Consider the following 72089-nt stretch of genomic DNA (forward strand, 5'->3'; position numbering starts at 1 on the left):
GGATTGAGACGAAACTTGGCACAAACATTAATTGTTGAAATATCTTGATGAGTTCGTTAACCAGAATAAACAGATGAAAATGTTCAAAATAGCGGCCCTTCAAACTCTTAAACACTTGAAAGGGAACCAAATTTCGCCCATAAATAGGTATTCAGAAAGTTTGAATACCTTTTCCTCTTTTACTGAGATATTTGTATGCAGGGACTTATTGAAATATTTGACCCGATTAATCGCATAAAGAAGGTTCTCGCCCTTTCGCTACGGTCAGGCTTTTTTTGTTTGTTTTCAGGAGGGAGGTTATTTTTCTATTGGAAAAAGATGATTATTAGTGACGATATGGAATTACACATTAAAAGTGAAGTAACTTGTGAAACGTGTTATTTGAAAGAATAATATAACAAATGTGCTTTCCCCTAACACAGAGAACTGTAAATCATGTAATTCAAGTTCGGGAGCGTGCATGGCGAGGAGTGTTATTTGATTTGCTTTTTAGTAACACATTGCATTGCAAATAAAGGTAGGCAACATTAGTGGTAAGTAAAATATTATTATTATCATTAATAATAATAATAATAATAATAATAATAATAATAATAATAATAATAATAATAATAATAATAATAATAATAATAATAATAATAGGTTTTGTTTGCGGCAAGGCAATATCTTCCTCAATTCTTCTTCAAACGTAATAATTGTAACGCCATATCTCCCTTACAAACAAAATATTAGCAATTTATATCGAGAGAACTGGAAATTGTAGAGTGATAGGAGCAACGTTGGACAGTATGCACTCATAGTAATCAGAAAAATAAGCGATTTCAATGCAAAATGAACGAAGAGTCATTGTCATGGGTAGTCATTGAGCCACGTCAGAGCCCTCTTTAGGCAAAATGTCGATAACTTATATCGAGAGAACAGGAGGTGATAGTGAGATGGGACCAACGTTGGACACTCTGGACCCATAAGGCTCCTCGAAAAAAATTAGTGGGGGGGGGGGCGCCAGCCAGCCTTATTTATTTCCACATAATAATATAAAATTATATTGTCGAAATACACACACGAGGTAGCTAGTAATATTTGATACTATTATTATTATTATTATTATTATTATTAATAATAATAATAATAATAATAATAATAATAATATTAATATCGACAGCTTCTTTTCATTACGTGTGCATGTTTGACATGAAGCCAAAGAGAAGATCCATCATTCGTAGAAAGAATAGGAATAGTCAGTTACTTTAACTGTGAACGACAGCGAAAAATACGAAAAGAGTGATTAGCTGTAGCGAAAACAAACAATACTTTCTCTCAAATGGATAAAAAACCAAGCCGAGATAGATTCGAACTCGCAAGGAGGGCGTGAAAAGTCAGTGCTTTGTCCACTTTTCTTTTAACTGACTCACCGAACGTGTTTCAGTAACTTACTTATTGCTATATTTACTTGCTTCACTCGTTCAACTTGCTTTTTCTAATAATTTATAACGAAGGAGACACGAACACAGAAACATAAGGAACAGTTAAAAATCATACATGCTATCCCGCCGGGAATCAAACCCGGGACACCAGACACCAAAGTCGCACGTGCTAGCCACTAGACCAGAGGGGGTGGCACTGCTCACCTCTGTGTCGTTAGGGATTTCGACCACTGTATTGTGAAACGAACCTTGTGCCAGTGATTGTTTGAAATTTTCTTAGTATAAAGCAAAATAAAGAAATACTGATTAATATTTGTCAAACTATCATATGACAATGACACGGTTCTAGTTGCTGGAAAAACTTCGTAAGAAAAATACCTCTAAATGTGCAGGCTTCAATCTCCCTAAAAATGACTCGCAAATTTACTTGAATCAGTAGTATTCGTAATATCCCAATTAAAAGATACAGATTGAAATAAGAGAAAATATTCGATCTGAACTTTATTACAAAAATTTAAATATTTTTAATAAAAAAGACTTAACAAACCAACAATAATAATAATTTGAACTCTAAGAATGATTTAACTAATATAAAGCTTTAAATGCAATTAAATATAATTGAACAAGAAGTTTATATTGATTGAAAAATAGTAGTCAAATACAACAAATTACCTTTCGTTTTACAATTCAATATGAGAATAATCTGATCCCTCTTAATAATTCAAAAGTTGCCTGAAAACAACCAGAATAGTAAGTCGCAAGAACTAAATCAAATAACCACGACTTTAACTGCAAATCTAAATATCACGAAAATTTAAATACTAATAAACGCGTGAAGCAAACAAGAAGTAATAATTCGACGTCGAAGAATTATTTCTTCCAAGATAAATTCTCGAAAAATGAAAAAGTAAATGACAAAATGGGACGCTAAATTTAACTTTTTTTTTAAAAAAAGAAAGTAACTGAATCAACGTTAATAGAATTTTCTAACCAAGATCTAAAGTCTAGTAATCTAATAATCTAACAAATCTAGCTACTTGGTTTAGTAGGAAAAATTGTTAGCTGAATTAATAATCAGGGTTTATAGGAATTAAGGATCTAATAGCTACACTCAGGTTTATACTCACCAATTCAAGACTGCTCCATTCCACCTGTGGTATAGTCTGTCAAAATTCTCTTCTACTAGCCTCAACCCTTCTAAATTAGTTTTATTAATAATTAAAACTTGGCTGAAAATTCAATTAAACTAACGAACGCAGAATCAAGTAACGAACGCAAAGCCAAAAAGATTGTTTTAAATTCTTCGTATTCTACCGATCAAACTTCCGTCAAAAGCGATCAGATGTATTCCACTAGGTACTCCCAGACGGACATTCCACACAAACATTCCAACCAGACAAACATTCCACGCAGCAACTGACTCGCTCACGGCTCCCGCACACGAGCGATGCAGCCGCCCACGCACAATCGAGCAGACACAACGTCATAATTTAACCTTGAAAATGTCACAAACAAACTCGCTTCTATGTCCTTCGTTCATCTTCACATTACACAAGATTTTAACTTTCCTTTTTTTCTTTTTTTATACAAAAATTAGGAATAACTTATACAATCAGAAGTTATACATTTTTTCTTTTCATTCTTTCATATTCTTGTATATTCTTGAATATTAGTCCATTTTTTTTTCGATTCACTTCTAAACACCAATATATACAGGATGTTCCAAAAAATTAACGGCAGCTCTAACTCAATGTAGCTGAGCATGCTACATTTCTCCCCCTCCGAAGAAAAAATTCCGAGAAGGATATTTTTTTGTATGGCCACCAAGAAACCTCCACATTAATATCTCAGCTGGAAAAACTAAAAAAAAAGTATAACAAACACAGGCATTAATAAAATGAAACATTCTCGTACAATTACATTTAAACACTTCACAATACATTTAATATAACTTTAAATAAAAACCATTCTCAAATTTAACTTGAAAATTTAAATTATTTCATGATATAATCTTAAATATTAAAATTCATTCCAAAAATGTTAATTTTTAATCTCGTTAAAATTTTAAAACATTTAGATCATGATCTATTTTACAAATTAAAATTTATATTCAACACATTAAAAATTTTATACCAAACTTAAAATAATTTATTTGGCTAAGACATCTTACTCCTTTTACATTTATTCTTACCTTTACTGTCATTCATTTTCCAGAAAGCGATGAGAAAAAGCTTGTGATTGAATTTTTCGAAACCGTAATTAAACATTTCTTCTAGGGAAAAACTTCTTAACATCCGACACATGAACTCGCTTATATGATTCTCGAGAATCATCAGCATCAGATATCCATAGGGTATTAGGAGTTAAAAACCTCCGAATAATAAAAGGTCCATCCCGCTTAAAACTCAATGATTTTGTTACCTTATCAGCAAGAGAGGATTTAACATGGGATTTTATTAAAACTTGGTCGTTAACAGAAACCACAACTGGACCTTTAATTTTGGATAATAAAGATCTCCTCTTTAACCATGCTTTTTCCATATTCTCAAGAGCATTGTGCCATAAATCAGCATTCTTATGCGTAAACAATTCTTGGTCACAAATCTTCCATTTCAATTCTAATGGGGTGTTCAAGGGACGTCCAAAATATAATTCGTATGGAATCGATTTGAGTCCTGAATGTTCGCATATATTCAATGTATACTGTTATACAGGTATAAATTTAGACCATTGTTGCTTTTTTTCCGCACAATAAGCTCTTAATGACGATTTCAATTTTTTTTTGAATCTTTCAGCTAAATTAGCCTCAGCATGGTATGGACTGATCCTAATATGTTCTATTCCTAGTCCAAACAAAAAAGATCTAAACTCGGCAGACACAAAGACTGATGCATTATCAGTAGTCAAGGATTCCGGAATTACTAGCCTACTAAAAACATCCATTAACCTGTTACAGATAACAGTAGAATTCAAAGTTCTTAATTTTTCGAGAAAAACAAATCTCGAAGCATTATCCACCCCAATTAATATAAATTTAAAGCATTAGAATTCGGCAAAGGCCCTATAATATCGACCATTACATTCTGTCCAACTCTTGTTGAAAATTTCGAAATTAATGGACCCATTTTCTTTTTATTATTTTCTTTAATTAGTTGACAGGTTTTACAAGTTCTGACATGGTCCTTAACGTCATTTACTACTGAGTCCCACGTGTAGCGTCGCATTATTTTCTTTAAAGTACGAAAAGTCCCCATATGACCACCTGTCAATTCGTGATCGTGAAAGAACTCAATCACTAATTTATGCAAATTCTTCGGAATTACTATTTTAAAAGGAAGGTTTAAGGCTTTACTCTTTTTCATTAATATGCCATTATTTAAAACATAATTTCGAATGTTCTCACCATATTCCAGCCTTTCTATAATATTTCTCAACTCAGGATCTTCTTTTTGTAACTCCGGTAAGGGCTCTTTCACCATAGGCAATTGCCAAGAATTTGCCATTTTAAAATTCTTTTTCATTATAGCCATACCCACAGGTCCATCCACTTGCACAAATTCAAATGGATCATACATCCCTGTCAGGAAATCTGCAACTACGTTATTTTGGGACCTAACATGTTGGATAGTAAATGAGAATTGACACAAAGTCTCGACTAAAGGACCATATTTTAACAATCTCTTAGAATTACCCAAAATCCAAGATAACGCCTTATTGTCGGTAAAGACCACAAACTCATTAATCAAATAATAGCGAAACCTATAAATTGCTTTAACGAGACTGATGAAATCGATCTCATAAATGCTCCTGTGTCGGTCAGCTTCCGTCAATTTTTTACTAAAGTACGATACAGGAATAAGATTATTATTCTCATCCATTTGACTTAAACAAGCTCCAATCGCTTTTCCTCCCCCGTCAACATGGATGAAAAACTTCTTGGACAGATCAGGAGTCCTTAATATAACATTATCTAATAATTCTTGCTTTAATTTATTTAAAGTTTTCTGATGTTCGATGGTCCATTCGAATTTTCTTTTAGTAGATTTTAACTCGCTTAATGGACCCATCAACTCCTGAAGACCACTACAAAATAGAGCATAATATGAAAACAGTCCACAAATTTTTTGTACTCCGCGCCAATTTCTAGGTGGAGGGATTTTCTTAATAGCTTCGACCCTTGATGTATCAATTTCGATAGTATCACCATCAGTTACAAATCCTAGGTATTTTATCTTTTTATAAAAGAAAGCACTCTTATCAGGGGAAACAGTAATTCCATATTTTCTCAATCTTTCGAGGACAATTTTCAAAACTTTTTTATGTGACTCTACATCAGATGTACATATTAAAATGTCATCAAAATAAATTTTTACGCCTAGATCCTTCAAGTCACCAAGAATTTTATCAATTACCCTCGCTAAAATACAACTTCCAGTCTTTATACCGATTGGTACCCTCGTTTATTGAAAACTACCACGTGGGGTAACAATCGTAGTTATTTCGCGTGATCCATTTTCCAGTTGCAACTGGAAATATGCTTTGGTAAGATCTAGGCTCGTAAAGAATTTCTTTCCCGCCAAACTCGTTAAACACTCTTCTAAATTAGGCGCAGGATAAACGTCATCCTTAATCAAGGAATTCGCCTTACAGAAGTTACCTACAGTAGTAGTGGTCCGCGTATGCGCGAATGACTCATCCTCACTCTTGTGACGTCATAGGTCAAAGGTCAATGACCTTGGCCCGGGGTCAATGACCTAGGGGTACCTAGGACCACCCCCTCTAAATTTTGGCAGGGGTACCTTGGCCCACCCCCTAAATTTTGGCAGGGGTACATAGGACCACCCCCCTTAAATTTTGGAAATTGCCAAATCTAAAAATTTGGTATGGTAGCCTAGGACCATAGTATGTACCTCTATCAGTATTGGGTGTCTATGTCGTTCCCTTTCATGGGTAAAAAATTGCCAAAAATTCAAATTTCGGAGGTTTTTGACCTAATTTATCCCCTTGGATGAGGTATTATTACCTTATATAGTTATATGGGCGTATACAGGGGTCCATTACCTTTCATAAGACATGGGTACATTAATGCACCCCTTGAAATTTTTGGGAGGGGTACCTTGGCCCACCCCTTAAATTTTGGAAATTGCCCAATTTAAACATTGGGTATTATAGTACAGGACCCTAATATGTATTATGATAAATTTGGGTGGTCCACCTCGTTTCCTTCTAGGGGTACACAATTGCCAAAATATAAACGTAAGCAATACGTTATACCACGTGTTTGGTTTTTGGTCGATTTTATCCCCTTTGATGAGGTGTTATTACCCTATATGGTTATATGGGCGTATACAGGAGTCCATTACCTTTCATAAGACATGGGAATATTAATGCACCCCTTTAAAAATTTGGGAGGGGTACCTTGGCCCACCCCTTCAATTTTGGAAATTGCCCAATTTAAACATTTGGTATTATAGTATAGGACGCTAATATGGATCACTATAAATTTGGGTGGTCCACCTCGTTCCCTTTTAGGGGTACAAAATTGCCAAAATATAAACGTAAGCAATACGTTATACCACGTGTTTTGTTTCGACCTAAGTTATCCTTTTGATGAGGTGTTATTACCCTATATGGTTATATGGGAGTATACAGGGGTCCATTACCTTTCATAAGACATGGGTATATTAATGCACCCCGGGAGGGGTACCTTGGCCCACCCCTTCATTTTTAAAAATTGCCCAATTTAAACATTTGGTATTATAGTATAGGACGCTAATATGGATCACTATAAATTTGGGTGGTCCACCTCGTTCCCTTTCATGGGTACGAAATTGCCAAATTTAGGTACAACCACGTGTTTGGTTTTTGATTTAATTTATTCCCTTGGATGAGGTCCTATTACCTTATATGGTTATATGGTCATGTATAGGGGATCCATTATCTATTATAAGACATGGGTACATTGGTGCACCCCGGGAGGGGGTACCTTGGCCCACCCCTTAAATTTTGGAAATTGCCCAATTTCAACATTTGGTATTATAGTACAGGACCTGATAAATTTGGATGGTCCACATCGTTCCCTTTTAGGGGTACAAAAATTGCCAAAATATAAACGTTGTACCACGTGTTTGTTTTTTTGGTCCATTTTATCCCCTTTGATGAGATTCTATGATTACAGGGGTTCATTTCTTATCATAAGACATGGGCACCCTTCTTAAATTTTGGCAATGGGGGGTCCACTGAAATTGTCCAATTGAAGCATAGTACAGGACCTCAATATGTTTCGGTGGTCCTATTACCAAATTTGTTTAGTACAACCACGTGTTCGGTTACTGACTCAATTAAGGTTATAAGGTATGGATGGGTATCCCCTTTCAATTTGGTAGGACCCTTCGGGTGTAGTACAGTCACGTGATCGATGATTTGGTTTTAATGCGCGACGAGGTCCCTGGTCAATGTTCTCTAGGAATTAGGTGGAAACTTTGCACAGGGTTCTCGTCTTATATCGCACAGTTCTTTAGGAGAATCTGATAACGTTGTATATGGAATGGACAATAAAAACACATAAATAAGTATAAATTGTATTTTATTCATATTTCTGGTTTCTTCTTTTTCTTTCTTATTGACAATGTTTGTATATTGAGCTGGGTTTCTTCATTAGACTGCCTCCTCTTCTTGATTGCGATGATTTGTTTCCATGTTTTGCAGCATAGCACCCGTTTGCAAAGCTTCGTATTGTGAATTCTGTAAAAAAGAACGAGGAAAAAGATGATTAGTATAGAAATAGATGATGATAAAACAAATACACTTACAATGATAAATATGATAAAATTACCTGGAAGGTATATTGCAACAGTCTACGATCATTAACCGTGGGTACTGTTGTGAACAAATATTGAATTTCACGCAGAGATTTTCCTTGGGCTTTACAGCACAAATAAAAATAAGCATAATAGCCACATACGGATGAACCAAGACTTTGCATTTGGCTATTATTATATTTATAGTATATACAATGAAGTTTTAAGAATGCAACATGTTGTGGTACATAAGGAGGAAGGCCATAGCTGTCAAAATATTCTCCAACACCGCGATGATCAATATAAATTGCAATCCAATGACTTCCTAGTTTTGTGGATGGATCTGTATTTACAATCATTGCCAGAGGAAGAGAAATCCGTGAGGGCAACTCATCGCTTGCAAATACCCCGGTAAAATGATTTCTGAATAATGGACTACCGTTTAAAGCACTAGCTAATTGTAATGTATTCAACATCGTGAATGGAAATGATACATAACGTATACGTACCTTGTAATTTAAAAGTCCAGGATAATGTTGCGCTGGTGGTCTATCTCTAGGAGTGAGGAAAACTCTCCATACACAATACAGTTTGCAGGTGCTGCTAATTTCTCTTGGAAATGAACTTCCAATCGGATGGCTCCATGTCGTTGTAAATTCCAATAGTGACAATCTCCAGCAGAAGAATCGGGAGTTAGGTCAAATACAAACAGTGTATATCCATTCTTGTAGTCGGCTCTTGAAATTGTATTTCCAGTATTGGTAAAATGTATGCCAGAGCCTGAGAACAATGTGTGGTACGATGAAATGTAGAGATTTTCTTCAAAGTTGGGTTGCAACGGTTTTGAAGGTACAGCTTTTCCATCAACGTACAGTGTAAAGAAATTAATGTTTAGATGTTGAAATTCAAATGGATTGGTGGTAATAGTTCCACTGGATGCTTCATTCGATGTAAATCCTACAATAATACGATTTGGCAATGTTCCCATAAACAGGTTATCAATAGTTTTGGATTGTATATCCTTCGGGATGGTAAATGATTTCATTTGAACCCTTGTCAGAGGATACTTTGCCGGTGTAGATTGTAAAATTTTATTGTGTGCCAATTTGACACTAGGGCTGATGCTGACTTTTTTCACCTGCAACGATGCATCTAGAATATTGATTTTTGCATTGACACCACTTTCACCGGCCATGAGACAAAAGTTTGGCTTTGCAGGAATAAGTTTCACACGTAATTCCACTCCATGAATTAAAAATTTATCTTGATTAAAAATGTCACAATGAAGATGTCCAATCATATCGAATTTCATACTTTGTTTTGTCAGTTCATAGCGTTGTTGAAATCCTTTGTTCTCACTTGTGGTTGCGTTCATATGACCAGCCGTATCTTGAAACCACATTGCTGTTTGTAAATGTGTATTTTTAGCTCCATCACTATAATTGAGTAGTTTTTCCAGGTACGAACGATATGGATGATTATGTGACGGAAATGAAATTAGTTTATTGTTCAAGTAGATTTGTACTTCACTAAACATAGCATTTAGAAAATCATTGACAGGTGCAATTGCTTTATCCGTATTGATGAAGGAGGAACCATCTGGTTTCACAATTTGTGCTTGGATGTATAATAAGGTTTGTGGCAAATCAATATATTCATCACTGCTACCACTCACTACAAATTCTATTGGTGAATTTTCAGCTATTGAACTAATTGGTTTGTAGCCAATAATACGATTGTCCAGAACACTGGTTTGCGTGGGCAACGTTGAAAAAATGTCCAATTCACTTTTTACACATTCACAGGATTGATGATGTAAGAAAGCCATCGTTGAATTAATCAAAAATATCTGGTGACGATGCCAATGATTTCTTCTTCTTCTTATGTGATAATTTACGTCTCTTTGTAGGATTGATGGTGTTGTTGATCGTTGGAAGGTCAACCTCAAACTGAGAGCAGTCATCCCATTTTCGTTTATGATATCCACTTCCCAGCATAGTTTTCAACTTGTTTTTAGCTTTTTCTTGTAAATTTGATTTTGCCTCTTGCATACGTTGATGAAACGATTCTTCCAGCGGTTGATTCGAGATCACAACATCATTAATCATATTGGCACCTGATTTTAATAATTCTTTTCCCACAGTTTTAGCGCCTTGCTTCACAAGTGGTAACACTGAACGAAATAAGCCACCAAGGAAACTTCCAATGCCATGTCCTGCTTGATAGGGACTTCCCACATAGACGTTACCGATACCAGACAACGCTTGTTTTTGGTAGTATTGCAAATACGGATCAGTCATGACGACGACGACGGAAATGTAGTTTTGTAGACACCGTTCCAAAGGTGAATGGCATAGGATGACCTGTGCTATCCCTTATATCGATTTGTATTTGCTCAAAATTCATTTTTTCCACCGGAACATAATGTGCAGGATTAAAGATTTGTACTGCATGACTTCCAAAAGTATGATTCACAGGATCCATGTTGACAATTCGTAGCAAGGGTACCATTGTATCTCCAACAATGACAGATTCAATAATGTCACAATAGACGTACATTTGTGATGGTAAGCCTAATCGTACATCCGGTGTATATTGTCCCTTTTCCATATCTTTTAAATCACTTTTCGGGTCAAATCCAAGCATTAAACTAACACTTGGTGACAATTGTACAGAAGTATGGATTTCCTTTTTGGGATGTCTTATGAGGCATATATTATTAGTTGCGTCATGAGATATAAATAAATTGGTTTCTTTATGATGTATATTAATTGCATGAATAAGATCCCGTATATTGTTATAATAGCGTACAGGGATCGTTACAACCTTCCACGGTTCCTGATCATTACTACTTGATGATTTGTAATATATTTTATTGTTTTTACTGTTAATGTTCAGCAAAGAATGTGGATAATGAATCTCTACAATTGCCACATCCCATTTCTGGCGAAACTCTACACGTCGTTGTAATTTCGTAATATATGAAGTCAATGTATTTTCTGGAAAATAATCCATGGAACTATTACTGGGAAGTGTAACGTAAAAATCTTGATCAGGTTCCATTCTTCTTCTTCTTCTTCAATGAAGTTGCAGGGATCCACGAATTGAATGAGGAAGGATATCCTTTCCACTGGACGAGATACTCCTTTCTGCGACCTTTTGTTCTTGTACGTAATATTTTATCGATGAGGAACGTCGAAGGGAGCGGTACTGGTTGTAATTCTTCTCTGTAGAAAACACCATCGATAAGTTGATGATTTAAATCCTCTAGTCGATACACTGGTGGGTTTCTTGGTACAATGGCTTTTACTCTGAATATTTCCCAAGTCCAGTTCTCGAGGTAACCCTTGTCAAAGATACGTTTTGTTTTACTTATACGAACAGTATCACCAACAGATAAATCCGTATCTTGTTTTGAACGTTGTAGCTTTTTGTCGTATAAGTTGTGCCACACCTCCAGTAAATTGTCCTGAGAAACGTTTGCAGGTGCCATTTTAATACTGGAATGCCGACTTTCATTGTATGCTTTTACAAGTAAAGGCAACACTTTGATGTAATTGTATGTTTGATATTTGGTAAAGTATTTCCACATACGATGTTTCAATGTCTGATTAAATCTTTCTGCGATGCTGGCTTTAATATCTGGATCCTTTGTTGTAACATGTTGCACGTTGTGTTTCCTGAAAAACTTTTGTACTGTCTTGTTGGTAAATTCAGTTCCTTGATCACTACGTAGCACAATTGGTTTCCTCTCCTGGAAAATCATTTCAAATGCATTCACTATATCCTCGGCACTTTTTGATTTTAGTGGTACAGCCCATCCGTACCGACTAAACACATCAATCACTGTAAGAATATAGCGGTAATTGTCATTATAGTTTTGAAGTGATTGTAAATCATTTAAATCACATTCCCATTGATCATCAATATTGTTGACAAGATAAAAATCTCTACGGAAACGACGACGCACAGGACGGTGTAACGTGTAGGTAGGTTGTTTGTTTAACCAAAGTTTTATTTTGGCTAGAGGTATAGATTTTCCTGTGGCTTGCCATAATTTCTTTGCAGTAGAAAATGATGCAGGATGTGCTGGATTGTAATAAATGGATTTCAACTTTTTGTTCATGGTTTGTACGTTGACCATTGTGGAATGATACGTTTTCTTTTTGGTCGGACTTCTAAAACATCATCATCATCATCTTCTTCTTCTTCTTCTCCGGAAGAAAATAATTCAGGTGCCGGTTTTGGTGGTGCAGATCCTTCAGATGCTGTTGTACTATTATGCTTGACAATATAGTTTAATCTCCGTGGATTACCAATCAATTCTTGAGGTGTGTTTGACGATGCAAGGTAGTTGCAAAACAATTCCCAGCCTTGAGGATTAGAATGTTTCCTCGGTCGAGTCACATCGCACATTAAATCTACAATATTGGATCCTTGTAGTTTATTATCGTTGATGTACACTGTTCCTTTATGATCCCACGTAATTGCGTCATCTTGTTTTAAACGACGGAATAGTAGTTCGGCTTTCTTACGATACATTTGTGGTATTGCGGCTAAAATTTCTTGTTTCGTGCTATCGTCAACATTCGGGACGTCACCATCAGGTTTCATTGATGTAATTGTAAGTGGTATTGGTTCTTCTTGTTTACGTATCACATAAAGATATTTCTGTAATATTCTATTGTACTGATTCCATTTTTCTTCATCACTTGGATACGATGTATTCAATATAGATTGCATTTCACGATCGAGATTAGATTCTCGATTTTCACTCACACGGGATGATGATGCATGCATTCGTTGAAGCATTTCTGGTGGCACTAAAACCATCTTCTTGCTATGTTCCATGATGTTTATTGTTTAAACAAAATACTGGATAACACACTTCCTACAATAGGTGCAAGTAATGCAGGTAAGAATCCTCCTTGTTGTACGGCTAAATGTTTCTTCTTTTTATCCAATGATTTTGTATTGTCTACAAGATACCGGAGCGTGTTCTTGTAACGCTTTAATCTTGACTTCTGCGCACTTGTCAGTGGAACATTGCCTTTTAAGACATTATAACAACATTCACAAATACTATGAATTAATGAAGCGTCTGCATTGGCAATAATAGCTTTACGCAATCTTGGTTTAGCTTTGTGCAGAGCACGTAGCAGATCAGCGTGTTTCACTGTAGGAGACATCGTGACAGACTAAGTCATTCTTTTCACATGCACAATAATTTAAACATGTTTTGTTGGTACGTAAACATAATGATGCAAATCGTCGGGAAAAATATTTGTACGAAATCGCATTTCTTCGGGTGTATCTTGTTTAAGATCCATCAGTAAATAACCATGTGGATTTCTTGTTGCGTCTGCATAACTTTCTTGTAGAAACAGTGGATGCTCAGGCATGATTTGATAACTCATATGCTTGATTTGTGACTTGTCACGTGGATTTTTAAACAACACCAAATACGAACAATTTAAACTCATATTTCTATTTGCTTTACTTTGATGAAATACATTTTGTGTTATAAAAATCACACTAATATTTCGATGATGTGATCCTTTTGTGAACATATCAACAATATCACTATTCACTTCTCGCATATGGTCATCAATAATAATCAAATGTGGTCCATCTTGAGGCTGAAAATCTTTCATTCGTGGAAGTCCTTCGTGAAATTCTACTGGAACTGGCATTGTTGCATACACGTCTTGCCATTCTGCATAATACCAGTATATCTTACGAAATTTTGCATTGATCATGGTTGGGAGATGTGACAGTAATCGCTTCACAAAATACGTTTTTCCACACCCACTAGGCCCTGCGAGAATACAGGTAAATGGATGTTTCCACTGTGTATCCATGATGAACACTAACACCTTGTTTCAAAAATGATGCGTATTTAAAGCGAGTACAAATTTTCTTTTTGTTTTAGATTGTAAACTCTTGCACTCACTGGTGTGAAAAGGTTAAAACCGTTCATCTGTTTATCGAGTAGTTGAAAACCGTTTATTTGTTAATCGAATAGTTGAAAACCGTTTATTTGTTAATCGAATAGTTAAAAACCGGATAAAGTTTAACGGTTAACCGTGAAAGCTGATCACTGTTTGATTTAAATTCTATTTGAAAATTTTTCGTTTGAAATTTGTTTTGTAATTTTTGTTTCAAAAATTTTGTTTAAATTTTTTTGTTTCAAAATTTTTGTTTCAAATTTTGTTTAAAAATTTTTTCGTTTGAAATTTTTTTTTGTTGAAAATTTTTGTTTTGAAATTTTTGTTTTCAAAATTTTGTTTGAAATTTTTTTCGTTTGAAAATTTTTAATTTTTTTTGTTGCAAAATTTTTTGTTTAAATTTTTTGTTCGAAATTTTTGTTTTGAAATTTTTCGTTTCCAATTTTTTTTGTTTAAAATTTTTTTGTTTCAAACTAAAAAACTTTTTGTTTGAAATTTAAGTTTAAAAAATGTTCGAATTTTTTGTTTAAAATTTTTTGTTTGAACATTTTTGTTTCGAAATTTTTTCGTTTCAATTTTTGTTTTCATTTTTTTAGTTTGAAAAGTTGAAAAAAAAGTTTTAAATGCCAAGAATCTTTCCTAGAGAACATTGACCAGGGACCTCGTCGCGCATTAAAACCAAATCATCGATCACGTGACTGTACTACACCCGAAGGGTCCTACCAAATTGAAAGGGGATACCCATCCATACCTTATAACCTTAATTGAGTCAGTAACCGAACACGTGGTTGTACTAAACAAATTTGGTAATAGGACCACCGAAACATATTGAGGTCCTGTACTATGCTTCAATTGGACAATTTCAGTGGACCCCCCATTGCCAAAATTTAAGAAGGGTGCCCATGTCTTATGATAAGAAATGAACCCCTGTAATCATAGAATCTCATCAAAGGGGATAAAATGGACCAAAAAAACAAACACGTGGTACAACGTTTATATTTTGGCAATTTTTGTACCCCTAAAAGGGAACGATGTGGACCATCCAAATTTATCAGGTCCTGTACTATAATACCAAATGTTGAAATTGGGCAATTTCCAAAATTTAAGGGGTGGGCCAAGGTACCCCCTCCCGGGGTGCACCAATGTACCCATGTCTTATAATAGATAATGGATCCCCTATACATGACCATATAACCATATAAGGTAATAGGACCTCATCCAAGGGAATAAATTAAATCAAAAACCAAACACGTGGTTGTACCTAAATTTGGCAATTTCGTACCCATGAAAGGGAACGAGGTGGACCACCCAAATTTATAGTGATCCATATTAGCGTCCTATACTATAATACCAAATGTTTAAATTGGGCAATTTTTAAAAATGAAGGGGTGGGCCAAGGTACCCCTCCCGGGGTGCATTAATATACCCATGTCTTATGAAAGGTAATGGACCCCTGTATACTCCCATATAACCATATAGGGTAATAACACCTCATCAAAAGGATAACTTAGGTCGAAACAAAACACGTGGTATAACGTATTGCTTACGTTTATATTTTGGCAATTTTGTACCCCTAAAAGGGAACGAGGTGGACCACCCAAATTTATAGTGATCCATATTAGCGTCCTATACTATAATACCAAATGTTTAAATTGGGCAATTTCCAAAATTGAAGGGGTGGGCCAAGGTACCCCTCCCAAATTTTTAAAGGGGTGCATTAATATTCCCATGTCTTATGAAAGGTAATGGACTCCTGTATACGCCCATATAACCATATAGGGTAATAACACCTCATCAAAGGGGATAAAATCGACCAAAAACCAAACACGTGGTATAACGTATTGCTTACGTTTATATTTTGGCAATTGTGTACCCCTAGAAGGAAACGAGGTGGACCACCCAAATTTATCATAATACATATTAGGGTCCTGTACTATAATACCCAATGTTTAAATTGGGCAATTTCCAAAATTTAAGGGGTGGGCCAAGGTACCCCTCCCAAAAATTTCAAGGGGTGCATTAATGTACCCATGTCTTATGAAAGGTAATGGACCCCTGTATACGCCCATATAACTATATAAGGTAATAATACCTCATCCAAGGGGATAAATTAGGTCAAAAACCTCCGAAATTTGAATTTTTGGCAATTTTTTACCCATGAAAGGGAACGACATAGACACCCAATACTGATAGAGGTACATACTATGGTCCTAGGCTACCATACCAAATTTTTAGATTTGGCAATTTCCAAAATTTAAGGGGGGTGGTCCTATGTACCCCTGCCAAAATTTAGGGGGTGGGCCAAGGTACCCCTGCCAAAATTTAGAGGGGGTGGTCCTAGGTACCCCTAGGTCATTGACCCCGGGCCAAGGTCATTGACCTTTGACCTATGACGTCACAAGAGTGAGGATGAGTCATTCGCGCATACGCGGACCACTACTACTCCTACTATACGATGAGTTCCGTTCTTATTTCGTACTAAGAAGCAACTACTTCCATAATGCGAATGATCTACCTCAGTCAAAATACCCTGAGACACAAGGTCATCGATACAATCATAAAAAAATTTTTCTTTGTTTTTAGGAATCGGAAATGGATGCTCCTTATATGGTTTTTGTTCTTTTAAATGAAGTTTAGCTTCAAAGCCTTGACAACATCCTATTTTTTCTGTTATAACATCAGAAAAATCAGTATGAAGACCATCAATGAATTCTAAAATATCTTTATCTTTATATTGAAAATCCGAACCCGAATCTCTCAAAATTTCCTGAACATTGTCTTTTGAAAACGACTCCGTTTGCAATTTATCCTCAGGATCTAATAATTGTTTTTTATTTTTTTTTACTAATTCATATAATTTATTAGATTGCTCTAAATCCATATCTGAAGCTGCCGAATCACTATCACAGAAGTACACATGAACCGCTGCAACACAGTCTTCCTTTCCTCCCACACATCGTTCCACTGATTTTTGTTCAAGTTCAGAAGAGGTAGCATTATCAATCACCACTCGACGAGTCTTCATTTTCCTCTTCCTTCTCTTCTTTTTCTTCTTCACATCAATCTCCTTTGTATCACCCTTTCCATTATTGGGTGCAGATCCAAACCTTTTATAAGTATTTCCTTGATGCCAAGATGTGGAAGGAAACGACCTCGGTTTCGCATCTCCATCAGATCCTTTTTCCAAAAAATGATGATAATCGGGTCTACGTTGGCTAATTCTCAAACCATGTAAAAAACCATTATTCTGAGCTGACCAAGATAAATTCAACAATTAGAATCCACAGAGTGTCCAATTAAAGTCTCCTTTTGTTCGGGTTGATTCAATCCAAAAACACGATTAATTTCTTCAAGTTGTGCTGAAGTAGGAATTTCTAACAGTTGCCGCTCAATTGTTGACAATTCGATATCACATTGGATCCCAACATCCAATGATCCTCTGCCATAATGAAGTGTCTGACTGCTTTCCAAATTCAAATAAGATCTTGATTGGCCAACCGGGTACCCCGATCTAAGTCCATTTCTCAATGACGAGTCATCACGAAAGAACAACGAAGTCGATTTCTTAGGTTTAAGTTCATTCCATCCTACACTTCCTCCATGATGGTCAACACGATCAACTGACTTAAATCCTGAAGTCGGATTCCGAAAGGATAATGTATCGTCTCTAAAATACAAGATAACTGATTTGCAATTATTACGCAAATTCAATCTTCCACGAACAAAGTCCACACTCGAAGAGGTACTTTTCAAAAATGGAGTTCCCAGAAGGCAATCACACGGCAAGTCATTAACAACTAGAAAAATAACTCGCTCGAACCAACCTGAAAAATTTAGAGTGAGCTTAATCTCCTTACTCGATTCATAAAATGATCCCAAAGGTGCACGAATTTCAATCGGAGTGGTTTCCTGAAGATAATGCACGACCCCACAACGTTCAACAACCGATAAAGTAAGTAAATTATAAGACGACCCGCTATCTAAACAAGCACGAATTAACTCATTATTAACGCGAATATTAACAAAAGTAGCTACTGTTCCGTCTAATTGCGAAGGTACAATATTCTGTTTTTCCGAACCCGTATTAGAATTCATTGATCGTCGTAAATTATTTGATTGACTTTTACCAAAATCACATGATTTAATTTTTCCTCTATTAACATTCAACTCTTTAGAACAATATTCTCTATCATTTTTATTTACCAAAGCAATTGAAGTACTTGATGAGTTATTTCCGATTCTTTCATTATAATCAACCTGATCTCGAAAGATTTTTGAAAATTCTAAAGAAATTCCTCTAAGTTATTCTAAATTTCTTGGAATAGAAAGACCAAACATTTTAAATCTCATCGCGGAATTCATGCCATCAAGCATAATACGCATCAATTGTTCATCGCCGTAACAATCCAAGATCAAAGCAGTATAATAAATATCATTAATATATTGATCAACAGTTTCAGTTAACCTCTGCTTCCTAAATAGCCTTTCAGACATTAAAGCATGCCTAACTGAATTCGTGATAAATTTCTCAAAAATTAAATTCTTGAAACGCGGCCAAGAAATATTGAAATAAATAGCTTGCTGAATTTCCTCCAGAAACTCTCCTTCACTTTTAGATAATAATGTACTATAAATAGCATTGAAAGGAAAACTCGTACTTTCAATGATTTGCTCTAAGTTGACCAACAAATCAAAAATAATATAGCTATTTTTTCCATGAATTTTCCTAAAATTCTTAAATTTCTGATCTAACAATTCAGCAATATTTTGGAAAAATAAATTGATCGCAATAATTGCCAGAAAACAACATTGGAAGCGGTTTTAAATTTAATTCCCCGAAATGCTCTTTTCTTTTTGAACTACCCTCACACATCTCTTGATTACTGTTATTTATTAATACAGGGTTTCCTCTACTAAACAGATTAAGAGGCGTAGAATTTTTTATTGCTGAAACTCTTCTATAATACTGTCCTAAACGTTGATATTTGTCAAATCCCTTACTCTGGCCCACAGGTTGAGAACTCTCAGATGGTAAGTTAAATTCTACCTGTCTATTAGCTATATTACTTACGCTCGAACAAACTTTTCCCAAAGGATTTAAATTACTAACACATCCTAATGGGGCATTACTATCAACATACTCAACTGAAGGAGCTTGACCAAATTTTGGCTCATTCAAAAACAAATTTCTTCCAGAATGAAAACTATTTCTTTCCAATGACCTATTAACAATTGAAGGAGGTTGTTCTAAACAACTATAGTCTCTACTAAAAGGATTCTCTGAACTGGAACTATTTGGCCTACAAAACATATCACTCTGACTTCTGTCTCCTTCTACATTTTCACTCGGGCTATTCAGCATTTCTCTATTTTTTCTTGGATTAAAAAATAACAATGAATCTCTAATCGGTGCCGTTAAACTCATTGGCGATCTATCAAAGATACTATCGTTAAATACAGTTTGATCAATTGTATTCCAATCAAAACTTGAATCTACCTCGGACATGTTTATGCTCACGTACTTCTTCGACATTTTCATTCCATATAAATTACAAAAAATAACTAGCAAAAGACAAAATATAGCAAAAATATTAAACATAAAATATTAACAAAGCAAACTACAACTAAATATAATCAAACTACGTGATACCAAAGAACCTATCCCAAGGGTTCTAGAAATACACAATTCAATCTGATTTTGTTTCCTCGCTCTCTGGAATTTTCTCTCTATTCGCATGAATACTTTAATATACCAGTCGTCAATCTTATAATTAAAAAACAATTCCAAAAAAATGAAAAAATATTTGCCTTACAATTTTCAAGGAGAGATGCCGCATCAAAAAAGAGGTGAGTTGCTACGTGGAACTTGAAGCGAAAATTGTGCCGGTGATTGTTTGAAATTTTCTTAGTATAAAGCAAAATAAAGAAATACTGATTAATATTAGTCAAAGTATCATATGACACGGTTCTAATTGCTGGAAAAGCTTTGTAAGAAAAATACCTCTAAATGTGCAGGCTTCAATCTCCCTAAAAATGACTCGCAAATTTACTTGAATCAGTAGCATTCGTAATATCCCAATTATAAGATACAGATTGAAATAAAAGAAAATATTCGATCTGAACTTTAATACAAAAATTTAAATATTTTTAATAAAAAAGACTTAACAAACCAACAACAATAATAATTTGAACTCTAAGAATGATTTAACTAATATAAAGCTTTAAATGCAATTAAATATAATTGAACAAGAAGTATATATTGATTGAAAAATAGTAGTCAAATACAACAAATTACTTTTCGTTTTATAATTCAATATGAGAATAATCTGATCCCTCTTAATAATTCAAAAGTTGCCTGAAAACAACCAGAATAGTAAGTCGCAAGAACTAAATCAAATAACCACGACTTTAACTGCAAATCTAAGTATCACGAAAATTAAAATACTAATAAACGCGTGAAGCAAACAAGAAGTAATAATTCGACGTCGAAGAACTATTTCTTCCAAGATAAATTCTCGAAAAATGAAAAAGTAAATGACAAAATGGGACGCTAAATTAAACTTTTTTTTTTTTAAAAAAAAAAGAAAGTAACTGAATCAACGTTAATAGAATTTTCTAACCAAGATCTAAAGTCTAGTAATCTAATAATCTAACAAATCTAGCTACTTGGTTTAGTAGGAAAAAATGTTAGCTGAATTAATAATCAGGGTTTATAGGAATTAAGGATCTAATAGCTACACTCAGGTTTATACTCACCAATTCAAGACTGCTCCATTCCACCTGTGGTATAGTCTGTCAAAATTCTCTTCTACTAGCCTCAACCCTTCTAAATTAGTTTTGTTAATAATTCAAAACTTGGCTGAAAATTCAATTAAACTAACGAACGCAGAATCAAATAACGAACGCAAAGCCAAAGCGATTGTTTTAAATTCTTCGTATTCTACCGATCAAATTTCCGTCAAAAGCGATCAGATGTATTCCACTAGGTACTCCCAGACGGACACTCCAGACAAACATTCCAACCAGACAAACATTCCACGCAGCAACTGACTCGCTCACGGCTCCCGCACACAAGCGAGGCAGCCGCCCATGCGCAATCGAGCAGACACAACGTCATAATTTAACCTTGAAAATCTCACAAACAAACTCGCTTCTATGTCCTTCAACTTTCTTTTTTTTCTTTTTTTATACAAAAATTAGGAATAACTTATACAATCAGAAGTTATACATTTTTTCTTTTCATTCTTTCATATTATTGTATATTCTTGAATACTAGTCCATTTTTTCCGATTCACTTCAAAACACCGGGATATACAGAATGTTCCAAAAAAATTAAAGGCAGCTGTAACTCAATGTAGCTGAGCATGCTACAATTGCCACCTATCACTTCTGTGGGTTGCATACTATGGTCACATGTTTCTTCTTTGCTGGAAGAGTTAAACCAACAGTCTATGTAATACTTGAGGTGTTTAGTCCTACATGCTCTTCATATAATCTAATAAAGGGGTCATGCTGGGAATAAGAAAAAGAACATTCCTTGGACAAAACGGAAACTATTGGCATCAGAAATATTTATCTCCGAGGCATGCGCAATAGTATAGTTCAGAATAGTTACTGTTTAGTACAGTAAACGAAGAAGGGGGTGTAAGAAAGCAAATATGTCGCGTCAACGAGATCGATCAGAGTTGACAGAGGCGGAAGCAGATGTGTAGTAATACAACAACTTGGTTAAATTTATAATTGGTTCTTTATTCTGAAGTAGATCGTATCAAAACTTTACAGGAGAGCAGAGAAAGATTTACTAACGTTGTCATATAGTAAGCCTTAGTAACACGACCACATAGACACAAATGCATGTAACTGTGAGTAGTACAACTTGGATTTAACGCAAGCCGTTTAGATATTCAGTGGTTTGCAGGGTTGTATAAGATACAAAAATATAAGACACAATACAATTCTTCATACCTCAGCTTCCAGTAACTAGATACATGCAATTTCTGGTTAGATACTGAAACTGCTGTCGGATTTTAATACATGACGTATTGCAGGATACAAAATGCTTTGCATTACTTGTTTGTTTGTAGACAGCTGCTAGCTTAGTGTTCTGAAAGGTTGTGTATAAACTAGGGATAGCCAATTCCGGAATTATTACTTTCCGGACTCCCGAAGGTAAAACCGGACAAATTCCGGAATTCGGAAAATTCCCATTTTGGAATAATTCCGCAATTCGGAACAATCCGGATTTTTTCGAAATCCGAAGTTTTTCGCAATTCCGGAGTTTTCTAAATTCCGTATTCTTCCCGAGTTCCCGAATTTTTCTGAATTAGGGAGTTTAACTGAATTCCATAATTTTCCGAAATCCGGAAAGTGAAAGTTCCGCTTCCAAAAAATGAATTTATTTTGGTTAATATGAATCGTGGCGGAAATAAGTCTTTAACCAGGTAATGGCGACTGCTTTGAAAGAAATGGGGTGTATGAGAATTCAATCTCTCAAATTTGTATTTTCGTGTGGAGAAAAAACAGACTTGTGAACCAGCGGTTTAAGAACAACTCAAGTTATTAATGTAAACTTTTCCGACATCATGAAAGAAATACGAAAGACAATTTTGAATCGAAGAAATATAACATACAAATTTGCAAGCGGAGACAAAGGAACCTAACGTAACCAGTCTAAAAACGAATCTTTTACCGCGTAGCGATCGCGGTTTAGTGGACAAGGTGCTTGTGCGAATGCACATTGTATTTTTTTTTACTTTAGGATTTTTGATGGCGATTGATCGGCGATAACATACGTTTTATTATATTCAGATATTTGAATACTCGGATGTTTAAATACTTGAACTATCAAATCTTTAGGAATAATAATAGTAATAATAATAAACTAATAATAATTATTATTATCTCGTAGAAGATTAAAAGCTAGGAGCTAATTATCGCTCAGGTCATACCATTACAAGCAGAAACGTGGCATTTGGAAAGAATATTTCGGTTTGGTTTAATGTTGCTCACGAGAAGAGGAGTTTCTCATCTCGTTTCTAAAACAAATAAAATAACATGAGAATTAACATTTTACATTCGATATGGGTCAAAGCTAACTCAAAATTTTCGTCTCTCTTTGGAGATGAGAATCGAGACGAGACGAAAAGTATGGTAAACATTTTCCGTCTTGTCTCGATTCTCGAAATAATGTATGTCCATTCTTTAAGTAACAATTGCTCTGTAGACTGAATCTCATAGAGTATTTCGTTACATTATATTTCAGAGCTCATTGAATTATGCTCTGTGTAGGTATTTTGTAGCAAAGCTTTTATATTTACCTCTGCATATCATAAAAATTAGTTTATTATATGCCTTACTCTTGCGTGATATTCAGTTATATTTATTACAGTTATTTTCCTTAAAACATACAGTAGAACACTTTCTACATGAAACTTCAACGGAACGTTGTAGTTTAATATGTTTGTAGTTGCAGAGGTGTGTCTTGAAGGTACGGAACTCTTTCCCCGAAATCTCTACTTTTAAGTAAATTTTGCCAAATTTCAACGGCAAGTTTAAAACTATTATTATTATTATTATTATTATTATTATTATTATTATTATTATTATTATTATTATATCAACACCGTATATAATTTTTAAAGATATACGGTTTGTATCTGAATAGTAAAAGCCAATTGACTGTCGATCTCGGTCGTCGAGAAGTCTTCAGGAGGGAAGGACATCGGTCACGTTCTGGGTTTGAGTTACGAAGGGGCAAGTATTCGGGCTCGAGCCAAAAATTGTTAAAAGTTATAGGGTTCAGCCAAACATGTTCAAAACAGCTGGGACCGGGTTTAGGCTTCTCAACGGCTCGAACGGCTCAGCTTACAGCTCATTCACTATCGAACCGAACCGAGAAGTGAGTCGAGCCAACAGCTCACCCAACCGAGCCGATTTGAGCCATCGGCTAAGTTCATCTGAATCGAAACCTGCCGATGGACTAGTTTCAACTTAGCTGGCTTGAACCGGTTCACATGAGCCGAGTAGGGGACCCATCCCAACCGAGAAAGCTCGAGGCATCGGCTCAATTGAGCTGAGTCGATGACTCGTTCTAACTGAGCCGGCTCGGGTCATCGGCTCATCCCAACCGAGACGACTCGAGCTGTTCGCTCAGTTGATACGAGCCGAGTCGGTTGATATCACTACCCGAGTTGGTCTTCTGCTCGGGCTCAGGAATTCGACAGTGCAGGTCTCAGCCTTGATTTTAAGAACTACAGTATATACTTCTATTGGTGATTACGACATTCGGGGCTGTCTCGTAAAAAAAAAACTTTTGTCTTCTCGTTATCTAGACGAGACGAGATACTCTAAAATTGCCCCACGAGATGCACTAAAATTACGAGACGAGTCGCACCCCTGTCGTGAGCAACACAAGTATTCCACATTACTGCTTACATTTCTCATGGCTTTCGCTTTCCAGTCCAATCAGGCCATTCTTTCAAAACGAGTTAAAACGAACTGAACGAGCGAGCGAGCCATTATCAAACTCGACTCAACTCGAAACTTGCTCTCGAAAACAGCTTCACCTTGATTGCTACGCGGTAAACGATTCGTCTTTAGTCTGGTTACGTTAGGTTTCTTTGTCTCCGCTTGCAAACTTGTATGTTATATTTATTCGATTCAAAATGTCTTTCGTATTTCTTTTATGATGTCGGAAAAGTTTACATTAATAACTTGAGTTGTTCTTAAACCGCTGGTTCACAAGTTTGTTTTTTCTCCACACGAAAATACAAATTTGACAGATTGAATTCTCATACACCCCATTTCTTTCAAAGCAGTCGCCATTACCTGGTCAAAGACTTATTTCCGCCACGATTCATATTAACCAAAACAAATTCATTTTTTGGAAGCGGAACTTTCACTTTCCGGATTTCGGAAAATTATGGAATTCAGTTAAACTTCCTAATTCAGAAAAAATCCGGAACTCGGGAAGAATATGGAATTTAGAAAATTCCAGAATTGAGAAAAACTTCGGATTTCGAAAAAATCCGGATTGTTCCGAATTCCGGAATTATTCCAAAATGGGAATTTTCCGAATTCCGGAATTTGTCCGGTTTTACCTTCGGGAGTCCGGAAAGTAATAATTCCGGAATTGGCTATCCCTAGTTTATACACAACCTTTCAGAATACTAAGCTAGCAGCTGTCTACAAACAAACAAGTAATGCAAAGCATTTTGTATCCTGCAATACGTCATGTATTAAAATCCGACAGCAGTTTCAGTATCTAACCAGAAATTGCATGTATCTAGTTACTGGAAGCTGAGGTATGAAGAATTGTATTGTGTCATATTTTTTTTTGTCTTATACAACCCTGCAAACCACTGAATATCTAAACGGCTTGCGTTAAATCCGAGTTGTAGTACTCACAGTTACATCCATTTGTGTCTATGTGATCGTGTTACTAAGGCTTACTATATGACAGCGTTAGTAAGTCTTTCTCTGCTCTTCTGTAAAGTTTTGATACGATCTACTACAGAATAAAGAACCAATTATAAATTTAACCAAGTTGTTGTATTACTACACATCTGCTTCCGCCTCTGTCAACTCTGATCGATCTCGTTGACGCGACATATTTGCTTTTTTACACCCCCTTCTTCGTTTACTGAACTAAACAGTAACTATTCTGAAATATACTACTGCACATGCCTCGTAGATAAATATTTCTGATGCCAATAGTTTCCGTTTTGTCCAAGGAATGTTCTTTTTCTTATTCCCAGCATGACCCTTTTATTAGATTATATGAAGAGCATGTAGGTCTAAATACCTCATGTATTACATAGAATGTAGGTTTAACTCTTCCAGCAAAGAAGAAACATGTGATCATAGTATACAACTCACAGAAGTGGTAGCTGGCAATACAGTGGTCCTAATACCTAACGACACAGAGAGTGAGCAGTGCCCTCCGTCTGGTCTAGTGACCAGAACGTGCGACTTTGGTGTCTGGGGTCCCGGGTTCAATTCCCGGCGGGAGAGCATGTATGATTTTTAACTGTTTCTTCTGTTTCTGTGTTCGTGTCTCTGTCGTTATAACTTATTAGAAAAGGCAAGTTGAACGACTGAAGCAAGTAAAATTAGCAATAAGTAAGTTACTGAAACTCGTTCGGTGAGTCAGTTAAAAAAGGTGGACAAGCACTGACATATTACGCCGTCCATGCGAGTTCGAATCTATCTCGGCTTGGTTTTTTATCCATTTGAGAGAAAGTATTGTTTCTTTTCGCTACAGCTAATCACTCTTTTCGTATTTTCCGCTGCCGTTCACAGTTAAAGTAACTGACTATTTTTATTCTTTCTACGAATGATGGATCTTCTCTTTGGCTTCATGTCAAGCATGCACACGTAATGAAAAGACGCTGTCGATAATAAAATAATAATAATAATAATAATAATAATAATAATAATAATAATAATAATAGTAATAATAATATCAAATATTACTAGCTAACTCGTGTATGTATTTCGACAATATAATTTTAAATTATTATGTGGAAATAAATAAGGCTGGCTGGCGCCCCCCCCCCACTATTTTTTTTCGATGAGCCTTATGGGTCCAGAGTGTCCAACGTTGGTCCCATCTCACTATCTCCTCCTGTTCTCTCGTTTAAGTTATCGACATTTTGCCTAAAGAGGGCTCTGCCGTGGCTCCATGATTACCCATGACAATGACTCTTCGTTCATTTTGCATTGAAATTGCTTATTTTTCTGATTACTATTTGTGCATACTGTCCAACGTTGCTCCCATCACTCTACAATTTCCCGTTCTCTCGATATAAATTGCTAATATTTTGTTTGTAAGGGAAATATGGCGTTACAATTATTACGTTTGAAGAGGAATTGAGGAAGATATTGCCTTGCCACAAACAACACCTATTATTATTATTATTATTATTAATAATAATAATAATGATAATAATAATATTTTACTTACCACTAATGTTGCCTACCTTTATTTGCAATGCAATGTCTTACTAAAAAGCAAATCAAATAGCACTCCTCGCCAGGGCCGCCCACAGGGGGATGTATTTCGCAAGTTGCGCCCTTGAGAAAAATTTGGGGGGGGGGAATTTTACTCTACTTTCGAACTAGCAATTTTACTCTCGGAATATCATTAAAACACGATTTTGAGAAGCTAGTTTTCAAAAATTTTCCGGGGTGAACCCCCGTACCCCCTCCTTCGATACTCGATGAATGAAGTACCGCGCAAGTAGCCGTATGAAAGGAAAGGTTGGTTCATTTTAAGAGAGAAGGGCCGCCCACAGGAGGGATGAATGGCGCAAGTTTTGCCATCCAGAAAAAAATTGGAGGGAATAAAAAGTTGGGGAAGAATTTTACTCTAATGTCGAATAAGTAATTTTGCTATCGTATAATTAATACTGCCCCTACTACTACTACAAGCATTCTATAATACTACTACAAGAAATAAAAACAACAAAAATAACAATTACTAGTACTATTAAAACTACTGCTACACTGGGCAATTGTTTTTAGAGGACTTGAGTTTTGAGAGGGGAAGAGATTATTAATTTTGGGGGGAGTGCGCCATCAGCTTTGGGGGGATTGGCACCCCTGCTTCTTGCCATTCACGCTCCCGACCTTGAAATACATGATTTACAGTTCTCTGTGTTAGGGGAAAGCACATTTATTATATTATTCTTTCAAATAACACGTTTCACAAGTTACTTCACTTTCAATGTGTAATTTCATATCATCACAAACAATCATCTTGTTCCGATACGAAAATAACTCCCAACTGCAAAAAAAAAGAAAACGAAAAGAAAAAAAGAAAAAAGAAAAAAGAAAAAGAAAAAAGCCTGACTGTAGCGAAAGGGCGTGAACCTTCTTTATGCGATTAATCGGGTCCAATATTTCAATAAGTCCCTGCACACAAATATCTCAGTAAAAGAGGAAAAGTTATTCAAACTTTCTGAATACCTATTTATGGGCGAAATTTGGTTCCCTTGGAAGTTTTTAAGAGTTAGAAGGGCCGACATTTTTAACATTTTCATCTGTTTATTCTGGTTAACGAACTCATCAAGATATTTCAACAATTAATGTTTGTGCCAAGTTTCGTCTCATTCCGCTGAAAATTAGGGTGGTTATGGCATTCACAAATAGCGTTATATATATATCCAGATAGATAGATAAATAGACGCACAGAGCGAGAGACAAAATGTGTTTTGCTCTCTGCTCGCACCTGTGGTGCGTCAGAGCTAAACCGGGCCCCTTTGCAAAACGTATTGAGCAGCCTAACCTAAACACAAACCTCATAATTGCTAACGTAGAAACGTGGTCGGGAGGTGTAAAGCATGTAGAAATTGTATTTTTAATAATCATGAGTATGGATTCGAACACTCCACTTCCATGTTTTTCTTTTTACTTTTTGCAGCTACATCGGAACGTTCAATTTTTATTCTTTACTAATTGCAAATGGCCTTTACATTCAAAATATGAGGAATTTTGGTGGCATTTGTTCAGATATTCTTCTCTTTCAAAATTAAGAAGAGAATAAAAGCAATACGCAAAGACAAAAAGTATTATCAGTACTAAACATTACCAATAATAATTGCTACGAAAGACTAAATACGACCTCTTTTACCATCTCTCATGAGCTGTATGTATTATTAACAAAATCTTTAAAAACTTCCATGACGTGGATTCGAACTCGCGTCCTTTTCATTTGTAAGCCAGCACCTTAACCACCACACCAAGATCATGGCGTGGTGAACGCTTAGTTGTCGGCGTATTTGTTGTAATTGTGTTTTATGTTCCCACTTCGACAATTTTTACTCTTTTTTCTAAGTTTAACAGCTGTTTCTGCCTTTCTCTTTCGGTGTCGTCCTTTATTCACACTATGCACTATTCGTATTCACAGCTTGTGCTCCTCTGCAATGTCTTATTCAGATTAAACTTTTCTTTTTGCCCCTCAGTAAACATTTGATTGATTTAATTCTCATACTCTCGACGGATGGAGCGCAGGAATGCCAGACCCGAAAAATAGGTGTACATTTACTTTCTTGACAGATAATACATATATACTATACCGATAGTAAATCAGCACGTATCTTTTGTTTCTTTCGAAAATTAGGTTAAAGGAGAAAAAGGCTCCATTTCAAAAAAGGGTCCCCTTCATTAAAATGACATATTAAAGAAACGTAACTGCCTATGCAAAGATGGATTCAAAGTAGAAAATACGGGTTTTGTCGTTTTTGCAAGAAAAAGTTTGCAGGGGTAATAGCCCCTTCGAAATGACAAAGAAGTCCATACAATATTTAAGGAAATTGTATTTCGGTGAAAGTGTTTGAAAGCGTGATATATTGTAGGAATTCTGTTCCTAAAAACGTGTCAATAGGCACAACTACAAATCACTAATCGTTTAGCCAATGCAGGGCAACTTTTTTGAAAACAACTGAAGATCACGACATTCTGGATACGGTAAAAAATGACTAAAACCATGATATCTTGTAGATATTGTCATCCTGAGAAAAATTCTCAATAGACACAACCAAAATCATTAATCGCTTGGTCACTACAGGGTTTTTCTTGAAAAGATCCGAGTATAACAATGTTTTGTATTTTGGTCAGATATATTTAGGATCTTCTGATTGTGAGAGAAAATCTTGATGGACACAACATTGAGTTGTGACCATTTGACCACTATGGGTGCAGTTTAAAAAAACAGCCGGATATAACGATAATTTTGATTTCCGTGCAAATGAATGAAACCGGGATACCTTGTAGATGTCGTGATCCTCAGAAAAACTGTCCAGAGATGCAATATGAACATCTTAATGTTGTCTATTCTTACATGATGTTGGCCGCTACTCTCACCATCCTTATTTCTTGTTGTGGGATAATATTTTTAAAGGTTTCATACAATTCTACCAAAATTACAGAGTGTACTTACCTTCTGCTGTTTTTTTTAAAAAATGTGGTCCCGTACTTCTTAAATGGTTACTGGTTGGAGGATTTGTCCATTGAGACTTTTCTCAGAATCACAATATCTTCAACATATCACGGTTTCAAACAATTCCATCGAAATCCAGAATACCGTTATCTTCAGCTCTGCAAAAAGTAGTCCTCTATTGGTCAAACGGCCAGTGATTGGTCATTGAGCAAATTGAGACTTTTTTCGGATCGCAATATCTAAAATATATTACGGTTTTCAAGTAATTGCACCAAAATCCAGAATACTGTTAACTTTTGTTCTTTTTTTAAAAAGATGAACCTACTGTGGTCAAACAGTCGTTGATAGGTTGCTGCACCAGTTGAGGCTTATTTCAAAATTACAATATCTACAACATGGAACGGTTTGAAGCAATTCCACAGAATACCAAAATAACGTTACGGTCTGCAATTTTCAGAATTGTGGCCCTGTAGTGGCCAAACGATCAACGATTGGTGATTGTGCTCACTGAGACTGTGCTCACTAAATCTACGAGATATCACTGCTTCAGTCATTTTACAGAAATCCAGAATGTCGTCATCTTCAACTGTTTTCAAAAAAGTGGCCCTGTATTGGCCAAACGGTCAGTAATTTGTGGTTGTTCATCGTAACTTTTTCTCAGGAGGACCATATCTACTGCACATTACAGTTTCAAGCAATTGCAGCGAAATACAACTTCCTTATGGATTGTGCGGAGTCCTTTGTCACTTAGAAGGGGGCATTGCCCCTACAACCCTTTCTTGCTAAAACGACAAAACTCGTATTTCCAACTTTGATGTCATTTTTGCATCGGCAGACCTCCGTTTCTTTAATCTGTCGCTTTTGTGGCGATGAACTCGAAATATGGTTATCTTTGCTCTTACTTTAGTGCAGTTGAAAATCTGGATTAATAGACATTTTTCTCTTCTTGGTTGATTTTGGATTAGTAACAAAAAACGGGAAATACGTAAACCGATGAAGATAACTGATATTGCTATTACTGCGCAATTTTTATAGGAAGTTTACTCAGTGAAGGTTATTGATGGTAATCAAACAGGATACCCAATACTGAATCATCAACAACGCAATAATGAGAGGAACATTAATCAGTATTTACGGATGTTTGGAAAATTCTATGATACCTTACATTGAATCATTCGTACACGTATATATTTATCATGCTTCGTGCCCTGGGTGCGGCTCTTTCAGAAAAGGGGTCTGGTTTATTGGGCACTAAACAAATTCGGTTTCGGTTAGATTTCGTACTGGGGACATTTGTTGCATAATCATTTCCAATTATCCTAAGGTTACCATTCTTATTATAGAACTGAACATGTGACAGATTCAGTACTGTTTGTTCTTTTCGGTTGGGCAAATATTGAACATTAAACTTCATGTTTGGCTGCCTTTGATAATGATAGATTGTAACCCTACACCGTACGTGTAACGCTGAATGAAGTATATCCCTAGAACCATCTTTTCGTCCAATTGAGAGTCTTTAACTAATGCTACATTTAACCACAGTCGTCAAAATTTTCGATTGTAGGTTCCTACCTGAAAACTTAACCGAACCACAGGGAGTGGTTGAGTTAACTTATCCCCTAATGTTCGCAAACAAATTGCAGCACGCACTCGTTTAGCTATTGGAAACTTTAGCGGAATCATTTTTTCACCCAAAACCGAGATCTATGAACCCGTGTCCAGTAATGCATTAACCTTTTTATTAAAACTGATAATAGAAATTGTGGGCAATCTTTGATCACATAAATTCATTCGAGCTCTTTACACTTCAATAGGTCTACCATCTCTCCCGATTTCAAGTTTACACGTCCACATTCTTTTAACAAAAGGAATGCTTTCAACACTCATATAAGGTTTTGAATGATGGCGTCTTTTTGATTTTCAGCTTTTTCTCTTAATTTCCTTGCGAGATTCAGTATAAATGTTAGCTAAATGCAATAATCGTAACACATGAATGGCTTGATCTATTGTTGATACCTCCTTTAATGCTAATGCCTGAACGTAGTTTAAAGGCAACGCCTTATACAGTAAGCACAATAGCTCTCACTCTCTCCAATTTCGGGTCTTACGAATTACCAATCTCTTATTACAGTATAAGCAAAATTATCAGGTAGGAAACGAGAAGGTAGAAGGTTTTCCTTTTAGTTTTGGTTCCAGATGACCTTTATAAAAGTCATCAGGAAATGCTTGAGAAAACATTTCTTTCAATTCTTGAAATTGCAACTTTTGAATGGCATCCTTACGACATAAGTAAAAATCAAGAGCCTCATTTTTGAGACAAGCTGCTAAATAAACACTTTGTTCCGGTTTGGGCCAATTTTAAGCACGAGCTACAGTTTGATATCTATCAAGAGACCTGGTAACAGATTCTTTAGTACTTCCTTTGAATTTTGGCAATTTCATTATTGTTATAATATCTACTCGATCTCTAGTATCATCCGTGTCAAGGCTCTGTCTATCGATTACCTGATAATCTTTAGGAGGGGTGATTTAATCTCTATTGCCTTATTCTCATCGAAGGTTAACGAATCCTCTGATGGAGTCTTCACATTGTGATTATCTAAAATATCTTGTATGATATTTTATATAACAACAGTGCAAGTGCATTACAAGCAGTGGGGGAATATTTCACCTGAGGAGGGCTAGAATCAACTTGAGCATATTTAGGAAAACTTTGATTTTCTATACAAGATTTTTCATTTATAAACTCTCTGAGTTCTTCGCCTGAGTCGTATGAAAGAGGACTAGGAGTTAGCGCGTCACGTGCAGTCTTTTCCTGATAGGGTTCCTTCGTTGCCAGCTGTTCAATTTCATCATCTGAATCATATTTAGTTGATTCAGGTGCCGAGATTTCTGTCAGTCCACCTTCCAATTATCAATTTCGTCAAATGTTCGTACATGATTAATAAAGCAACATTCAACGTACATTCTTCTTTATAATGAATAAGTGACATCTTATTTATTATGTCTATTTCCTCTCGGATAGGAGACGAAATGCTATTATACGACTGCTGTTTTTAATTGTGAAAGCTTTACTGTAAGTAGAAAAATCATTCTGAAGTGTGATATGACATCCTTATAAATTAATTTGGTTTTATAGTAATCTCTGTTACATACCTTGATTGCAGTCTTGTACAACTGTAACAAGTTGTTCTTTGATGAACTTCGCACTGTGAATTCGACCGATTCGAGCACCCGATGACTAATCTCTCAATCGAAGTAGCTAACGGAATTAAAAAATAAGAGGCCCTGAGGCCCTTTTAAGTATTTTCGAGAGACACACCCAAATCGTGTTTTAATCAGGCCATACTTCGTGTCAGTTCCCTAAATATGGAAACCTATTGCACTATTGCCTTCTCATTGGTTCTTGCAAGTAGCGCACCTAGGATACGAAGCATGATAAATATACACGTGTTCGGATGATTCAATGTCATGTATCATACAATTTTCAAAACATCCGTAAATACTGATTAATGTTCTTCTCATTATTGCGTTGTTGATGATTCAGTATTGGGCATCGTGTTTGATTACCATCAATAACCTTCACTGAGTAAATTTCCTATAAAAATTGCCCAGTAACAGCAATATCAGTTATCTTCATAGGTTTATGATTTCCCTTCTTTTGTTACTAACCAAAAAGCAACCAAGAGGAGAAAAATGTCTATTAATCCAGATTTTCAACTGCACTCAAGTAAGGGCAAAGATAACCATTTTTCGAGTTCATGAAAACACACTTTTAATGAAGGGGCCCTCTTTTGAAAAGGTGCATTTTGCCCCTTAACATAATTTTCAAAAAAAGACAAAAAATACGTGTGGATGTATTTTCGGTCTTCTATCTATGTGCCAAGTTTGAAGAAAATCAGATGATAAGAAACTCTTCTGAAGCTATCTCGTTTACACTTTCATTTTTGGACTTAAAATGTTTTTTCCGCGAAGTCTTCAAATGTTTCCGTTCCAAAGACGACTATTAACGCAAACAGCACAATCTGTCGTCCAATCCATGTGCACAGTTCAACGAGAAGGATAATTGTGTATTGCTTCAACATTAATTACGAAAATATATATTTTCCATTGCGAAATAGGTAATGTTTTTGCTGTGAATGCATTTTTTCTACAACTTGCTAAAGATAATTTATTTTTACTGTCGTATGTCATTAAATACTTCGTAGAAAAATTAACATAGAAAAGTATTTGTAACTCTATTAGGAAATGTATTGTTTTGCTACTAAAATTACATACTAATACGTTAGTAGTTGAAATTAGTAGAGGTTAATCTCTCTACGGATATTGCATCAAATGATGCCACATATTTATCGAGAAAATACTCTGTATTTTCTTTTCATGAAGAAGAGTGCGAACTGAAGATAAGTAAAAATAATATTTAGAAGCAGCTGTTTTTACTTACCTTCGGTTCGCGCTCTTCATCGTCTAAAAAATTCGGATTATTTTGCCGATTAATATGTGTCATCATTCCATGCCATATCCGTTAAGAGGTTAAGATTCCAAAAGTGATAAAATCTCAGTGATAAAATCTTTGTTTAAAGAAGTAAGTAAAGGAATAAGGAGATCAATATCTATCGGATATGGAATATTCGGTTTTATTAATTTCATACACCAACTAGTATTGAAACGAGACGTTTAGCAATGCGCGAAGGAGCTTCTCGATATGCGATTACTGTGATCTTTTTCTGTTTTATTTTACTTAGGTTTCATTTTATATATATATATATATATATATATATATATATATATATATATATATATATATATATATATATATATATAAGGGATTGGATGTTTGCGACAGAGATTGATACAGTTTGAATTTCGCAACAAAATGTAGTGTACACCCTAAATGTCGCACATGCCCTAAATGTTATATACAGTACTCTACGTATGTTATTTTACAATTATTGCACTAACAAAAAAATTAAATAACTGCATGCAATGTAAGAAAAGTAATTACCTCACATGAATTCGTTGCTAGTATACACGGACAGATATCTTAATTGTTTGATTTCTCTTGACTTTGTAAGTTTAATACTGCGTTTAACGTATCGGGCTTGGAATGAATAACAACACCGAAAATAATTTAAAACAATGAGCTAACATCGTTTGATTATCGCATTAGTATTCAAAGAGTTTGATTCATATAGCTCTCAGAAGGGCTCATTTTAATTATTATTGCTCCTTCAAAGTAGGCAAAACATGAGAACTGAAAAGTCCAATTAAAGTGCAAAATTATAGGCCTCTAATTACGGATCCCACAGAGTAAGAATTCGGGGGAACTACTTTTAAATTCTGTCGCGTGAGTCCCTAGTATTAATAATGAGGTTTAAGTTACCCTCTTGCCAAATGTGCGATACTCTAGTATATCCGACAGTTTCTGGGGCTTTAGACCCCTGACCACAGATAGTCTTCCTTAGAACGTATGAATGCATGGCACCTCTGGACCCCCTTTCTTTACTTTCTTTTCAATCAAGTTCTTGTCAAGAGGTCTCAAAATCTTTCGCTAGGGGTCCCGAAATCTGAACAGCCGCCTTTGATCAAAACAAGGAAATAATACCATGTATCCAGTATCATTTTAATGGATCTTGAATCTTAGGGAAATTAAGAAGTTCCCCGGCTACTCTTCAGGGCCTCGTAATCAGGTGTTGAGTAACTTCATAGAGATGTATATAATATATCTAATAAGTATGACGTTATGGCAGTTCTGCTCTTTGGGATTCATTCTTTAAAAATAGGTCATTAAACTTCGCCTGTCAAAAGGAAGCCCTGTTGTTATTGGTGCACTTCATTTAGAAAAGGGTAGCCAGGCATTCGGTAAAACAAATTATAAAGGTACATTTGGCCGAGGCCGTACCCAAAGGGACCCTATCATATATATCTGTTAACATAGAATGAGTTCCACTTCATAGGTAGTATGTGAAAACTATTATTATTATTATTATTATTATTATTATTATTATTATTATTATTATTATTATTATTATTGACTCAATGGGGCCAGACGGGAATGCCAGCCTTCCCGCCCGGACTAGTTCGAATCACCAGGCAGGACTTTGGCGCCACTCCTTCAATTCGTCGAGAAGAAGCCCGAAGGGACCAACATGTACTATCGCCAGTCTTGTGAATACGATTATTATTATATATAATTTTTTCAGACGAATCGTTTATAAAGTAAGCTCCGGCGGTCATGGCTAACCCATGCTTCTATACCTTGAAGTGAGTAATCTTGAGATATGTGCATATAATTGTAGGAATTTCGATAGCAATTGTCTCCGAGCATTAGAAAGTGAATATGGGAGAACTATTATATAAATGCGCATAATTGTTTTACAATATTACATGGCGGAGGCATTTTATCTCCCCATCCCAAACGGTTATTGTCGAATATTTATGATTAAAGAAGCATTCTTATTGGCCAAATTATAAATACTTAATTATTATCCCTCTGAATGTGACGTTTCTTTCTTCTTATTCGTGGTGAAGTCGAAAGGACGCAGTCATAGGGGAGTGGTCACGCCTACCTTGGGGTCCTTAGTGTTTTAAAGCTCGCTTTATTGTAAGAAAATCTCGCATATAGCCTACGTAACACATTTCCAGGGAGTAGTTCTGTGATTTATTGACGTTTTGTCGCGCCTTTGCCGCTGGTGATACTTTTTTCAATACGAAAGTTGAGCCACAAGGGATATTCGTACCGGAGCATCCATCTCTTGCCGAGAGGTCGCTAATTGCCCATTGCTTGTCCGCCAATGCTTTCGGTACCGCGTAGCTTGTTTTTCAGGTTGTTTACATTGAAAGTTATCTCTTTCTACATTTCAAGAAAACAACTTACATACAAAACAACGTAATAAATAGAAAATGTAAAAAGTACGTTTGAGTGTGTGGGTCACACATCACGTCTTCGCGGGAGAACGGTTAGAGATTTTTATTTGCCTAATATCAAGTAGACTGGATGAAATGTTTAACTTTACACTCTGCAATGTATATTAATGGCTTGTGAAGTAATATAATTATAAAGAAAAACACGAAGAGATATATTTAATTAGTTTTACATAACAATTTAGTCCCAATGTTTTTGCAGGGCGTTAAAACTCCTCATATCTAAACCCTGCAACAACATCAACTAATACTACTTCAACACCCATTTTCAACCATTTAATTTAACAATTTAGATTTCAGTTCTCTTAACTATTGTTTCTACATAAGACTTCTTATTATAACTGAAACAAGAGCTCCTCCGTTGCTACGCGGTTAGCGTACGCGCCTTTGGCGTGGGAGACCCGGGTTCGATTCCCGGCGAGAGTTCATGTGGTTCGGATTCCACGTTAATCAGTAGGCTCACGTCTCATATAGCCTCGCTGCTGAACGGGACGTTAAACTCAAAATCAACTCAACTCATAACTGAAACAAGAGTTTTCCAACTTTGAAATCGTAAATATGTGCAATTTGCGGAAGACACTTCACACCAAGTTTGCCCTCCCCTTTAATTAACAGCAATGTGTTAGAGTACTGGTAGAAGCTTTGGTTTTATATCCCTGTGTTTCCGGGTCGGATTACCGTTTTATAATTAAAGGAAATATTTAGCAATTGTTATCTTGATACCTTCAATGTAAGATAACATGGAAAATATTAAATTTCTCTCGGTCTTAGTGTTGAGACGACTTTCTTCAGTGCACTTGAAATAGAAAAGTGACCTACGAAACAGGAATACAAATTAACGTCAGCCGTATCACCCTTGATTCGTATTGTTTGACAACGTAGCGTACATAGCGAGCAATTGATGAATACGTCAGGAACATCGTTAGTATGGGTAAAAAACGACTGGTATTACTGGTATCAGAAACAAAAGGTATTACTTTCTAGCATTTGCTTATGAGTTTGTACTACTTTTTCTCCTACTACTACTGCTAAAATTAATAATGTTTGAAACAACTCTAGACTTCAGATACGTTCTAGATCAACAAAAAGACTTGAAATTCTATCAAAAATTCATAAAATATACTATATGTGTCCGAGTCTTGACTTTCCAATAATAATAATAATAATAATAATAATAATAATAATAATAATAATAATAATAATAATACCAATTACGTAAGCAACACTTTCCAATATAGTAACAGTTAATCACAACGACGAGATTAGAGTCTGGGTTTGTGCCAAACGAGTTTCATGCTTCGTCACTGTGGTATAATTTTCTCATACAAAGATAAGAAAATAAACTAGTAGTTACGAAAGATAAAAATAGAACTTTCTATTTCTACATGTGTTGACACAGATCAAAGAATGCGAAAATAACGTCTTCCATCTTTTCTTCTTTTGAAATTAGAAATCAAGGTGAGAAGTATAGTAATCTAAATCGGGACCATCGTTACAACAACGTGAAGAACGTTTCTTGATATGTTTCTCGTTTACGAAGGTCTGTGTAACTTTTCTTGAGTTAAATAAGTCAATCTTTAGTAAGTCATTGCTACACTCACATAAGGAACATCTCATACGAGTATTAGCATTTTGTGTATAGTCTTACAAGCAATGATTTTAATCAACTATTAATTTGGGTCTCGCAGTAGGTAAGTGGTTAATGCATTGAACTTCTATTCTGCAGGCCCGGATACAATTCCCGGCCAGGTTAAATATTTTTTTCAAATATTTCTATTTCAATGCATATTCGGTGTGACAAGCAAGATCTCCTCTGCAGAAAGAGAAATATGTTGGGATGAGGAAATTTTGGAAAGGGTATGTCAATGGAGGTTATTTTTTTTTTTACAAATTTATTTCTGACAATTGTTCTAGATTTGTTACGTTCATATACTTTCAAGAATTTTCTGATTTGTGCGTAATCAGTGTTTCTATTTCTTTGAACATTCATTATATAAAGAAATGACACCTTGCAATCAGTGCAATATTGAAATTAATATATTATGTTCGCTGGAAAACATGCTTTGAACCATGAGATTCATCTCATAATGGAGAAGTTTCGTGCGGCATCTACTCAAATTTTAATTACATAAAAACCTCTTTCAAATGCTAGCAATGCCAGTGACAAGAAAAGTTACGTGGAAGTTTGGTAGCATCTGTCCAGACGTTTTAAAATCTGGAATTAATGCACTTATGGGGAGATACTTTTATCATTATTAATAATGTCTGTCATTTGGATCTAGCACTAGTTCCTTGGGCTAGAAATATTTCCTCTACGTTGAGTCATTACATTTGTTACCAAGATATTAAATTTCGAAGTTATGTTGTCCTACATCTGACAAATGAGATAAATGTATTACATATAACATAAATTTACGGTTTATAACATTTTAATTGATTTGTTACACATTAAGATATAACAATTAGCAGTTGTGAACAAATATATAGTGCGCCGTAAATTACCTGAGAACAATCTAGTTGGTTAAACATGTTTCTGAACTTTCATGTCGAGGCCTTGTTTATGTTACTCTCTACATCAGAGTGCAAAATTAGGCACTGAAAATTTATGCTGCAAATATCTTTGAAGCAAGTAAAAATCTGACTCTACTATTTAGCTACTCATAAGCGCATATTGTGTAGAAGAATCCAAAATGGAAACTGAAACACAAACATAAGGAATCAACTTTAAATGAAAAGAATTCTTGTAAATTTTGAAAAATCAAAAAGCTCTTAAATTCGGATAATTTTGTACTGGAAGTACAGACAATAAAACATACAGTAAATAAATCTCGTTACTCTACTGAAGTCATACTATAATAAACAAATCATACTCTAATACTCATTTTTATTTGAAACTAACTTATAACAGTATGGATTGGCATGAATTTGAAACCAACCCTCGTATTATTCCAACATCAATTCTTGGAAATGAAATGCGACTAATCAACAGTTGGAGAAGAACAATGCTCAGGAATTTTTCACCCAAAAGGTACCTCACTTCTCCAGACAGTCTTGTTTCTTCCCGTCAGTCCATATAAGGTTGAGTAATTTTGCTACTCTCGAGAGAAACGCCCACGCACAAGTCCTCACGACGATGACAGAGTTTTACGTGACAATGTGAAGTCTATCAATAATCGTCGATTGTACAACTTATTCGAACAATCAGTGTTTTTAATGTAATTTCTATTAACTTATGAACCATTCATTATATATTATTAACAATATAATAAGGAAAAAACTCAATGTTCTCTACGAACTATATTTTAATTAGTCAGTGTATTCTTGCGCTGTGAACTGGCAACTGTGCAGCGCAGGAGGAAGACCGGAGAGAGGACTTTCAGTCCCTCTCAATATGTGAAACAGCCAGTGTATATACCCTCAAAGGTGAGAGAGAGAGAGTATTCATCATAATGTAAAAGAGAGCGTCAACACCTACAAAGCAAGACAAACGCAAAAAATACCAGCTCTCTAACATGGAAATCATATTAGCAAATGTATAAAGTGAACCATTCAGTATATTCTTAAGTTCCCTTATAAGTTTCACGCAATATTTACAATGGCATAACTACCCAAATTAGTAATTTGTAACTTTGTTGTGTGAAGAATGCATATTCGTCTCATATTTATGGTCGACTTTTGAATGAACATACACAGAGAGGAGTGTCACTGTGAGCCGTACCATGAAAATATCAAATAAACTTATCTTCATATAGTGATGAAGTGAAGTGCGGGCAGTAAACTGCGTTCGGTCGATAATTTCGCGTATTGATTCGCTTATGTTTCGATGCACATATCGCAGTGATTGGGCCATCTTCTCGTTTGAGTGAAATATTGTGTTTTGTGTTGTAATACGCTTGTAAATGTTTTATTTCCAGTGAAATTAAAGGTTAAATGTGAATATTATGCAAAATATTTTCTTTTTCAATATGCAGTGAAAGCAGTTTTTCATAATGTCAAAGTGTGTGATTTATATTGTCTTTCTCAGTTAATGGAGAATATTACTTTCTTATAGTGTACATGGCTTAGATTAGAACCAAACAGGTAAGGTATCCATCAACAGAGAAGTTCAAACATTACTTTCGTCTCTCACTATCCATCTGGCGTAAATCATGCATTGCCACCCCACTTTGTATTCTCTTACAGGCAGCGGACAGCATACCTTGGAGCTGACGCAACAGTGATGGTGGGTATACGGCTCATGCCTCTGATGCTTAACGCCCGAATCCCAGGACCGTGGGAGTGAGACTATTTGTTTACTTGCCAGTTCCTTATTGGATCTATTAGTCTTTTACAAATGAATGATGTTAAGGAAGACTCCAAAAGAGATCCAAGGTTCGAATCCCAATATTATTATATCTGGCTTTCGTTACGGGAACTAACTCCTCTTATAAAACAGGAACAAACGGTAGTCGAACGAAACTCCTTTCATAAATGGCTTTCCCGAACAGGAACAGATAATGAACGAACCCGGCACTCTCTTATAAATGTCGCTCTGAACAGGAACCCGACCCAATTCGTTTCATAAATGGCGCCCCGACCAACGACAGATGTTTTAGTGGGGAGGAAAGCAGATTTTTGAACTTCACTATTTCGTATTCAATGCCTGGTGTATTGTGTTTTGTAGTATAATACTTTACAATGTCAACGCTTAGCGAAATGGAAATACTGCTTGAAGTAAGTAATTCTCAGGAGCTGTTAAATCAGCCAAACACTGCTGTACAAACGCAGGTAGGTCCTAGTTTATGCATATAAGAATGCGAAACAATCACTGAAATTTAAAATGTTAATTTAGCAATTAATGTTCGGCGAAAGAAATATATCCTTGCATTCTTTCACATGTAGTGTTATTTACATTTTTATATGTTGTGTTCGTTTTAGAATATATAATTCATAAATCCACGTACAAAATGCTAGCGCTGAATTTAATGAATGTAAGAGCACAAATAGAATTAGAGTACGCTAACGTAATAAATGAATACAAATATAGTACCGTTCCATTTTGTTTAGAAGAGTTTCAAAATGTTTTAGGTCTCAATGTAGAAACTCATAGATTTAGTAGAGCAGCGAAAATCGCTATTTGTGAATCTGTATCTAATTTTAATTGCGAATATAGGAAAAACGTAGAAAAGGAGGTTAATTTCCGTGTACGTGGTATACGTAGAAGTAAGCAATACGAGAAATTGAAAGAGAAATGTGCTCGCGGCAAAAATGTATATTTTCAGTATGTAGCAAAAAAGTTGAAACTTGAATGTGATGACGTTAATGTCAAGAATAAAGTCATTGAAATAATAGTCGAACGGCTACAGAAAAAGTATTCTAATGATATTAGTTCTCTTAGTGATCATCATAGTACGTTCAATGAAAAGGAGAAAGAATTATTTTCAAGCAATGTTGAAAATTCTCCTGAAATTGTTGTTGGCGGTATCAAATCTATCCTCAAAAAACGTAGTAAGGATGTTAGTTTACATACTATGTCATGTAATGTGGGTAAAATCGAAAAGGAAAATAGAATTCCTAAAAAAGTTAAATTCGCAGATGAACTTAACGTGTACCCGTTAGCACATGTTCGCCATAGTTGTCCTTCTGAGGTTAGAACTAAAAGCTGTAAGAGGAAATTGGAAAATGTTACCGATGATATTGATTTATATTCAAATCCTGTTAAAAAAGGTAGGTTATCTGAAGTCCAAGAGTCGCATGTTCAAAGTAATGAAAGTGAAAATGGTAAGTGGAATGAATTGTTTCAGTTGTTGGATAATAACACTGTACAATTACAAAGCATTACAACTAAGCTGGAAAGTATTTCTGTTCTACAGAGTAATGATGTCTTTGCTCAGGGAAATGAAGTAAGTAATGAAAATGTCAGTGTAAATGTAAACACCGTGCAGGTTGACTTCATGGAGGCTACCTCCAATAGTAGTATGAGTGTGGTTAACGTACCACCACTAGGGAAATAAAAAGTGATACTGTTGTAGTATTTTTAGACGAGAATAAAGTCTGCACTTGTCCCTTATGTGATAGGAAGTGGGTGAATCAGCTGTTTCCCCCCTCCGACTCAATGCTACTTGTTTGTAAGAAATGTTTGTCTGCAAGTCCTTTAATTTTTGTGGCGTATACACGGCATGTTACTAATCATCCCAAAGTAAGCTGTATCAGGCAACCAATTCAGATTGGTGAGTTACATTATTTTTCCAGTGATAATATATCTTTAGTGTTGTTCAAAGGTACACTATGTATATTCGTAATTGTATGTTTTAATAGAAATGAAACCATTCCATGTTCGCTTGGCATACGTCGTGCAACTAGTAAATCTGTAAAATTTAGATTCAGAAAAGGTAAGAAAAGGTGTATTGAACTAAGTCAAAACGTTCAAATTGATTATCCACCAACCAATATTCCGTACTCAACTCGAAATATTACTAAGAAATTTAGAAACAGAAATTTGTGTTTGGAAACCAAAAAACGTAAGCAAAGATTTTTCCATCGTGCAAAAATAAAAAATGACTTGAAAACTTGCAAAGATGTGCGTAAATTAGGTAAGGTATTACACCTACGTAGAAAGTGTAAATTCTCCACTGTCAACATTTGCAATGACATTCAAATAGTAAATGCTCCGAGTGTACAAATCATTCGCAAGGTATCAGCTGATTCTTACAGTAAGGTAGCACATAAAGTTAGCGCTTGTAGAACGTTGCGTTCTTGTACTAACAAAAATAAGTGGATGCCTAGTATGGAAGTTAAACTCAAAATTTTTGAATGCATGAGAATTTTACTCTACGATGTTGTACTAAATCCAATACGAAAAGGAATTGGGTAAACGAAATTAATACATAGCCGGATTGCCCATTTTCCATATTCTGACCTCGCAATGAAAAATAAATTTTGGTCATATCCATTGCAAAAGTTCTTTTATACAAAATTCTCAGTTGTTAGTAACTATTTTTCATACTATAAATATTTTTCAACACTGTCAGTGTTTTACAAAATTTTGAATGTTTAAATAAAAACAATAATATTTTATTGTATGTATCACGTTAATGACTGTAGCCGATAGATTCAGGAAAATTCTGAATATTAATATTTTTCATTTCATATATTGTTGCATCTTATAAGATATTGAGAATGTTGAATGAAAGATACCATTTTTAAAATCTTGATATTTTAAATACGTATTACGAAACTACTTGTAATCGCATATTTTTTTGTTAATGCTTCACAACGGAATTTAATTTTTTGAATCATGGAAAATATAGTGTTTCTTTTCCAAGTGTAAGAGTGAATTTGTGCAGTGAAAATCTTCAAATATAGTGAAAGGAAATAAATCTAAATTGTGAAAATGTGGGAAATCTTTACAGAATATCCCATCACAGTGTTGCAATTTTACAAAATTAAAAATTTGTCGAATCACAAATTGAAATATTCTGGTGAGAAACCATTCGGTAATAAACCTGAATGATCATATTTTAAATTAATGCAGTAAAGATTTCAATTTTTAAACAACATCCATGCGTCAATTAATAGTAATGTATACTTACGATGTGTTACGTCAAGTTACTTCGTTTTAACAATTAGTATGCCTCTGGGATTACTAATCAGCTGAGGATACTTGAATTTTGGTGTGATAAGTTATTGTAGTAGTATGGTAGTTACTTGTACCCACCTTCATGGCGCGTTGTTTAGTTGAGAAAAACAAAAAATACAATGAGACATCTTATTATGAATGAGTATTAAGTAAGTTGTGTACATGCTAATTGTTAGCAACCATTGTTGCATTCACTTTGTATTAATCTTTTCGTTGAATACGAAAACATTTCAAGCAGTACTTGAAGACATTGAAGCAAAGGTCCCTCCAATACTATGGGTTATTCATATTATGTAATGCCCGGAGTAGGCAATTTTCTTATTAGTCCCCTCTATATTATTTTTAAATCTTAACCAAACGTTCTATCATTTCACTTTGCTTCGGGGATGGAAACATATTAACTAAATAAATGGGTTAGGGTCTTGCATACTTTATGCAGGCAGTATATGTTATATACTTTGAGTGTGATGAGCTCACATGTGTACAGTCTTTCATTTCATAGTAAATGAAATATTTTTAGTGTCATATTTACATATGTGTTTTTAATATGTAATCTTAACAAAGTATGAACTTATCGTGTGCACTATATCATATGTTTTAGTTGTGTTGAATTATTTTGAATATTTTTGATAAATATTTTGTGTTAACCTGTCAATGAAAGTATATTTTTGAATTTTATGAATAATGTTGATGTTTTCATTGTAATAAATTTTCTACACATATAGTAGGAAGGAATATCTCATTTTCGTGAAAAATAATATTATGATAAGTTGAATTATTTCGTGATATACGATATTCTTGAGTGATATTGTGTGTTTCATTTCAGAAATTAAGAAGCATTATTGTAGAATATTAAAGTAATTTTAACCATTTTAAATTTATTGGTATACATTTAGTTTGTATTGTTATGTATTCTTAAATATGGCATTGAATACAATACCTTACCAATATGTTTCATTGAATATATTATTGCATTCCATATATTAATATGTTTGTGTAATTTAGTTTGAATTTTGAAAAACATTATGAAGTACAATGCTGAATAATTTTTGAATTACAAATAACTATTGATTTATATTCAAATATTGAAATTATTTTGTGTTTATATTTCAAGGAATAATTGAAATAAATGAAAAATATAAACAAATAATAAAAATAAAAGGACTTGAAAGACATTTACGAAATGGCCCTCGCGTAATCGTAAATGGCCCTCGCGTTCGTTATTTTTCGAATTTCGCGATTATGTGCGTTCGAGTGAAGCCTATAAACTGTTATTCTTCAATGTGAAAGAACTCAAAATGACATTAACCCTCTATGGACTAATGGAGTGCTGTGATTGCAGTTGTGTTGCAGTATGGTTATGAAGACTTGGATTCCAGGGTTCTTGCCCACTTCTGTGATACTTTCAGTGGACAGTCCGTCCGACGCCATCTATAACAGTATGGATTGGCATGAATTTGATACCAACCCTCGTATTATTCCAACATCAATTCTTGGAAATGAAATGCGACTAATCAACAGTTGGAGAAGAACAATGCTCAGGAATTTTTCACCCAAAAGGTACCTCACTTCTCCAGACAGTCTTGTTTCTTCCCGTCAGTCCATATAAGGTTGAGTAATTTTGCTACTCTCGAGAGAAACGCCCACGCACAAGTCCTCACGACGATGACAGAGTTTTACGTGACAATGTGAAGTCTATCAATAATCGTCGATTGTACAACTTATTCGAACAATCAGTGTTTTTAATGTAATTTCTATTAACTTATGAACCATTCATTATATATTATTAACAATATAATAAGGAAAAAACTCAATGTTCTCTACGAACTATATTTTAATTAGTCAGTGTATTCTTGCGCTGTGAACTGGCAACTGTGCAGCGCAGGAGGAAGACCGGAGAGAGGACTTTCAGTCTCTCTCAATATGTGAAACAGCCAGTGTATATACCCTCAAAGGTGAGAGAGAGAGAGTATTCATCATAATGTAAAAGAGAGCGTCAACACCTACAAAGCAAGACAAACGCAAAAAATACCAGCTCTCTAACATGGAAATCATATTAGCAAATGTATAAAGTGAACCATTCAGTATATTCTTAAGTTCCCTTATAAGTTTCACGCAATATTTACAATGGCATAACTACCCAAATTAGTAATTTGTAACTTTGTTGTGTGAAGAATGCATATTCGTCTCATATTTATGGTCGACTTTTGAATGAACATACACAGAGAGGAGTGTCACTGTGAGCCGTACCATGAAAATATCAAATAAACTTATCTTCATATAGTGATGAAGTGAAGTGCGGGCAGTAAACTGCGTTCGGTCGATAATTTTGCGTATTAATTCGCTTATGTTTCGATGCACATATCGCAGTGATTGGGCCATCTTCTAGTTTGAGTGAAATATTGTGTTTTGTGTTGTAATACGCTTGTAAATGTTTTATTTCCAGTGAAATTAAAGGTTAAATGTGAATATTATGCAAAATATTTTCTTTTTCAATATGCAGTGAAAGCAGTTTTTCATAATGTCAAAGTGTGTGATTTATATTGTCTTTCTCAGTTAATGGAGAATATTACTTTCTTATAGTGTACATGGCTTAGATTAGAACCAAACAGGTAAGGTATCCATCAACAGAGAAGTTCAAACATTACTTTCGTCTCTCACTATCCATCTGGCGTAAATCATGCATTGCCACCCCACTTTGTATTCTCTTACAGGCAGCGGACAGCATATCTTGGAGCTGACGCAACAGTGATGGTGGGTATACGGCTCATGCTTCTGATGCTTAACGCCCGAATCCCAGGACCGTGGGAGTGAGACTATTTGTTTACTTGCCAGTTCCTTATTGGATCTATTAGTCTTTTACAAATGAATGATGTTAAGGAAGACTCCAAAAGAGATCCAAGGTTCGAATCCCAATATTATTATATCTGGCTTTCGTTACGGGAACTAACTCCTCTTATAAAACAGGAACAAACGGTAGTCGAACGAAACTCCTTTCATAAATGGCTTTCCCGAACAGGAACAGATAATGAACGAACCCGGCACTCTCTTATAAATGTCGCTCTGAACAGGAACCCGACCCAATTCGTTTCATAAACTTTGAAATCTTCTTGATTGCAATTTGAAAGTGGAAAAATTATCAAATTATATTTTAATACAACGGATGAATCATTTGTAGAGGGAGGACATTATATTAAACAAGTAGATAATTATTACTATTATTAATTATTTCTATATTTTATTTATTTATTTATTGATACACAATTCTGAGCGTTCTCTGCGTCTATCGCATCTTGCCGGTCATGTATGACGAATGACTTCCCCTTGCGAACTTTCTTCCAGAGAAGAGGAATCAAAAAATGAAGAAATGGTCTAGAAACTCTATGCAATGTACCATTTTGGTAATCACTTGGTATAAATGAGGAAAACCAAGGAAAAACTCACTTAGCATGGAATACCTGAAAATGCATTTGCTTCTTTCGATCGAGTAGAATCGAACTCAATATCAATCGCACTAAAGGCGAGAGCATAACTGACTACGCTATGCTGAGTCATTTATTATTATTACAAGAAAAATCAAACTTTTGTATAGGGAAAATTCTGAATTCTGTATGTACTGTCTGAAATAAATAATATTTTTAAGAACGTCAGTCAAAAACCAATTTCTGCTCACTTCCGTAGTATCCATTCGAAATAAGTAACAGGGTGTTCACATCTAAGTTCTGGGGTCATCTGGTTTATCCATTTTATTGTGGAATTTTAATGTGAATTCGAGTTCACCATTCTTTCAGCGAGGTTATATAAGACATGGACCTATGGTTTAATCTTCGGACGTGTGATCCAAACCACAGAAGTTTCCATTGGTAACTGTTACAATCCAGTTTAGGGTGAGGGAAACATGCTTTTAGTCTTTCTCTGTCTTTCTCCTCGTATATGTACTGTACTATATCTAGGTATACTGTACTACGATTCTTTTCATATTTTCATTATTTTTATTTCATAGCTGTAAATTTGTTACTTTAACAACTTGTAGCAATGTACTGTAGCAATACGGTTATACTATTAAAAATAATAAGTGTGAAAAAATATACCTGGCATCTAGAGAATGAATAATATCTTGGTAATATAAATACCTACCTTCCTAGACCTTCAGTTCACTATTTATTATTACTATTGATTCAACAAAACCAAAAGCACAATCATATAATATCTTATTAATATTGAAATAATATAATCAAATTTAAAACAATAAAATAAAACTGAATTTATTTACAGGTTGTGACTCTTTCGTGCAATGAAGATTAGAAATTTCTCAATATTTATGCAACTAATTTTCACCACAAGCGTATACACGGGGACATTATTAAACAACAGAACATCTACATTGAATTAGACCAAGTTCTCAGTGGTTGTTTATTGGCAATTATAGAGAAAACGAACTACCATAGAATAACTTTAATTGTGCTTCAAGAGAAAAACTTCTATTTCACAGATATTTTACTGAGAAAGTATGCACAATCGGTGATAACACTACAAACTGGTGTTCAACCAAATGATTTCCTTAACCAGTTCGTTCGTCTAAGAAATAAAAGAAACTCTGTATATTTCGTTATTCTATTCAAAGGAGTTGACAAATTTGATAATATGATTAATAACTCACGAGCTTTATCCTTCTGGAATCCACGATCAAACCTCATTGGAGTTTCAACATCACAGCATTTCCCTTTAACAGAAATTCGTAAACTGTTCAAACAATCTTTCGAGAAAGACATATTTAATATCATACTTGTAGTGTTTGGCGGTGAAGTCAACTCTATGAATACATACACGTATTTCCCTTTCGTCGATAATTGTGATTAGCACTTTAAAGTGATACTCTTAGACGACTATCACTTTAATAAATTTAAAAGTAATGCAGATTTCTTTCCGTCGAAAGCAAAGAAATTACACAAGTGTCTATTAGCAATTACCCAAAATTATCTACCGTTGTATACATCTCAAAGAGATTCGGAAGGTAAACTTACTTTACGAGGAAAAACTGGGAAGTTAATGGAAGTTTTATCACAAACTCTGAATTTCACGTTCAATTTAAATGAGTATGATCTAAGCCATTCGAGAGAAGTTCGTGCAGAACTCATGTCTGGATTATATGAGGTAGATGTGACATTTTATAATTTCATGTCAGCTAGATTCTTGAGTTTCGAATATGTACATTTAAGTGAAACTCTTGAAGGTATTTTCGTTGTTCCTGTTCAAGGAATCTACCCTCAGTGGATGAATGTATATTTCCCATTTCAGCCAATTCTTTGTATATTTACATGTTGTGCCTATATAATTATCTCTATGGCTACAAACATTATACGAAACAAGATCCTACGAAGAATGATACCGCTGCATTTGACATTACTTTATAATCTATCCATTCTTTTAGGAATATCGACGAAACAACCTGAAAATATTCCAATAATGAGAGTGATGTTCTTGTTGTGGGTCTTTCCTGCATTTGTGATTCTCAACTGTTACAGCGCAAAGTTGTTTTCTTTTATGTCAGTTCAAAAAAAGTATCCTCCCATTGATACCTTGCAAGAGATGGTGGAATCTGGAATTATGATTGGGAGCTTATCTGAAATTACAAGTTACTTTAATTCCTTTTCTCCTATAATGAAAGCAATATATGATAATTATGTTCCAGTGTCTACGGTCATTGAGGCATACGAGAAAATAATCAATACAAAGAACTATGCATTCTTTTTGAGTAAAATGTATGCTGAATATTTAATGTACAACCAATCCTTTACTGGTTTGGATGGACGTCCCTTGTTGCATATAGTTTCAGAAAAGGTTTTTGTTTATCCTATCTGCATTTATGTTAAAAGAGGATCTCCATTTGTAGAGGTGTTTAGTAACATTATTGATATTTGTTCTTCTTCTGACCTATCAGAAAAGTGGCACAATGACGTACTGTTTTCTGTTTCTCTTCAAAGACCTATAACGATAGAGGAAGATAGTCGAAAACAGTTTTATATTATTGATATTCTTGGAGCATTCTTTTTACTATCTTTCGGATTAGTGATAGGATTGATTATATTTATAATTGAATCTTCATCGAATTGTCATAAAAGGCAACGAATGACGCAAATGTTTAGGCTATAAAAGACGTTTAACGATGGAGTTTGTAATGAATTTTATAATATTTGTTTCTAAGTTGTTTTTATTTCCTGACTTTGGCACAACAATGAATTCACAATTCTCTAATTTCGTTGTATACGGTTCATATGTACATTGATATATTTCTCTAAACTTGTTATTATATCTATACAGGTAAACCATTTATTACGTTTTAGACGAGTGTAACTGTTTCCTTATTACGGAAACATTCCTAAGTTTTGTTTCTTTGTTTAATATTACGTAAGTAAAGATGGTAACATTATGTCAGCAATACAAACACTACATATTACTTATATGAGACATAGAAAGATTTATCAATATTTTTATATCAAGAACTGTTATATTCTGCCAGAATTCTTCATAATGAATAGCTGGTAATTTTATAATTTGTTCAGTTATCAATATATGATAAGAAGATAATTATGGAAACAAAAATGAACTTGTCAAATATATGTACTTAAAATTAAACTTTAAGACATGCTTGTTATAACAGTGCAAATCATCAATATATTAAACCATATTTGAGGATTAGTGATAAGTCCCAGTACAGTCTGAACTTATAACACCTTAGAATGTCAAAAGCATGAAAGAGACTTTAGCTTTATATTGTTTCAAATTTTAAACTGTGACGGTTTATATTTTTTGGAAAAACAACTTCGTTGCTTGACGATGTGAATATAATTTCACATTTTTCTGGTTTGTAACTCTTCAATTAGGAAAATGATGTTCTATTACACCAATGAACTTAGACTATGTGTCATGACCACAATTCTTCAGGCTTAAAGTAATCCCATCAATTAGATTTTATTAATGATTTTAGCCATTAATTATGTCTATAAACCGTTCGGTTCAAAGTATAATTTTTTCGTTGTGGTGCGGTTTTACATTAAAGGCATCTTTTGAAAATTGAAGATATCCTACGAATACAGTATGCTATATTAATTATATTCAAGAGAATGGTCACTTTCTATTTATTCATAAAACTACATTAGCAATAAAGTCTAATCTAAGAAAATAAATTACTTCAATAGCATGTCCTGTTATAATTCTTGCGTAACCACAATGCAAAATATGCTGTACAGTCCTTTTGTGACATTTTTATGACAGAATCCGGCAAAAGTATTATTTATGCTCATATATCAGACTAATGGTTAGCTCTCAGATTATTATTACCACAATCTACTTAATACCGGAAAGTATTAGAGCGGTAACATTTTGTGATTCCACTGAATCTTCCTTGTATTGTACAAAAAAGAATAGATAAAAAATATAAAATTGTACGAGATGTTTCTGTAGTAAATCAGTCCTGATATCAGTAAGAAATCGAATAAATATAAACATTACCAAAGTGACCACAGAGTAGGTGGTTCAATTCAAACAACAGAAGCAAGCTACCTTAAACTTAAATGTATAAAGGTTTTAAACAAACCGTGAATTATTCAGAAACTTTATACAAACGATGAAACGTGTAAAAATAACATAGGTTATAAAAATATAATTTATTCCATTAACTTTATTTTAAAATAACTTGCCCTGCTTCTCCAGGAACTTAAATAATAGTATTTTAAGAATAAAGATGAACGATTTGATATTTCTTCTGATTTTTATTCATTGAAATTACGTGTACCCTGCAATATGCACATATTGCTTTGTTAGTTTTAAGTTAAGATAAAGAGGAAAGAGGTATGATAAGAAGAGAATCGAATTTGATATTTCAACGAATTTACAGATATCATCTCCTCTGCATACATGGAAAATTGATTTTGTATATCAATTCGTGAGTTTAATCTAATGCGTTTTCTCTTCTAATAATTACATCATGTTTTGAAAATCATTTTATGCAACAAAACTTTATATATAAAATATCTAAATATCTTCTCGTTTATAAAGTTTCTATAATCGTTAAAGAATAGTCCAATGGCTGTTAAAGAATAGTCCAAAACATAAAAAATATAGTAAAACAAAAATGCTAGTATAACACACGCTAATTTGTATTCGGCACATAAAAGATCAGCTTCAAATTAATCAAAAATTTAGTAAATTAAATTAGATTGTTTTACACTAGTACAACATTTGGCATACGCGCTTCACAAACACTCAACCTCAACTACATATAAAATTATTCAAATCCTATCAAAAACATTTTTTTTATTAAATACTCATATCCACCTTTTTCATGCATAAAACAGTTGTTTTGGTAAATTATTAAATTTTAAACGGATGTCAATATTTATAATATTTTATTCCAAAAATTATTTTTCACAGTTATTTTGTGTTGTACTTGAATCAGTCCCCGAAGAAGTTAAATTTAAGCTAAAATACTATATTACCATTTCGTTATGAAACTCGTCTACAGAAATATTGTAATCAAAATCTCAATTTTTCTTATAATGTTCTACGGGATCAAGAATTAAGTTCAAGCTCAACCATTAATTACATATGAGAGTAGCAAAACCATTAATTTTCCACTTTTTGATGTTTTCATTTGATGATATATACCTATTACTTCTGTAATATTTTTCCCAATTGCGAAACCAAATATTAAAAAAGCTAGTGTGAGCAAAATTTGAACCCTGATCTACTGCGTGCGAATAAGACACGCTAGCTGTTAAAAATCACGAAGAATTGGTAAAAGCAGTTCATTTTAGTGCTTTTCCTAAAATGTATATTCTCTTCCTGGACTGATTTCATAATGAATATTTTGTTTAATTCCCTATGATATTCTATGACTTATATGCTTGAAATATTATAATATCACGAGTATATTTTACTAGCTTTGAAATCTATCTTTCCTTCCGGAATAGTCGTCATATCTTATTGAAAGATAATGTTACATTCTAACAATACTATTGACCAACTGAACATATTTTGGTACTTGAAGCTACTAGAATTCCTTTGGTACTACTTTAGTCAGAAACCGTTACTTTCGAATTTTGTTTCAAAACTGTACCAATTTGATCTAAAATTTGGTTACAGTACAGGAACACCCAGTACTATAAAACTTGATCATAAACCGTCTGGATATCCTCTATTGTATCCTATACTAAAATTCTTACAGATTGCTAAACTAAATTTGAAACTCTTTGGATTTATCTTACACTTTTACTATTGTGTGACCACTGTTATCAAATTATTCTTGTTCATTATTTGTTCAATTGACACCATCAAATTCGCAATATGTTAACCTTCAAAATGGCCACCGGTATGTCTTTCAATTATAATAGTTTCAAACTAATATTCTGAAGGAAAGAATACGTTTCTTCATCACAATATGAAAAGGATATCTACCAAACTGTGGTTTAACTCTTTAACTTGTTATGAGTTAATACAACGTAATGGCATATGTGCAGTGGAAACAGCTACGTCTTGATTAAAAAGTCACTAATGAAGGTCTCTCCTGAAAACTTTTCTTCTTACATTTAAAGCGGAAACCAATCTATAAATTGTTCTGAATGCCCATCATGTGCAAACAACATTGGCTTTTGGAATAACAGATGATCTATTGCTGCTCGTAAGAATATTGCTGCTGCTGTAATAAAAGAAACCGAAACTGCATTTCGAAACGTGTAGCAAACGTCTTCGTGAGGCGAGGACGTCTTTCTAAAGACTTTTTGTTAATTCTGGTGTGCTATTGTAGTTTGTGCGAAGCGTACATTATTGTTTCATAGTTCTACGGACCTTGTGGCTACGACGTAGTACTACGTGTGCCATCCGACCTGAGAGCACACATTTGCAGAAAACTGTATCAGTTAAAGGGATACTTCTACCCACTACCCGAATGTTCTTGCATATGATTAAAATCCATGTTATAGTTAGATTATTCTTGCGTTATGTTCTTTACATATAGATGTTTATATATAAAAATAATTTTCCCGTACCGTTTCCATCCGCTACATATCAAATGGCTTTTTATGCATGCACTAAATCATTGACGATAATTACTAGTATTTTTAGTTGTTTTCATGTTTACTATTTTCTTGACAACGCAATACTTACCTGATGAGTTATTTTCTTTATCGCGGCATTAGTTGAAAAGATAAATCGAGAGAACAACTGAAGTTGCGCATTGCACTTGCTTTGAGATAACAATATTATTCTCCCTAATGTTACTAATCTAATGCTAAATTCTAAAACTAAACCTATTTAGTTCATTTGTGGTTTGCCCTTTCAGAAATCCGTGTGAAAATAAGTGGAATATGTAATTAAAAATATTATTCCTTTACAAAAATATCGTAAACTTAATAAAAGATTTGTACGCTATAACTAAAAATGGCACAGAGTTGAACATTTTCAAATCATATGTATAAATATATAAACAATCATTTCAGTGTGTAATATTTTGTTTCACATACAAAAAGGGTGATATTTATAAATGTTCACCATATGCTGTAATAAAGTCCCATATTAAATAATAAAAAAGGAAACCCTTTCTAATCTACAGTATATTTCTCAATGTAAGACAACTTTGAATCCACCCCTCATTTAAAAAAAATACTAAAAACTAACACATCTGCAATAAAGGAACAGAATTTGCTACTAAACTACACAAACGTCAGATTAAATACAGATAGCCAGTAGACTTTCTTACTAGAAAGGTGACCTGGGACCTTCTAACGTTGAAGGTTAAGTTAATAGGCGTAAATTAAGGTAACATTAAAGCATAATAGAAAATCATGTTTCTGTCCTATAAAGAAAAACGCAATACTTTCGTGGAAAAAAATCACATATTTCAGCGTCATTTTTAGCAGAAAGCGTACCTTTTTTCAGAAATATACATTATTATATTTCGCGACTTTAGACTATCTAAGGGATCGATATACACCTTTCACATTTTTCAGAGATAATTGGCATTTCTAAATTTGGGATTGTGGGCAAAACATCCAGAGGACATTTGTGAAGATTACAAGCTGACAGCTAGGGGATTCCTCCTAAATTCTTTTTTTTAGAAATTATACATCTCTGGCGCCCTTAAGAATATTCCTTTACCTTATTATTCGACATTCGTTGTCTCATATGTATTTATAGTAGAATACTTTGCATATTGTGGATTTTGCAATTATTTTATTACCATACAAATTCGTAGTGCATTTAAAAATTTGAATATCAAAAATAAAATTAAAAAATAATCAGCTATGAACATAGAAATGGATATACTATTATAGTCCAAGGTTGAATTGAAGAATGGATAGACGATACCCCACACATCTAACACTCACTTCTAGTATGAAAAGTCTCTGGTTCGTTCCTAGTTTATTGTCATTTCTGATGGATAATATTGCATTCTTACGTTCAACGCTCTCTTCCCGGTTACACGTGCATTCTTGTTCTACTACTAACATTTCGTATTAGTTCATTTTTAGTAATAGTCCCTCTCATTTATAACAGAAGCCACTATTGTGGGAGTAAAACTGAATTATATAATTTTCCGTTTATAATTGAATAGATAGCTGTATAGGTGCTCCTTTAAAACGTATTATATGTTTAACAATATTTTATTATTGTTCAGGTTAGTAAAAATATATACTGCATTTCATTGTTAAACCTATTCATTATCATTTTTTTTCTGATCAAATTTTAAAAAATGCAATAGACTTTAAACCATTGCTTTTTCAAATTATCCTAACGTTTCTTGAAAATGATTATCGATATCCAAGTTACTATTGCACAAAAGAAACGGCGCAAGTAAAATATACAAATTTGGTTAAAATGAAGTGATAGACCCGAAAGTGATATCTTGCTTGTTGGAGAAATAGCGAAAAGTTTAACATCAATAGACTTATTGAGAACGATAGATAGATTTTCTAGATAGAACAAGATAGAAACTAGATAGAAATATTTCATATTATTTATCATCAAATAATAAAAGATAAAATAAAGAAATGTAATCTCACAATGAATAAAACCAAAGCTCCCGACCTTTCAAAATAGAAATCTAATCACATAGGTCTATGAAGAATCTAAAGTTTAACTTATTTTTACTAATATATATAAGGCTTATCAACAAAGTGTAATTGGCGTGAGAGACCCGGGTTTGATGCCTGGTGGGAGCTCATGTGATTCGGATTCCACGTTAATAAGTATATCGACGTCTTATATACCCTCGCTGCTGAAAGGGACTCTACACACAAACTTCAATCAACAAAGAATAGAATATTGATTGGGTAAATTATTCGCAAAGAGTATTTGTAATAAAGTAAAACGATTGGATTTATTGAAGTGGAAAACTGCTAGTGACAACTCGGTATCGAATTCTAAATGGCAGGGTCCGCGATGACTCAGTGGTAGTGTTCACTTCTGGTGTATGATGTCTCTGGTTATATCGCAGCTCGTGACAAGTGAACTTGGTGGTGAACAAACATTGTGTGCTTGAGTTTTCTCGAGGTTCTCCCGTTTACTTCCATTTTATTCATTCTACCATTTCGTTCTTTTCTCATCATCAGCGTCCCCTTTAGCCTAGCCAGCATAAGAGTGGGAGTAAAATTTAAAGATTTTATACCGTTTCATTTGGCAATGGCAGATTATCGGAAGTCTTTAATTAAAAAGAGTTTCTTTTGGATACGTTCAATACCCGTATTTATTTTTCGTAACACTTATCCATGTGTTTCATCTAAGGATAACTGCCAAACTTCACCCAAAATTTCAATACCACACTTTGTGTTTTAGCCTGGCATTGTGGCCACCTCAGTTAAACCTGCTTTCCAATAAGAAGACATTAAAAAATTATACGAGACTACTGGGTGACAAATAAAAACAGTTCATGTCCTATTATAACAGAAAAATCATTAACTTGGAAACAAATAAGATAATTAATTCTTCGACCTAGTTATAGGCACAAGTGTATAAAGAACTAGTATTTACGAAACACTTTCATAAGATACGTAAAAGGAAGCTTATCGCCGGACAACTAAAACGATATATTGTATATTTGTGGGCCATGTTGTATATTTGTGGGTCATAAGGTATTTGAAATATGTACTAGGCTGGCTGATTCTACTATTAGAAGAAGAGAAAGAAAAGGAAATAGTGTGTAGGCATAATGTTAATATATAAAGATATTAAAAAATGTTTTAAAAAATGAGATTTTGGTAACGTCGTTGCCAGGATAACCAGTAATAAAAAAGCTATTCATTCAGTTTTGCATAAAAGTAAACATCTTGAAGGATAAGTGTTTAACGTAATATATACTTCTGAACTTTGATTATTAAATGAATTATGAAAATACATGTTGTAGAGGCTCAATAATTGCTGAAAGAATCAGTTATTCGTTATTCAACAGAAAATGATACGCTTTTTCCTCATTACAGTAATTATCCAACCTAGTGAAATTCCTTTAGTATTAATGACTAGTGTCATGTGACATTCGAATATACAGATAAAGTCAGTCAAAAATATACAGTACTTATTTCTGTATTATGAAAAACATATATCCTCAGGATGTATTTAAGCCAACGGTTTCTGGAAATGCCCTTCAGTAGAGGTTGGACTATACTCTAGGAGCCCACATTTCTCATAGGAGTTTAAAGGTGTAGGTAAGGGTAGTATAATGAGAGGTGCTATTTCAATTATTCCTGTCTTTCCAATCTGATTGCGATTTCTAATTATGCAGTACATTCTTACATGCTACACATCGATTATAATGCATTACATCTGCGCTATTACTAACAGTTATATACTAATTACTGTCTCAACTTGCGGTCTCGGTCTCCAACGACATGTTCTATTAGGTAAAGCTTTGGTGAAAATTTTGTGAATCTCCTGTTAATTAAATATGTTTATTCATTTTCTGGTGATTCGTAAGCTTCATTCTTCAGTATTTTGTAAATAGAATATTAAAATCAACAACTTTAAAGAATATAAAAGACAACAACTAGAATCTCAAAAAATCTGGTAAAGCACAATAGCAAGAAATCAAGTCGTTCCTCGATGGCAATTTACATATTTCTGTCATAATATGATTCGGCATTGGACATCAACTGCTACTCTAACAATATGCATGGAATTGTAGGAGATTTTTTTCTTTGCTCGGAAATAAAATAGAATCAAGGAGAACATTGAAAACTATATTTGAACTGTCTTTCCCTGGTAAGGGGTTGTGAATGATAAAGTTATTTTAATCGAAATGGATAGATAAAAAGGAACTGATTCCCAATATTAAGTATCTTCAAGAATTCTTTTCGAGCAATATAGTTACTTTCATTAGTGAAAATTATTAGCACCTTTCTAATTTTAATATACACATTTCAATGAACTTGTAATGACAAAATCCCAAGATCATCCAAATGATCATGATTTTTAAAACTTGATATTACACACTTCAATCATTTCGTTAATTTTGCCATTGCGTAAATACAGAATGAATAATGTACATTTCTACTGACATTTTTGCTAAAAATACTTTTGAGCTAGCTGAATATGGAGTTAGCTGATTACCCCGTATGTCAGTTCAGGTCATACTGTCTGCAGCACTTACTAGTGAAACGGCTTAGTGAAAGATACAATGCATGTTCGACGTTGCTAATAAAACAAACAGTAAGATAAGTAACAGAGTTTAAAGCTTTTTTAAAAAATATAAACTATTTGCCTATTTATTTAATACCAATTACTTGAATATACTTGAATCTCTAATGATAACGTTTTAGTGTACTAATTTGCAAACTTACTGACATAGGTTACAGCCTAAGTTAATAAATTAATGAATGTTCTTGTGTTTGAGTTTCTGACCGACTATATGGATTTAATTTAATACATTCTTAAGAAAATATGAACACTATAAAAGCACAGTGATTTTATAATAGACTGCTTTTTCTTGGTATACAAGTTCGTTGTGTACCCGATAGGTACGCATTCTGGGGAACCTGTAAATAGCATTCCTTCAAGTAAAAATAAACTAAATTAATTACCGATTTCAAAACAGGACATATACATTTAAGATTATAATCATGCCGATGACATTTTTTGAAAATATACCAGTACTATTATCGAACTACATTTACGCATTAAGAACATTATTTCGACATTTATTATCATTGCACAACCGTCGTATTCTTTAGCGCGTGAAATATACTCTATGTAAATATTTACAGTACTAGTAAAGTGTTTTTAACACATCAGTTAACATTTATATCAACAAATTTAAACAGATATGATAACACAGTAATGACAACAAATGAGTTACAACTGGCTGATTACTGAATAAAATGAAATGAAATTTCTACTTTTATGTTCCACGAATAAACCCTGCAACTCATTGGAGGCGGATGATTAATGAGAACGAATTAATATAAAAGAATCGGCAGACGGTCATGTGAGAGGAAATGTCAGAATCGCGGAGACACGATGACGTCCACCACCAACATACACACATATGTTGTCCACATATGACCGGGTTCGAATCAGCTATCCCTCACACTGATGCTGAGCTTTCAACTCTTGATGCACCGTCTCCTTTGTTAATGAATATTTCTGATATCCCATGACAAGTAATAAACGCAATGTTTTGATCCAGGGATTGAACCAAAATAAGGAAAATCAATCTACACGGACGGAACTTAAAAAAGAACTGAAATCTCCAAATGTTTGGTTTTATGAGTTTTTTTGTGAACCTTCAAAAACAAACAGAACGCAATCTTTCACGATCTAATCTTTAGCAACTGTACCACCATACACTAAACATTAATAATCTCAGAGCTGACGAGAGAAAAAATATAAATAAACTTATGTTCGTATACTTGGTCACTATTTCGTATGATCTATCGAAAAGAGGAAATGAAGTTTCAAACTAACAGCACGTGTGATACGCAACGCATTCCTGTTAATATTCTTCGTGTTCAGGTTCTATACGTTCCTGCCTACAAGTAGTCATGGCGATTTCAATTACAAATATGGTCGCCTAAACAATTTAAATCCAAATTAAAATTATGTACGTCTAGGTAAGAAATAGTAGTCATCTTTGGCAGTTTAGTCATTGAATGGCCTTTTACTATAGCTTACTTATGGTCCAAATCATTGCGGTAACAACGAAACCCTTGTAGAAATATAGTAAAATGCTATGATACACGATTGTTATAGAGTTAAGATAAAAATAGTTGATGCAATTGTGTAGGGTTACTAATTGTTAATATGTAAAATAAATAGTAGAAACAATGAAAGAATGCAGTAGATTACGGAATTTTTAAAATTCATTAATAAACTTTTTTGTGCAGAATGTGTTTATTTGTATACATATTATCATTGCATGGAGATTAATGAAAAGATTCAAATTTACGGAAACTATAATATGTTGGGTTAGATATTATCAAAGTGAGCCAGATTCAATTTGAGCTGATATTGTACCTAGATTCTTAATGTTTTTGGTGTAACACAATAATAAAGTAATGCTGTTTATATGTAACCAAAATATTTCAATAAAGATAGAATATTACAAATGACCTTTAATGAATTTTAAAATTCAATAGGTAATATTGACATGTTACTTTTACATACAGTAACTGTTTTGTATATTTAATTTCATTATTTTACTACATTTATGTGTAGTTTGCACTAACAAACTGCAATGTAAAAGATTTCATAAAGTTTTCGTTACGGCTCAGAGAAGGATACCGATATTTATGAGTTCAAGTCAAAACGCTTATTCCTGTTCCCGTGAAGAAAGCAGCTCATTTCTGATGTTTGATGCGTTGTGTTTCCATAACGAATAAATCATTTTTCTGATATTTTTTGGTATCTGGTATATTAATGACTAGTTCTATTCGATGAGGTATTTAAATCACAACATTTGGTCAGAAAGGAAATGTTAATTAAATTAATATAGGTATTTACAAAAAAAATCAAAGCATTAGAACTCATAACTTGTTTGAAGCGGGAGTTAGCATACTAAATTTTATTTGTCTAATTTAGAGGTTTGGCGAGATACTTCTTTTGAAACTTATAAATCTTTATCAAATAGGATAAGCATTTTAATGAAAGAGGCATAATGGAAACCTGTCTTGATCCAAGTACTATGTTTGCAAATTCCTTCCCAATACCTGAGCCGTTTCCTATGGCTAATAAGGTAAACAAAGTAGATTTAATACATGTGAAGGTAAAGTCATTATAATTTCCAAACTTTCCGCTTTAGAAGCGGAATTTCGGAGACGCTTTGGAAACATGTCAGCTTACTTTCAACAATAAGTTTATATACCAAGTTGTGTGTGCCTGATTGGTGGTTCCAGTTAGAAACCTTGTTCTTTAAATTAGAAGAAAACTTTACCTTTATATATAAGGCTACGACCTTAAAATGTACAAGTATCATGTATAACAGTCATTTCTAATCTGACTAATTCCAGTAATAATTTTTTAGTCCACATCAGCTGAAATCCTATTTCTTCGCACATTAAGTATATTTATCGAAAGTATGCAAAAGTATCCTTTCTGTTATAGAATATGAACTTGTAATGAAATTTTAACAATATCCTTAATGTCAGCCCTTTCAAATCTCCATCCTTTAACCTGTTTCACCTTCATGCTAATTGGTGTGAACTTCCACTAACAAAACAACAGAAGTCCTACTATTTATCTCCAGTTAGCTCAAATTGTAAGGACAGCAAATGCATGTATAAAGAAGGACTTAGTTATATATTACTTGACACTCATATTATATACCTGAAGAAAAAGACGATGTAACAGAGAGGGTAGGAAGTTCTTCTTCCACCTCTGGCGATGTTACTGATCCTTAATCCTTACATAATTGTGGAAATCGCAAACGCAATTGGATATAAAAAATACTACTGCGAAAGAAATGAGGTTATTTTTCTTCAATTTAAGGAAATTAAAGAAAAAGAGAGGACAGGCAGTCAGGCAATTGTGATGTTGAAAATGCTGTATAATATTTAATTAGTTAAATATTTCATTAGTTCATGAATGTAAACACACTCCTATATCATAATCTGAAAAGAGAGTAATTTATGTGGTATATTGTTCGTAAAGTTCGAGACGTTCTTAATAATTAGATTTACAAATATTACGAACTCTCACGCACGAGACAAGTTCCAGTATTTCTTTGTGAATGATGGTAAATATATTCAAATGATGTATCCATGGACGGGACATATACATTAAAGGTAATTTCGTCTCAACATAACGGATATTCCCTTGAACTCGACTACAATCCCACACTTTGTTCTCTTTGTGGTTGTCTGCATTTTTTGGACAAAGTTTTCGGTTGCCAAAGTGTTAAAAGACAGTACTTCTACACTGTATTATGTCTACACTTTCTTGATGTCATAAATCATATCCCGAGTATTGTAGATAATAGTTTGAAACAACTCAGTTAAGAAAGATCAAGATAACATGCGGTGAACCGTTTATGATGTTACATTCTTATACCTTTCAAACTAATAGGTATATAACACTGAAATTTCGTAATATACTAATATTGCAAGAGGGACATTCTTATATACCCTGTCGTACCATCAGGATAATAATGTTGCCAACCCAACACCAAGTTTTATTTTCTTTAAACTACAATAAGTGAGATTATTATATATATCAAATCTACGTACCAAACGAGAACTTACAATATTATATTTGTTATGCAGTACTAAAAACTAAGGTGTCTGGAGTATTATAATCATCAAACAACATCAAATTCGGAGGGTTCTACGATCATAAAAATACAAGTGAGAAAAACGAGATAATGTATACTAAAAGTACGTTAGTTGTATCGAATGTTACAGTCATCATATCAAGTGTTTCTAATAAGTAAAAATAATCATCATTATATCATATCATAGGTATTCTGCCTATATTGGCAGGTCACTTGCAGCAGCTGAGAAGCTTCCATGCTCGAAAGTACAATATCCTTAAGCACGGTCCTCCGCTAACTTCTTCGTCTTCGCGTATGATCTTTCTGTTTTTATATCATCCAATAATTGTAGTATCCTTCGCCCCCTCCCCCTCTTTCCCGCCACCATATCCTCTAGGACGTCCCTCATGATACAATGTCTTCTTAGGCAATGTCCCAACTAGTTCCTCTTCCTCTTCCTAATAATATCTAAAAGTGTTCTTTTCTCACCCATCATTTCTATCACTCTCTCATTCGTTTTCCGCTTGACCCAACTAATTCTTTCCATTCTTCTCCACACCCACATTTCGAAGGCTTCCAGTCGATTTTCGTCACCTTTACGTAATGTCCACGTTTCCGCCTGATACAGTACAACACTCCACACATTTTATGAGTTTTTTTCTCAACTCTTTATTCAAGATCCCACAAAACAGACTTTTCTTCCTCTTAAAGGCTTCTTTCGCCATTCCATTCCTTGCTTTTAATTCACGTTCGCACTTCACATTATTACTAAGAATACTACCCAGATATCGAAAACTATTCACTTGTTCTATTTTCTCACCTCCTACTTTTATATTTTACACCGACCCCTTCGATCCAATCAGCATGGCTTTTGTCTTTCTAACATTTATTTTCATCCCATATTCTTCAAAGCCCTTTCTCATTTTTTGTAACATTTTATTGATTTTCTTTTCGGATTCTATAACAAGCGCCATGTCGTCTGCAAATCTTATGCATCTAATCATTCTACCTCGTACTGGAATGCCATCATCATCATGTAAACTCTTTTTCACTATCTCTTCTAGATAGCCATTAAGTAAAATTTAAATTACAAAAAATTGACAGCTTATCATTTTTCACAGGAATTTATTTCCGAAATTGCTTTTAGATAAGTTTTGCATCCAATTACGTAGACAGTTTCCAATAAACATGAAGATTAAACTGTAGTTTGTAGTACTTTCATATATCAAACTATTCCGAGGATCTGGAAAAAAATGGAGACAAATAAAGTATTTACGAGGATAGCGTATTTATAGGAACTTCTAAAAAACTAATTTACTTTGCTTATATAACAATATTACAATATATATTGGTAGGTGTAAATTGCAAGACGTTCTCACAATTACATAATTTCAAGTAGTGTTGCAAAGTTTAAAAGTGTTTGATGTATGTCCAGATTGGTTTGAGATATCAAATTGTTGTACATGTTTTATGATCTTTCATCTATTGAAGACCACATATGCAATGTGATGAAAAACTATTTAAGCAGCTTTTCTAAATAAAGTTTTTTTCATATTAAATTTTCAATATTTGTAACTTGGCACCTATTCATTCGAACTCCACCATCCACGGTCACAGTATTCAACCGTAAGGTGATTTGAGTATACATTGCCTATATGTCATAACTACATTGTAACAGTTGTAGAAATTACAAAATTTTGAAATATTTGATAATGTCGCGTTCTCTGTTTCCAACATTAAACTAAAATATAATACTGCAAATTCTTGTTTATCAAGTAGAATTCAAATATGTAACAACGCAATGCAGTCCAATTTTAAAACAGTGGAATTGTGTTGGGTTGGAAACGCTGGTAAACTGATGGTATCACACAGTATACAAAGCAATTCTCTCCTCATAATAATTGGAAGAAATTATAATATGACGTGAAGATCATAATGGCAATATATCAAACTAATACTGAGATTTGATAAAATGTGCTGAGAAATAATGTACTGCTCACAATGTTGTATTTGTGGGAACTTTCTAAAGGAATTTTTTATTTACATTTTTTCCATAATATTATGACAACAATATTGATACTCGTAATTGCAAAAATTCCTCTAGAAACTGTATATCGAAAAGTGCTGAAACTTTGACTGTGTTTGTTGTATCTCGATAACGGTATGAAAATTCTTTATAAGCATTATGTATAAAGATTATTTATAGCATACTCTAAACGGCGAATACAGATACTCAAAAAATCTAGATGAGAATTGAAACTGCAATATAAATTATACCTATACAGAAAATATATTTTGCTATAAGCTAAAATAATAACAAATTAGACGGAAAAATTGTGGTTGACTTTGTAGAGTTAAAATAGTCAGCCATTATTTGATTATTAGGTATTTCATTTAAGTGCTTACCTATTACCAAAGTGGCTAAAAAAATCACATTAATAAAGTATATGTAATAATGTATCGATTTTTGTGCAAAATTGGGCAAACACATTTCTAGAGAAGAGGGAAGCAGAAAACAGAATGGAAAGATTGTGTGGTAGCTCTATGTTAGGAACCTTTTGCGACTCACATGGTATGAATAAGGAAAACCAAGGGAAAAGCTCACTTAGCACGGCTGACCTGAAAATGCATTTACATCTTTTCGACAGAGTGGAATCGAACTTAAAATTGATCGGACCAAAGGAGAGAGCATAACTGACTTTACCATGTAGAGTCTTTTATTATTATTATACGAAAGACAAACTTTGTATATTTGCAATTTTGAATTCCGTATACATTATCTGAAATAAATCATATTTTCTAAGATTTACTCTAAAAAACTAATTTCTGCTTAGCTCTTCAATATAGATTCGTATTAAGTAATAGGGTGTTCACATTTAAGTTCTGGGGTCATCTGATTTACCCATTGTAGTGTGGGATTTTAATTTGAAATCTAATTTAGAATGCTTTTCAGCAGAGAGGTTCTATGAAACATGGACCAACACCTTAACTGTTGGTTGTGGAACCTAAACCAGACACGCTTCCATAGAAAGCCGTTACAATGGGTTTTAGAGTGAAGAAAATATGTCTTTTCTCCTTCTCTGTCTCTCTCCTGGTATTTAAGATTACGACTGTATTCAAACGTAAATCTTTATTGTTTTAAATATTTTCATTATATTTAATCCATAACTCAATATTTGCCACTTCAACAACTTGCATTTATTACCTTTATTTTGCATCCTAAAATTTCAAATTTTGAGACGTGATATCAAGTAATGGACTGTAGCAAATGGTTATTTATACTATTCAAAATCATGTTAATCTAAAAATACTCCTGACATACAAAACAGTGAATACTATCTCGGTAGCAGTGATAGGTATCCTTAACGGTCTTAAGTTCAGTATTTGTTATTATTAATATTTGAAGAGTACTAAAAGTACAACTTATTAGTATTGAATTAAAATTAGCAAATTCAAAACAATAACATAAAGCCGAAATTAGTAACGTTTCTTTGATCTACTTACAGATAGTGTTCCTTTCTTGAAGATTAGAATTGTTTCCATGATTTCCCATGTAATTGTCACCACAAGCGTATTATCGTGTGAGATACTTACGCAACAAAACATACTTAAATAACACATTGGACCAGAGAAAATTCTCACTTGTTGCTTGTTGGCAATTATAGAGAAAAAAGACAACCATAGAAAAACTATAGTTGTGCTTCAAGAGAAAAAATCTATTTTGCAGATATTTTGGCGAGAAAGTATGGACAATCGGCAATAACACTACAAATATACCTTGTTACCGAATTCGCTCGTTTAAGAAATATAAGAGACGCTTTATTTTTCCTTATTATATTGAAAGCAAATGTTATATTTGATAACATCAATAATTCAAGAGCTTTATCTTTTTGGAATCCACGAGCAAAATTCATTTCTGTTTCAACATCACAGAATTTCACTTCAGCAGACGTTCGTAAACTGTTCAACAATCTTTCGTGAATGACATATTTAATATCGTATTGGTCTTATACACGTATTTCCCTTTTGTCAATACTTCCGATTCGCAAGTGAAAGAGATTCTGCGAGACGTGTAGCAATTTAATAAACTTAATCGCAATATAGATCTCTTTCCATCGAAAGCAAGAAACTTACACCAGTATCCATTAGAAATCGCTTGTTTAAATGCCCCCTGATTATATATCTCAAAGAGATTCTATAGGTAAACTCACTTTAGGAAGGAAGATTGATAACTTGTTTGAAGTTTTATCACTAAAGTAGAATTTCACGATGCGTTTAAATGAGTATGATGAAGCAAAGAAGAACAGGCAATAGAAAAATTAATGTCTGGATTATACGAGGTAGATATGACAATTTACAACTGTGTGCTTGAGTTCCCAATGTGCATATTTAAGTGATAGAGTTGACCCTATTTTCACTGTTCCTGTTCATGATATCTACCCTCGGAGAATGTATATTCCCCATTTCAGCCTACTCCTTGGGTATCTACATTTTTTGCTTACATAATTAGCTCTATGGCTACAAACGTTGTGCAAAGAAAGATCTTACGAAAAAGATCTTACGCTGCATTTGTTATTACTTAATAATCTATCCATTGTGTTAGAATATCCAGCAAAGCACCTAAAAATATTCCAATCATAAGAATTTTATTGTTGTTGTGGGTCTTCTCAGCATTTGTGATCCTCAACTGTTGTAGTGGTAAGTTATTTGGTTTTATGACTATTTGGAAACATGATTGGGAGCTTACATTTACTTTAGGAGGTACATCAATTCCTCATCTCCTCTCCTGTACTGAAAGCAATATATGATAATTATGTTCCAGTGTCTACACTCATCGAGGGATTCGATAAAATAATTGGAACAAAGAACTATGCACACTTTTCTAGTAAAGACACCTCTGAATACTTCCAGTATATACAATCAATCATTAGCTGATTTCGAAAGACGTCCCATGTTGCGTATAGTTTCCGAAAAGGTTTTCGTTTTTTTCTGCCTGTACTTTTTAAAAAGTGGATCTCCATTTTCAGAGATGTTCTGTTGCATTATAAATAGTTGTTATTCTACTGATCTAGTTGAAAAATGGCACAATGATGCACTGTTTTCTGTTTCTCTCCATGGACCTAAAAGATTAGAAGATGGCAGTCGCAAACCTTTTGAGATTGATGATATGCTTGGCACAAGGTCATCGTTGCTGATGGAAACTATTTTTAGCCTTCTATGTAGTTCGTTTAATAATGATTGGCACTCTTCCCTATAACTGGTGCCGAGTAGCACTTTGAAATGTTTGTAGATACATGCATTAAGATAAGACTATAGTTTTATCAAACCCCACTAAATGGTTTCTCTTTCTTTCCATAGGTAGCACATTGTAGCAGCAGTTGTTCCAACTTGCCAGGACGCTGGGGGACAGTGAAAAGATAGTATGGAAGCAGACACACATGGGCAACGGTGGACAGTGTGGTTTCTCTGGAGGGAAGGAGTGAATATTTCAGACGATTATTAGCCGTATGTGGGGACACAGCACCAAGTCGCAGATCCGTGTTTCGTTGAGTATCCGAATTCAAAGAAGGCGAAGACAGTGCTGCAATAAACAAAAGCACTGGACGTCCTACAACTGCACACACACCAAGCAATGCCGCGCGAGTGAATGATTTGGTAATGGGGCAGAGGAGAATTACGTTTGATGAACTAGAGAAAGAAACAGGCCTATCATGGGGTTCCCTCTACACTATAATTCATGAGGATTTGAGGCTGCACAAGGTGTGTGCACAATGGGTGCCTCATGACCTCACCGTTGCACAGAAACAAAACCGTATGGATATTTGCCAGCAGTTAATTCAAGAGTACACGGATAATGCGATTCAGTTCTTTGAGCGTCTTTTCACCGTCGACGAAACTTGATTCCTCTACGATGCTCCAGGAAAGAAACACCAGTCCATGGAATTGAGGCATACTGGAGGCCCTGTCCCAAGAAGGCACGGATGGGACTATTCGTGCAGACACCAATAGCGATTGTTTTCTGGGATCCTGAAGGGATACTGCTGGTGGTATGGCTTCCTCCTAATACGTCCATCGCCAGTGAGAGCTACTGCAGTTCACTCCATAGACTCCGCCGTCACATCCAAAAACGCCGACAAGGAAATTGGGGCCGTGGCGTTCTTCTCCAACAAGAGAATGCACGGCCAGATATCAGTCACCAGACAATTGCCACTGTGCATAAAGTAGGGTTTAAAGTACTGGAGAATCCTCCAGATTCACCGGACCTGCCTCCTAGCGACTATGCTTTATTCGACACAAAGAAAGAGGGCATCAGAGGTAAAAAGTTCAACACAAATGATGAACTCCACGCATTTGTCCGGCAGTGGCAGAGAGATACCCCAAAAAATGGTTTGCTACACAAATGAGGAAGCTTCCAGAATGCTGTCAAAGGTGCGTAGACATTTATTGGAAATACCTGTAAAATAAAATGTAATCGTTTGTTCAATAAATGGTTCCTGTGAAAACAAATTAATTGTAGTCCCAATCATTTCTGAACGCCCCAAGTAGATACGTGTTAGGTGACAATCGATGTTCACATGTGGTGGGTCAGCAAGCGACAGAACTATCTTGGTTACCTTTGTCTAGGGTTTAAAGAAACTATTCTAACAAAATTCAGAAGCTGCGTGCTCATAAAAAACAAGCAAAAAATCATTTAAAACTTTGATCAGTGAGGGAAAGTTTCGGCGATATTAGTTGCGTGAAAAAATGTACTTCACATGGCTGTAGCTCAGCAACAACGCAAGGTAGAGAGTGCGGTTTAGAACATAATAGTCGAAATTATATCTGCACAATTGAAAAATGTATGGTTCAAAGCTCCTCAAGATGTGTGTGAGGAATTCTCGAAAGGAACGTTGAGATTACTTGCCAGGTTATAGGGGATTTCTACGTTCCTCTGGGGAATCTCTCACACACATCTTGCAGATGTTTGAAACGTACACTTTTAATCGAGCAGGTATGACTTGGAAGGTCATGTTCGAAACCGCACTCTATACGTATCATTGTTTTTGAATTACATCCCTCTGAAGTTCATTTATCCAAGCTTTCGACACCTTATGTCACCGAAACTATCCCTCACTGACCAAAGTTCTATAGGATTATTTTGCTTGTTTCGGTTTCAGCGATCTGCTCCTGAAGTTTGTACAAATAGCTTCTTACTATCCTGTATATAACAATATAATAATATGGTAGCAAAATACATTGTAAGTTATATACATTACACGTTATACATCACACGTTATAAGTTGTATGGTCCTCTTACAAATCGTGGCTTTGCTTCAGACAAGGAGGTGAAACACTTCGTGACAACTTACATAAACTTCCAAGGACAGGATTTTTACCAAGGAGAAATCTTCAAACTCATCCCACAATGCGATAACTTCCTCAACAAATATGCAGACTGTTGAAAAATAACCTAATGTTTGTACTATCTGTTTGCTGTATTCGTTTTATGCATCTTCCATTGCAGGTTTCGTTCCATTGGCAGTTCATTCTAAAAACCTCCCAGTTACATCACCTGTATGCACATGCAAACAGAACATGGAAAAAAAAATTATGATAATTTTAGTCCACTGGCCGCGAAGTACCAGTCATTGCGATAACTCGGGTGTGTGAAAGAACAGATAATGAACTGGAAAAGGGTTATAGCTGGCGACAATCAGACGTTTGGACATCTGTTCTGGTCTGGTCTGCTCTAATCTATTGCAATATTTCCATAAGCGATTAAAGAAAGCACTGACTTCAGTTCAAAATAGCAGTAGAATATTGACTGTGCATATTAATAAATCAGGGAGAAACACTCAAAAGATTCGTCATTCAGTGAAACGTTCTCACCAAAAAACAATGTTTTAAATATATATAAGAAAAAACAATGAAAGACTTTTTGTCCAGTTGCGTGGGAAGGAAGCAATTCCCACCGAAGAAAGATCTTATTTGGGTCGCAGTATAAAGCATAAATTTAAAAATAATCACTGTCTTTATGAAATGTACAGAGCGTCCACAAAAATATTTCTATAACCTGGTGACAGTTATAGATTTACGTCTGTAAGACGGTCAAGTGTCTGCGTGCACAGGTTGAGAACTCCTGGCCGTTTAATGAGATTTAAATACAATTAAGTTTTTCACTGAAAATTTAAAATCAGTTAGTTGGCAACACTGTGATATGGTGTGAGATTGACGTGCAAAATTTTCAAGGGTTTTTCACTTGGAAGAGGGCTATTTAAAATAGTTAATCAACTTGTTCACTCACTACAAGATGATGAAGTTCCTGCATTAGCAATGTCTAATCCAAATGTTCCATGAAGTAGTAAGATCCTTTTAAATGACTGCTGTCGGGTTTCCTTATCTTTCTTTTCTTCACATGTTGAAATCATGCTACATGTCCCGTGTTGAATATCCTCCAAAGAAGATTGTGATTTTGTTCACATGTATGAAGAAAATTCGGTACTTCACAAATCAAAGTGACATCTGCTGAAAATCGATACTGTAGTTCGATAATGCGCAATATAAGAAATGATTTTATACTGAATGAAATTTATTATTAGCTTGGGCCTAGAATAATAATTGTTATTCACTTCCAAAAAAACGTAAATATTGTAGGGTTACCGGAACAAGTGGGTCTTGTCTGCAAAAAATATTAATAAAGCGTTGAAAACTTTTATAGACACTTT

The sequence above is a fragment of the Thermobia domestica genome, chromosome 14 (assembly GCF_964235325.1).
Source record: "Thermobia domestica chromosome 14, izTheDome1.hap1.1, whole genome shotgun sequence".
In the NCBI taxonomy this organism is placed as follows: domain Eukaryota; kingdom Metazoa; phylum Arthropoda; class Insecta; order Zygentoma; family Lepismatidae; genus Thermobia; species Thermobia domestica.